The sequence below is a fragment of the Haliaeetus leucocephalus genome, unplaced genomic scaffold (assembly GCF_000737465.1).
Source record: "Haliaeetus leucocephalus isolate CR32 unplaced genomic scaffold, Haliaeetus_leucocephalus-4.0 Scaffold587, whole genome shotgun sequence".
NCBI classification, from domain to species: Eukaryota; Metazoa; Chordata; class Aves; order Accipitriformes; family Accipitridae; genus Haliaeetus; species Haliaeetus leucocephalus.
The window spans coordinates 6,185,350-6,257,438 of record NW_010973023.1 but is presented as its reverse complement, the minus strand read 5'-3'; the positions used below and the strand labels follow the sequence as shown (position 1 = coordinate 6,257,438).

Here is a 72,089-nt window from a genome sequence, read left to right as displayed (position 1 = left end):
TTGTGTGTATTTTATTGATCATTTGGTACTAGCTTTCTGTTTGGGGGTGGGGGTTTTTTTTATTGTTTTTGGGGGGAAGGAGGAATTGTTTCCATGCAAAGAGGGAGAGAAGGAAACGGTTGGGTATTTGGAAACTGGGCATAGGCACTTTGTTGTGAAGAGATAGCTGGAGTGACCTGAGTGAGACAGGTTTCTTTTGGTCTGCTCTTGTTCCTGTGTGTGTGAAATGCAAAAAGATGTGTAACTACTAACAAGAAATACTTCAGTAAGTTTAGTTCCACTGAAAGCATTTTACTTCTCTGAAAAAGATCTCTGAAAACGCTATTATTGGCCATTTTGTTAGCTATTATGTGGGTAAAAACAGGCTGTTTTCCAAAATCCTTGTCTGATTTCCATTCATAAATTAGTGCATGTGTTAACCAAACTTAGATTAAACATGAAGTAGATGTAATGCATCTACATCTATCCAAATCTGGTATAGCCACCTGTTATACCTCACAGTGTAAGCCAGTCATTAGTGACTTTCAAGAAAAAAGATGTTTTCTGGTTGACAGAGTCATCCATACTGGAGATACTGTATGCTTTGCCACAGCATTCAAAATCAAGCCCTGGTTCAAGTTTGCTGGACTACCTACATAAGAGTCTAATCAGCTATGATGATCTCCATGTCTTTCTTTTGACTGGCACTAGTAAAACAGCTCTGAGAAAACTTCAAAGTGTCATGAGAAAAGAGCTGTGAAAAAGAAGACTGAAGGTAACAACACTCGCATTTTTTTGCACCCACTGAAGCCTTGTATAATCCCAAGGAATAGGGTCCCTGGGAAGATATTACTGTCTTGTTCAGCAAAGCAGTGCCAGACCTAAGAAAGAGGGTGAGTTTTTACAACATGACCATAACACATGCCAGCTGATATGTTACACACAGGACAAGAGTGAGGCACTAATATGGATCTGTCTTCGCTAGCATCAGTGCCTGCTCCAATTTCTATAAACAACACATGTCAGCACTGGATCGATATACTTGAAATGACAGAGCTTTATGGATTTTGAGGAGCTCTTATGACAAAAAAAATTTCCAAAGTGTCTTCACTGCAGAGTAGATCCTGACGGTCACCTGAACATGGCACTGAGCTCTCTGTGGTTGCCCACAGAGAGTCTTTAACCCTAACTTCACAGTGTTTTCAATCCAGGACAGGTAGCATATAAATTTAAGCTTTTGTTTCACTTCAGCATGGGCTTATGATCCACTTTCTTTGCTGTAAGAAGATAGGCTAATCAAAGCCCAAGGCTGTGAGGCTCCGAAAACATTTCTCTCTCCTGGAAATGACTCGGTGCTGAAACTCCATGTTTGACTCCTTTCTGCAAAACTTCTACACTATGCAAGCAGAGATGCCACGCACAAAAAGAAGACTGTGCAAACTCACTAAGATGAACAGGACAAACTGTGTTAGGGGTTGCCCAGCATCTAGTAGCCCAACAGAAGTGAGGCTGCTGCAGCTCCATGTCTCCAGGTCCTGCCAGTAGTGAGGCTGAGAATGTATTCCCAAGAGGCACACACAGACACATACACACAATCCTAGAACCATTTAGGTTGGAAAAGACCTTTAAGATCATCAAGTCCAACCTTTAACCTAACACTGCCAAGTCCACCACTAAACCATGTCCCTAAGCACCACATCTACAGATCTTCTAAATACCTCCAGGGATGGTGACTCAGCCACTTCCCTGGGCAGCCTGTTCCAATGCTTGATAACTCTTTCAGTGAAGAAAGTTTTCCTAATATCCAATTTAAACCTCTCCTGGCACAACTTGAGGCCATTTCCTCTTCTCCTATCACTTGTCACTTGGGAAAAGAGACCGACTCCCACCTTGCTACAACCTCCTTTCAGGGAGTCATCATAAGGTCTCCCCTCAGCCTCCTTTTCTCCAAACTAAACAGCCCCAGGTCCCTCAGCCGCTCCTCGTAAGACTTGTGCTCCAGGCCCCTCACCAGCTTGGTTGCCCTTCTCTGGACAAGCTCCAGCACCTCAATGTCTGTCTTGGAGTGAGGGGCCCAAAACTGAACACAGGACTCGAGGTGCGGCCTCACCAGTGCCGAGTACAGGGGGACGATCACCTCCCTGCTCCTGCTGGCCACACTATTTCTGATACAGGCCAGGATGCCATTGGCCTTCTTGGCCACCTGGGCACACTGCTGGCTCATATTCAGCCGGCTGTCGACCAGCACCCCCAGGTCCTTTTCTGCCGGGCAGCTTTCCAGCCCCTCTTCCCCAAGCCTGTCGCGCTGCATGGGGTTGTTGTGACCCAAGGGCAGGACCCGACAGCACTGAACCTTGTTGAACCTCATACAGTTGGCCTTGGCCCATTGACCCACCCTGTCCAGATCCCTCTGTAGAGCCTCCCTACCCTCTAAGCAGATCAACGGTCCTGCCCAACTTGGTGTCATCTGCAAACTTACTGAGGGTGCACTCGATCCCCTCATCCAGATCATTGCTAAAGATATTAAACAGAATTGGCCCCAAAACTGAGCCCTGGGGAACACCACTTGTGACTGGCCGCCAACTGGATTTATCTCCATTCACCACCACTCTTTGGGTCCTGCCATCCAGCCAGGTTTTTTACCCAGAAAAGAGTACACCCATCCAAGACATGAGCAGCCAGTTTCTTCAGCAGAATGCTGTGAGAAACAGTGTCAGTGTGCATATATATACACCACTGCCCACACAGACCAACGTACACAGGAAATGCACACACAAATAAAAACAGAACGAGCAGCCTGATCTTGTTTCCTTCTCTGGGTGATCAAGAGGAAAGTCCATTAGTGGGAAACATATGCATATATACAGATATATACTATATAGATCCCTCCTTAGATACTCAGTCTATCCAGCTGCTGGTCTCCCCAGCTCCCAGCACTTGCACATACAGGCACCGGATAGTCACAGCCCCACTCCAACTGCTGGTACTCACAGCTCCTCTCTGATAGATACCCATACACGCACATATACACTCACTACAGGTCCCCCAGCGAGTGGCCTTGGACACTCAGGCTATCCAGTTCCTGGCCTCTGGATCCTCCTGCCTCCCGGGTACCTCATGTGCAGGCACACACACACACGCATAAGCAAACAGGTCTCTCTGGTAGCAGGTCCAGACCTATGGTCTCTCCAGTGCCTGACCCTCAGAACCCGTGGTCTCTCCAACAGCTGGCTTGCACTCCCAGTCCCTCCAGTAGCCAGCTCTTAGTTCCTCTTGTCTCTCCAGTACCCATCCCACAGCATCCAGCCTCTCTCATACCTGACTCCCATGGTCCGACAAGTGTACTGACCAGCAAACGCGCCCAGTCCCTTCCAGCACGCGAGGCAGAGGAACACCATGGCAGGCGCACAGTACTTGCAATTCGCTTAAAACCACTTAATCTGGTCAAGTGCTAGATTTTTCACTGACTATTCTTTGGAGAGGATGTTCCTGGGATTCCATGACTTGTTATGCATTTTTCACTGCATGCCACAGGCAGGTGTTGCAATGAAAATTACCTTGTAAAGTAAGGATATGTTTGGTAAAACACACAAGGTAGAATCATGCACCTTTTAGAGGAACTGGCTATACTAGGATCTGGAAAAGGTAAATAAAAGCTGCAAAATGGTGTGCTGTCATGTAATTTCAAATGGTGGTACAAATTCCATAAATGAACAGAAATTCTCATCTTCTTAGATACTGTAGTTTACAACTTGATTCATTCAGATCAGCTGGTAAAACTCCATTAGGGACTACAGTTAGATGAATAAGGACCCTTGCAAGTGCAGGAGTTATGTTCACTTTGTAGAACCCAGCCTGTAAGAACATGTTACTTATCCCATGTCTGACACAGTGAGGAAGCAAACCAAAGTATTTAAAGTTGAAGGCTACTTTGAGCATAAGGGAACAGACTGGAATTAAAGCACAAACACCACATTTTACATATATACCAATCCCAGTATTACTGACGGTTTTTTAATGCATTCCGAGCTTGCAACTACTGTTCCTTGGAGACAATTGGTCCTTTGTCATTTTGATAGAGAAACATACAAAAGAGACATGGGAAGCCTTTTCCATCCGCCCACGTTTCCCCATTATTGTTGGACTGCTCCCTTCAGCAAGTTTTGAAATACATTTTCTGGTTCAGTTTAACAAGAATCCAGCATTTCTAGTTCCATTATTGATTTTCACACCACCATCTAAGGTGCTTCAGGGTTTGGAAATTCTTCTGTGACACTATGCTATTTTTTTTTTTTTTAATTTTTCTCAGCCCACTTCTACCACTACCATACTTGTACAGGGTGTATCTCTCTAACCCACTGATATTAAGCTATACTCCAGAAGACTGGTTGGTGGTCAAAAGTTGTTCCATACCAACCAGTGCCTTTAATTAAAAAGCCAGCAACCTCACAAGAAACTCTGAGTGCCAACAGCAGTTGCTTTAGCATGGTAACTTTGGGAATTGCTCTTCTGGGCTATCCATGTCCCTGGAGTGCTAGGCTGGGATTCAAAACGTGCATTTCTGCCAAACCTTGTGAGGGATAAGAAGGTTACACAGAATATGACCTAGAAAAGTAAAGGCTTTGAAAGAGTGCTGCTCCACAAATGCAGTTACCCAGAGTTACTGCGAAATCCAACTTGCAGAGCAGAACTGGGAAGGAGAGAAAGTGCTGGGATTTAATTTCTTGCACAAGACTGAAAAGCAGGGTCCCTTTGAAAGACTTAATCTGACAGCAAAGCTTCCACAAAAATAAATGGTGGTTTAGGGTCTGTATTGACAGCAAAAAGGATAGACCAAATATCAACACACGTGTACTCTAAAATGTGTGCTTACAAGCTTAGTTTGTTGAGGAACCAAGAGCAGCATCTGTAGCAATAGCAATTCCTGCCTGGGTCTTTCGGAAAAGAACCCTGCCTACATCTCCAATTTCTTTTATCAGGTAATGGCTACTCCAGGCTCTGTCCAAAGACACATGCTGGTGAAGGAGAACAGGCATAAAGGTCCTTCTTGACCCTGAAATAGCTAGTCTTAGGGGAACACCGTGGTCATATCTACTGTGTGGCTCAGCCTAGCCACAGAGGGAAAACTCCATTCCAGTCTCACATGGGAAAATTCCTGTCCACCCACAACTACAGAGTCAACTTAATGAATCTGGAAAATAAATAAATAACTAAAATAGAGCTGAAACATTGGCTGGGTTCCTTCAGGCATGAGGAACCTGGGTGCTGAGTCTTCTGTATCACAAGCATTTGTGGAGGACAAAAGATAGTTTCCATCTTCTGTCCATACCTTCATGGAAAGATGGGAGCTAGACGTAAAGTCAGCAACAGCAATTGCTCAAAATTACTTTGAGGTTGCTGAGAACTAGTCCTTTGAGGTACTGCATGCACTGGCCTTCGAAATGAAGAAGTAAATAGCATACAGGCAATTTTTCTTTGTTCAAATCCCAATCTAGTATCCAATGAGAAATTTGGATCTGCATTAAGACACCTAAACTTGGGCTTCTACATGTGAACCAGGTGCCCAAAATACCACTGCAGTCGCTGGAAACTTAAGGGCTCTTCAAAAGCACCTAAACCACAATTGCTACATTTGGTCAGCTGAATAGCTGTAAAGCTACATTAAATTTTAAAGTCTAAATCTGCACGCTGAGTCCCAACCCCATGTCTCTCTGGGGCAAACAATTGGAACTGTGCAGCAAGAAATGATTGTAGCAATAACCAGGCTTATTACTGGCTCTACCTTGAACAAAGAACTTGGTCACAGAAAGGCTGAACATGTGCTCATACACTAATGAAACAGGTGATTCCTGCCAAAAAATAAAATGAACACTTGATTTGACAGGTCAGGTTTAAGATCTTGTTACAAATACACTTTTTGATCTGTTTTATGGCATCATGCTCAGTGTGTGAATAACTAAGAAGGTGTTGCTACCAGCCATCCAGAAGTAGGAGATTGAATTACATTAGAGCTTTTTGGGATTTGTTTTTAATCAATCAGTGTCAAGGGACATCACTTTCTGCATGTCTCTCTTCTGGGGTACGTAGTAGTTCTCCCCTTTGAACTTACCTGTGACAGTCACTGCTTAATTTCAGTTTTTCTGTGGAATATTGGGAACTTCAGGTATGTCCATATTGCAAACAGGATTGATCAGAAGGTTGATTTTTCCAGAAATTGTACGCAATTTGTTTAAGGGAGAAACCACACTATGGTCCTGTGGGCTGGAGGCAGAAATGTGGACACTGACCAGAAAATACCACTGGTAGGAAATATTGGAAATCAGGAATAATAGTTTTAGTAATTTAAAAATTAGATTCTAATAAAAATGCCTAAATATATCATAACAGATTATTGGAAAGGAAAAGTAACTTTCATATATTCTTGCATGTTGTTAAAACTCCATAGAGCTAATTTGTTTTACATGTGAAGCAGTGACCTGTTCCTGCTGTTTCAACAGATTTTATTAATAAAGGTGAATGTATCTGATACCAAAGACAAAGTCTTTAGGAATTGGGATAGTTAAAAAAATCGTTCAGGGCTTTTAACTCAACTTGATCATATTACGATGGAGAAATTTAGTCATAATATATGACATTGACTTAATTATTGTAACCAAGCTAGCTGATCTAGGAGATGGCACCTCTTGACCTGTGATGTTGGCCTGCAATGGTACACAACCAAAGGGAAAACTTTTTAATCTAAAGATGCTATCTTTTGGAAAACTTTGTTTCCTTATCTGATAATAATTAAAGAGGATGTGTTCTTAAAGTACTTCAAATGTGTGCGGCAACAGAAATTATTTGGCCCACTCAGGTCTTGAAGTCAAATACTCATTTACTGGAGTCCATAGTGAAAGACAAGTACTTCCAGGGGTTGATTCTTCTCAGCTGTTAGACATTTAGCTGCAGATGAGATGAATCCTCTCCTATTTCTCTGCACTAATTAAAGAGGAAGCCGAGATCACCAACATAGACTAAAGTCCAGTTTTAGAAGGTCACAACTGAATGAGTTCTTCCCTTACACTTTTCCGATTTGGAACCCAAATATTCTCTTTAGGGGCAAACTTTTCCAGGTATATACTGTAGGTATATGCACCTACATATGAGACTGTACTGTCCTATTCACTGATGCTGGGTTAGAGTAGCTTTGTCACAAGGTAAGTAAAAGACTATGCTTTCTTTTGATGTCTGAGACATTGACTAAGAGTGAAACTGGCCCCCGCTAGAGCCCTTGCACACAGCATGCAGTTGTCACATGTGGGAGCTCCCACTACGCAGCACAGGTCTCAGTAGACGGTGAACATGCTCAAAATAGAATTGGGCACGGGCACTACTAATGAGACAGTAACGTCTCAAGCAAATCCTGTCTTTTTCCTGGGTTTTGGGCCACGTGGGTCAGTTTGGAAAAATAAGTATTGGTCTTCATGCCAGATACTACCAATATTTATATTTGAATGAATATGTTCAGAATTAGCATTGTTTTGAGTCAAAGCCATTCTCCTTTTGGAAACATCTGTTGTCTAAAAGTTAGAGCTGACATTAATACCACTTTGCTCCCTGGATAAAACTGTTTTTGCAAATGTAAAGGCTAGGGACTTAGATCAGGAATGAAAGAAAAGCCCTTGGAAACATAGCATGGGATCTTGGCTCCACTGAAATCAATGGCAAAACTTTCACTGAATTCAGCAGGGCTGGCATTCCAGGCACTGCCAATAAATTTGTGCGTGCAGCTGCTAAAGCAACTGTGAGCATCGCCGGTGTGATTTCTGAATGTGTGAGAGAGAGAGACTTCTACAGGTTAATTGGTACATGTCTTCACTAAATCTACTGTCTGCCCTTTTGTTCCCCTTTAATCTTTTTTTCCTTTTAGAGGAATGTACCACAAATGAAAATTGTTCTGCTGCTGTTCTTTGCAACACTGGATGTGAATTACATGTACTGAGCGGATGATCCACCCTGTAGGAAGAACCAGACAACAGGGAATATTTATCTGTCACTGTAAAGTAAACAGAGCTAAGAATTAAAGACAAAGTTGCCAGAACAGGGAAGTATGCACATTGACTGGATAACCTGAGCATCATTGTTTTCAAAACTACCTGTTCTGTAATTGTGATTAAAGCTATCTTTAATTCATCTTGGATTTACGTTTACCTTGTTTGATTTCTGCCCATGTGTTTGGGAAATTTTAAAAACTGCTGTTTTCAGATTCACTGAAATGTGAAAAAAAATATGTCAGTTAAAAAACAAACGATATATGTGATAAGGGAACACAAAGATACGTTGGGAAAACATGAACTGAACAGTCAGGTAAATGGCATAGATCAGAGGGGTTAAATTAACACACAGTGAATATGCACAGTTATTCTGAGGATATGAAAAATGATCAGCAGATCCACTCAAATCAATGCAAAAAAAATGACTCTGATCTGGTGCGTCTCTAAGAAAAACAGGTGAAAGCCCATCCTTCTCCTTAGAAGAAAATGCTCTAAACTTCCTAGAGACAGATACTCTAGAAGTGATTAATAACAGCATCAGTTGATCTTTGTGCAGTGTTTTAGAGATCGGTCTTCTCACTAAAGAGCAAGATTAATAGATGCATCCAGATTACTCATTTTCAGCTGTTTCTAGTTTAACTAACATGTAAAATGCTATGTACAACGGCCATGGTTTGGAGGCATTGTTTCTACATTCCTTTTTTAATTTTAGCAGCTATATTTTTTCCTCTTAATCCCTATAATAATCCTGTTTTGAGGCATGCTTAATTATTTAACTTTGCCATTCTCTCAGGGAAATTATGGACTAAATTGCATGCATGTTATTAATACAAAGCACCATTTTGTTAGCTAATTTAGAATTTCACACCCACATCAAACAGGCAGATGTCTATAATCTATTATTTGTGATCCCGCTCAACTGCGCCGAGCGGACAGAGCCCTCCCTCCTGTTTTCCCTCCCCGCTGCGAGGGCAGCATCCCGCCGTCAGGTCCCCTCGGAAACCCAGCCCTGCACACACTGGTACACCATCATTTGAATCTCCCAGTTTCACAGCCTTTCTCCCTTAATGCCATGCTCAGTGGACACAGCTGGCTCCTCTTTTCTTTTTGGAAGGTTGTTGTTTTTTTTTTTAAATTCCTTTACTACTGCTTGATTGCCATTGGATACACTCTGGCTCGGCATATGCTTCTGAGCTTAATCGTGATCATTTCTGGCCCAGGTTTGGGCCCCACCAAACCAACGGTCAGAATTTCTCCCAGAAAGGGGGAAAAGGCAAATTTAAACTCTCCTCCCAGTTGGTTTTGCTTTTAATTTAGAAATGAAGAGCATATATTTATTTCAAAAGGTTACATGTCCCTTTTCATTCTTGGCTCTCACATTCATTTTGTATTGCAACTACTTAATCTTAAGCCTTGTGCAGTACAATGTTGTTTCTACTGTAATGCTGTTTAATGTAGCAACACAAACCTGGCAAGTGACCTGAATTTCACAGATCAACTGCAACTACACAGGAGACGTGGGGACCTGCAACAAGAATGTTTTGTTTCCTCTCTTGATGTTCTAATTGCTGCCCATGATCCAACTGCTCCCCCATCTGACCTTGCATGCAACTTTCATTGCTTATTCTTTGGAGGCTGTCTAGATGCATGACATGTCTGCAATTCTTCTTGGTATAATGCATATTCAGCACCTGATCAGCTGCGTGTCTCTGGGTGTGAGACAGTCTAAATGGAGCCATATCAAATGAATTATATGATGTACAGGGTGTCTTCAAGTACGTCATCAGCATAGTGTATAAGCCAGATGCAAAAGGCAAAGCCTTAATCTCTCTTGAATATTTTGCATGGGTCATCTGAAAACTCAGGTGTCTTAATAGAGGTTCTTTTTTAAAGCAAGCAAGACTCTTTAGATAGCCCAAGTGGCTGGAATATTGGTACAGGCTTCTAAAACCTGATGATGCTTTGAATATGTCATGCATCTTTCCCACGATAGTCTTTTGCCTAGCACTTTTCTTCAGACAACACCTCAATTCACTCAGAGGCACAGAAAGAGTGAGGATGAGTGTAGGGTATGCAGCTGAGAAACTGAGACAGTATCAGCTTCTTTTGCCAGTACTTTTACAATTCTATATATGTTCAATGTATTCTGCATTCACCAGCCACTTTCTCTTGGCCAGAGCAGACTGCTACCCACAAAGCTTGTGTGCGCTCTTGTTGAAACACGTTACATTTCTCCTTTCACTTCCTGTGGTTTTTGTTAACTAGAGGACTAGATCATTCTGGACTAGAGCATTCACTTTCATTAAAAGTTCAAGATCACCCCATGAGTATGGATCAGCCTAGTGGTAAGTCTTAAAACTCTTGGTGACAGCTTTATTTACTCATGTTTCATGTACAGTATGTTCCTTATATCCCATATGCTTTCTCCCTCAGAGACAGCAACGTTACATTCACAAAAAATCAAGCTTTACCAATATATTTTTGGTATACATCTATACATTACTAAATGTAAGTCTGACCCAGAAACCCTGATGCACAGTTAACTTTGGGAATGAACAAAGAAATTTAATGTGGCTTTTTGTGGGGGTCTGTTTCTGATTTGTGAAGGCATTCTTTTTTATAACAGGAGAACACCAACCAGTGACTGGGTCAAGAGGGCCAGAGCTGTCTGGGAGCACTTTCTTCAAGATCACCAAAGCAAGAGGGGGGGCCCAGAGATGCACTTTCTCTAATTTGGTCCTAAGCCCAGCCAGACAAGCTTCCAGGAGGGGAGATACTCTGAGACCTTCTGGTCCTCAGGGGCAGCATTCTCTTCCTTTCTCGAGCCACCTGACAGACTCCCTGCAGGGAAGATCTCTTCTTTTCCTAAATTCCCCATCTGCTGCTGGCATGGTGAACCTAGGAGCCATCTCTGGCTGGTACCCTGCTTGACGGAACCTGTGTCCTGTGGCAAGGGGCTGCGAAGGATTTACAGATGTTCCAGAAAAGGGCGGGAGAGATCTAAATGTACTAGATGGTGGGCTACACTTTTTCAAAGTGAGATGCTCATATTCACTTCCACCAACTGAAAATTCATAGCAGTTAGTTACTAAAATGTGTTTGCTTACCCTGTCCTGATATGTGTCATGGACTCAGCTTTAGGCACGCCCCATCTCATTTAAACATGGGAAGACATGCTGAAACAAACTAAACAAAGACAACACTGACCTGAATGAGTTTTCCATCCATTTTATAGCTGGCCTTATCTTAACCTTAAATGAGAAAGCCACAGAGGACTAACTTGTCTCTTTCCCCAAAGTCTCCTATTGCAGAATTGCCAAAAGACAGAGCTAGTATAACCCTAAAATCACATCTCTCTCTGTGGGGCATGCTTTCAAGGCACACAGATGGCCACTGATAGAACCTCAAGCTGAAACATGCAAATGCACCTGCCATCAGTAGTGAATCCTATTATTATTAATGCTAACTTTAGAAGGACTTAAATAATGGAGCAACACATCTGCATTTGTAGCAGAAAAACATCAGGACTAAGGAAGTGAAATTATATTCTCAGGAATGAATTACTCACTACATGTGTACAACCAGCAGGAAGAGAACCACAGGCTGCGGAAAATATGTTCAAACTTACCAACAAAAATAAATACAAGAAAGTATGATGTGAACATCAGCTACATTTCCTAGGCAAAAGCTCCACATGGGGGCCTGAAAGCCAACTATATTTGCATTTTGACATATTATCACCAGAAAAGACATAGCAATGCAGCCCCTGAGGCAAGGGAGTTCAACACTGCCAGGCCATCTGGGCTTTTTTCTTATGGGTAGAAAAATTCCTCTGCTCCCAAATGTCCTACAGGATTGTATGGAGGGAAGTAAAGAGAGTAAACGGGGAATGGCCTGCCTTAGAAGTAACAAAGCTATTACGAGGAATCATCCAACCAAAAAAGCCTGTACTCTTGAAGAAAGCGGAGGTGTTTTTGCACTGCTTCCCTGAACTGAAGTCATCCACTTGCTTCCCCTTTCTTCCCAGTCCTGATTAGCTCACTATTATCTGCTCTTCGCGAAGCTGTTCCCCTTCCTCTCTTTCTCTTTTTCCCTCTGAGCAGATCTCGACTCTTTGATTTGCCATTACCACTTATCCCAGGCACATCCCCCCCCCCACCCGCCACGAGTCCTGAAGAGAGATTATGCTGATGTGCATGAATTTGTCTTCTTGAAGGCTGCAAAGAGTGCAATAAATGAGAAGGGTGCTAAAACTCTATGGGTCTAGTTTGATGAAGCAATTGAGGGCTGCACAATCTTTGCCTTTAAGGGGATAAAGGAAAGAGTTACTGTGCTGCTCACAGAAGCTTCAGACCTTGGAAAAAATAAGGAAAGCGCTTTGAAATGCTGTCATGGGAGTGCCCACTTTGAAGTTGTGCTAGGAAACCCATCCTGGAGTGTTTATGCTCCTGGGACAATTCAGCCCAGATGTGACAGCAAAAACTGTGATGCTTGAGTCACAGTTACAAGACCTTGCCATGAGGGAGCTCTACACGAGTGGGAACGAATGGAACCAAAGTACATTTCAATCAATGAACCTATGCTAATATACTTTGAATCAAACAAAGAAACTTGAGTCTCTACTGATGCCTCCAAGGATGGCCCTGGGGCAATGCTGTTCCAGGAGAACAGAAGAGATGCACTCGGCTTTCTACGGCGTCTGTTACAAGACTGGTGGCTGAGCCTGAACAAAAACATGCCCGACTCTAAATAAAGTTTAGGCATGGCCCACGGATGTATGAAATTTTCTAGGCATACGTAAGCTTTGTTACTAAACAGAAACTGGTCTTCAGAATTACTTTTTGCTTATATACAATATAATGTGTATATATATGTGCATATACACACACACATGTTAAGGAATCTGAATCACATGTTTCTATAATCAAGCCTAACAGTGAAACTACAAAGTTAGTCATTTGACTTTCAGACAATGAATGGTAGGTGCTCAGTAAATGCAAAAGTATGTGGCAGATGCAAAGGCATTCTCTTATTTTGACTTCATTACAGAAAAGCACATGTGAACTTGTGTGTTCATGCAAGTGGCAACTCGCCAAGGATATGAGGGAGCTGAAAACCCTGTGCTCTTTGCTAGCTCACTGAAGGTTGTCAGGGCACAGCAAAAGGCAAATTTCAGTCAGGCTTTGAAGAGGCTGTCATTAAGGTGGTTTCTATTTCCACAAGTGAGGGCCGCCGTAGTAGCTAGTGGGAGCAGCTGCAAGGCAAGTGGTAGGCAGGCTAGAAACAGGCATCTTCAGTCAGACATAATCCATGGTAAATAAGAAGAAAAGTCACTTTACAGATTTGCTAGCACTTGGAGCTTGTGGTCAGCAAGTTCATGACAGACTGTTAAATGGGATTTCCTGAACGGGGACTATGATTATTTTCCTTTCACACTGTAAGCCTGCAGTTTAAAAGCAGGTCTTTTGTCAAGAGGATTCTGCCAGTCGTGAAGCATGGTGGCCCACAGATAACCTCAGAAGTCTCAAACCATCTGGCTACTTTGATTTTAATGCTACATACGAAAATGTCTCTATCATCTCAATAGCATCTTACATAGCTGTTTCTATCCTTACCTTATTTTTACCTAGAAGAGTCTATGGTAAAGACCAGACAGCTAAAGAAGCCATTTCAAATCCTAACCACCATGACTGCCTTCATTTTACACATCCAGCGGACATAAATTCTTGTCATTTTGTTTTATGCGAATGGCAGGATTTATTAGATCAGACAGGTCATTAAGTAATTTTTTTCTTTAATAATGTCTTTGCTTCAGTGAACTCAAATTTATGCTCTGTTATAGTGTGCTAACAGCTATTTTTTGGCTAGGAAAGTCAGCAATAAATCTGAATTTAATAAACTGACAATAGATCTCAATGTAAAAGAGATTCAAGACACTCATTTTTCCAGTTACTTAAAAGCAGTGAATCCTTGCATAACTGCAAGACTAATTCCAAACTAAAAGCATATTCTCTCTAAAAATATCTCATTGATCACAACGTGCATTTCTGCTTAATGTGGAGATTATTTTAAAAGCTGTCCAGCAATTGCCCTGGTCACCAGCAGCAGTGGGCTCTTTTCACCTGCCAAAGAGGAAACAGAATTTGGGATTGTTGTTTTGTGAACACAGCTCTGTTTGTGAACAAGCACATACACACCTCTGCATGCACTCCCTCCTCCTCCTGCCACCCCCATTCTCTGCACACACACGCACAAACACACATACAGAGAAAAAAGACTTGGAGCTGGAGAAACATGGTGGAACAGGTAGTCCGGCCCAGTTGTGGAATCTCCATCCTCCAAGATTTGGAAAACCCAGATGGACAAGGACCTGAGCAACCTCGTCTTGCTCAGAGACCTGCCCAGTTTTGATGGTCACATCCAACCTAAATTATTCTACAATTCCATGAGCTCGTCAGCTACCTGCTCTGTTCCTTGCTAACGAAATTTTTCAGGAGCTCCATGCACACATCCACAGCTTGTCTACAGAGGGAAAAATCACCGGCAAAGCTACACAGACATAGTTTTATCTCTATATCTGTCTCACTATGTATATTGTATGTACATATGCATATGTATGTTTGTAGATGTGTCTGTGTACATATGTGTTTGTGTAAGGTTTTTGCACATATGTATGTATGCAAACAGGGCCTTTGCTAGCATACTGCCCCACTGGAATATCAATGCCCCCACAACCCGAAGATAAGCAAGCTCTCCTGCAAGGGATGTGGCTGGGAACTAAGATAGAGTAGCTGTGCATGGCACTGACTGCGCAGGTCTCTCAACACGCTCAAGCAAAACGCAGAAGCAGCTTCACCACAGAAATGTTCACGCACAGGTCATGCCATTCCAGGTTCTGGTCATCCCAGCACACTGGGCAGTCAATAGTACATGCCATCCTGTTTTGTGTTTAAAGGACTTGAATGAGGTATTATGTGATGGATATGCATGCTACATAAGGGAATCACTCGCAACTAGGTGTTTTAATGTCCTTGGCCTAATTTCTGAAATTTCCTCTAGCTACATGCCTATCATGAGTATTTGGGGTCTGTGTCTCCCAGCCCAGTCTTAAGTAGATCTTTTAGGCCATAGATAATTTAAATACTTCATGTGCATCAAAGGACTGTGTGTAGCTCCAAAAAGCCTTGGTTGGTAGAATGCCTTTGTAAGCTTCTTTTATTAAAGCCTGCCACTTTGTTCACCATCTTCCATGGTGTTGCATCTGCCAGTTATATAGCTTTGAAGAGAGAGGACATATGTTGAGCTGCTCCAGAGCACTGTAAAACAAATGCACTGGAATAAAAAACAAGACACCAATCTTTTCCTAGTCTGGCCTAGATTAGACTCATGTGCGATAAGGGTCGAGGAGGCAGAAGAACTGCAGTCATAAGGGAATTGTCTTGTATCTATGATGGAGCAGAAAATGAGGTACTCATTGCTGTGAATGAGACCTACTCTCAGCCCTTCTGGAGACAGTCATAAGAGTAGGAATGTCACCTTTCAATATCTGAGCCCTACACTTGAATTTTCTTTTCACACCTCTCCACTTTCAAGAAGAACCCCAGTGAATCACACTGTCTGGCTATAAAAAGGGAAAACTAAAAGAAATGTCAAATGTCACGGTGGCTTTTTCACATTATCTCTCTGTTGTTCAGACAGAAAGTAGGAGTGCATCCTACTCGTGGCGCAGATAGGGGAGACAGCTGCCTCCAGAGTCTCTTCATCAGGAGGGACTGCCCCTTTCAGAGAACCACAGGGTTGTTTTCTTTTCTCTTCTCTTCTCAACACAGTTTTGTTTTCTGGCCTCCGTTCTGCCAACCTAACTTGATCTCTGAGACGCAATGTTTCAGGGTGTCCTTTCTGCTAAACTTTGGTCTCTTTTCCATTTCAATCCACATTTTGAACCATAACCATCTACTCTCGAATCACAGGGAGTGGTTGAGATGAAAAATATTTCATTTTAAGTTTGAAAGACTGATTGTCATCTCACAATGCAGTAGGTTAGGAACTGGTTGAAATCTGTGTCACACTGGCTAAAACAACTCAGAACACATTAATTCTTGAAGTGAAGGAGTAAAACAGCCTCTCTCAAGCTAGGTTCAGACTTCTTCTTAGGTAATGTCAGTTAAAACATCTTGCAGCCACATTTTCACACCACTTGGAATGAGCATTGTTGCAGATCCTCCATGAATATTTGTTGCCCCAACTACATGACAGGTAGGCATTTTACACATCTCAAAGGGGAGATGGCCTGTCAGCTGCTCTCTGGCCAAATCCTTTCATTCTATTCACAAATACATTCCCACTTGGTAAGATTCAAAAGTGGTATGCAGTCCAAAAGCTAAAGTACCTGGCAACTATAGCACATATGTCATAGTCTATGTGCTAATAAGGGTTGCAAAGAGCTGGAGCAGCCTGTGCAGACAGCTGCAGGATCACCTTCTCACATGTATGACTGGCAGGTAGAAAACTATCAAGTATCTTTGTTATTTCTTCTCTTCAGGAAGATTGACAGTTGTTGCCCAGTCCAAATCATCCTCTTCCTAGAGACTACAATTAATAACATGAAGAGACCAGTCAGCGATTAGACCAATGGTGTCTCGAGCAGATTCCCTCCTTGGGTTTGGCCTTTCTTTAAAGCTGAGGTCGAATTTCTCAGGGCCGTAAATAAGCTCCTACAGATCCGAAAGTAGTGTTTGCAGCCCAATTAGCTTGTAATGGCTCTTCAAGCAGTTGTTGATGATAGTAATCTAGGCTTGAAGTCTTGGCATGTAAGGGATGCTTGTGATCGTAGCTCACGTTGTCTCGTATTGGCTAAAGGCATATAGAGAGGACAAGGGTCATTTAGTGCTATCACAAACTAAGGCCTCTGACATAAGGTGTCCCTCAGATATGTTCCCTATTGCCCATGTGCTGAGCTTTGTTAGTGAGATCATGCCAAAGCTCAGGCTAGAGAATTATCAGCTTTCTGAAAGAACAGCATTATAACACTGCAGACAAAGCACTCTTATGTGCTTTGTGCTGTGCAAACTGAGACCAAGTGGTAAATGTGTCAGTTTAGGAGTGTTTTGGACTCAAGAAGCAATGGAATGTCCTTTATATCTTTCGTAATGAGAGTCTGTTTGGATTGAAATGATCTCCATGTAAGCAAAAAAATTACCAGCCTTCCCATTTCAAAGCTGGCAGGGCTTCTTACACAGGCCTCTATTCAAACAGTGTAGGGGAAGAGGAATAGGGGACTTTTTTGTTTAATTCAAATGACGTGGTGTGTATTTCTAACATAAAAAGCAAGACAGAAAATTAACTCTGTCTGAGGCAAAAGATTTAGAAGAAAAAGGAAAGTAGGAATGTAGGAAGTTGTCTGAACACAAAGGCAAGGAAAATGAACACTTTTAGTCATTGACAAAACATGTATTTTTATAAGCGTTAACAGAAATTTGGTGTGATGATTCCTATACTGACATCCTAGCCAGTACAGCTGGTCTACAGGCAGAAAGAGAAGAAGCTGGATGAACAGTGGGATCTATGAAAAGTCTTTAGAGCATGTTTTAAGAACAACTGCAGGCATTTGGGGAAGATCTGAGATTGACGATCTAGTAGGGTTGAAAACCATGGTTGAAAACAACAAGGAAATTCCAGCTGAAGAAACGCAGATCTATACATCACCTGAAAATAACTGCAGACAGCTATCCTACCAAAGCCCAAAAGCCCAAGAAAGCACCGAGGAGTGGTCTGGCTAAGCCAGGCTCCTTTTCTCCAAAAGCTGGCAAGTGCAGTGCTGGAGAGGAGACTGCAGAAAAGGGCCCTATGTACAATTTTGCCACAAAGACGGATGTAACAAAACATACATTTAAGATAAAATGATAAAATTATAAAATACAGTTTATTACCTCAGGCTTATTTCCCACATACCCCTGCTAAGAAATCTCAACTACCCCTTTCCCTCTATGCAACTTCCATTCCTCTCACAAAGAAAATACCACCCTCTGGCTATGCAAGGAAGTACCAGAATAACCTTCATAGTGCTGCCCTTTCCCCCCAGCTGAAACTCACTCAGCTTTCTAGTTTTTTTGTTACTCCCCAAGACCTCTCCCCACATACTCACAGCGCTCCTCTACCTGCTCTGCTTAAGCCCTTTTCTTTGGTTTCTGACCCACTCACTGCTATTTGCTGCTCTTCCCACCTCACACCTCACTCGGTAACAAAACCCCAGACCCTACCTTGGCCTTTGTCTCTTGCACCTCTGATGACACTTGATCCAACCTGGCTCCCTGCTCATCTTCATGCTCCTCTTTGCTGCCCTTAGGAGCTTCTCTTGCTATAACCGCTCATGGCAACACACCCAACCTGAACGCTTCTCTACGCGGTTTTTCCCCCTTTTCCCTGGCAGTCTGTTGCATGACCGGACCATTTCTAAACCTATTGCAGAGAGCCAAACTATTTTCTCCATCATCTCCCAGCCCTGACAGAGACATATATTCTTTCTGCTGTCACTGTCACTGAAGCCACCTTTCACAAAGATGCCCTTTCTCTGACACTCCCTTCCCTTTCTCTTTCTTCCCTTCCTTCCCCTTCCTGCTCTTTTGAATAACCCTGTATCCAAGCCCTTTCTCTGCTTCCACATTGCTCTCAACCATGACTCTACTCAGACTGTGTCTCCTGGGAAATTTTGGAGAGTTCCTCATCCTCTTTCCACCCTCACTCATCCTCAGATACAGATGCTTGTGTGCTGATGACAAGCCGAACCTATCGGTGTTGGTTTCTTTGTGTTTGTGTCTTCATGCTGTCATGACCAAGTCTCTTTCAGCATTATCCATTGCTCCTGGATACAACCTTTCACCTGGCATTCATGCGTCTTCCAGTCCATCAGCATGGGCCCTCAACCTTTTGTCCTTTCCCCCTACTAATAGCTTTCCTGATGCTCTCTTGATGCTGTGATTCTTTCCCCACTTTTTCCCACTGCAAGTTTTATACTGGCACTGGCTCAACTGCAACAACTGTTCCTCCAAGAGCAGGCTGACAACTGCCACTATGAGTTTGTTCTCTCCTTTTTCCATTCAGCCGTTTCATGCAGCACTTAGCACAGTGGGCTTCCAGCCCATGAGCGAGGCATCTTAAGCACTGCACTGAATGCAAATATAATCACATGGCTGTGGAAGTTGCTCCTGCCATTCATATGAATAGTTAACTGCTTTTTGTTAATTAACTTTTTGCCGCCATGAAGGTTTGCAGCAATCTTTCTGCTGCTTAAGACCGACCCTCTCCTGCAGGAATGGTTGAATAATAGCACCAGCTGGATGCATCATAATTATCACAGCCTCAGCACTGTGGAAATATAAGACTTCTGGTGGGTGGAAGCCATTGCCTCTTTCTTTTCCTGTGTGCCTGGTCTTATCACAGGATGTCATTCAAGGTTAAAAAGCTTAGCATACCTACTGATCATGCCTTTCCCCCTGGAAAAAACATGTGATGGATATGATCAAAAAGGGTTGTATTTCAGCTGCGCAGTCTGTTCAGGCTTGTCCTTCTTTACCTTACCCATGGTGTCCTAAAAACGACATGTGACCCTGTGCACATGAGGGATTAATATCTGGGATTCCATTTTAGTGACACTGAGAGCATCAAATCATTGTTGTGGGCTGCTTGCTCAGAAAGCTGGAAGCAAATGAGCAGAAACACAGCGATACTGCTTGCCTCACACCAGAGAGAGGGAGTCTGACTTCGGTTTTGCCACTTTAATGTTTAAATCATTAGGGAATGTTGACTCTAGTCACGTTGGAGAACTCCTTGCCCTGCAGCTGCCTGTGCCCCTTTCTCTTGCCTGTCAGTGATGTCTTAGCGGTATGTTATGGAAAAGGGTGAATATATACTTCTTGTTCTTAGATGCTGACACACGGAATTTCCATCCCTGTGTCTTCCTCTATTTATAAAAAGATGCCTCTAGGCATTTCTGTTTGAATGCTACATCTTCCAACGTGAACATAGCTGACCCTATATTTATACTTCCTTAACATCCCTTTCTATTCTGTATCTGCTGTAAAATTCAGCCAAGATCAGGTAGAGAGAGTAAATGGTTTAGTCTCCTAACCCGGACCGGTAATAGCATTAAAGTTTTGAGCAAAGATAATGTTTTGCAACTCCCATTGAACATTCTATAGTAAGTATATACTTGGAAAGACTGCCTTGTCCTCTTTCTTGAAAATATGGTTATGCCTCGGTTTACCTAGATTTGGGATTGAGGCCTCACACACTCCACAGCCAACTCCACTGTAATTGTATTGGCAAAGTTCCTGGGTTCTGCAACAATCTGGTGGAGGCAAAAGCCAATTCTGCCACTGCTTCTTTTCTACTGTAACAAAGGATATGTTTAATCAAATAAATATCAAGATTAACAATGAGGACAATGCAATGCTATCTCTGTTACTCCCTCAGATATTACTTTTCCTTTATTTAGTAACCTCAGTTTTCAGTACACCACAGTGTTGGGGTTTTTTTACATCAGCAGCTTTTGCCTGCATTGTGGCGTTTGTAAGAAGGACTCTCCCCCAGGCAAAATCAACAGGATACTTTATAAAAATGACATTGCTGTTTAAAACGATGAGAAAGAGCTTATAACAAAAACTGGTCCAATAATGTGTCCTCATTCCTAGGTTTAAATATGAGATCTCTACGCTGCCTCTGTTCTTGCTGACGATTTGCATATTATTGTCTCCACTAATGGAATATGTCAGTGTTCTCCTGTTTACATATCCCCCATTTATTTCTTCTCTCCTGCCATATTACCAAAGTGCTTCAAAAATACAAGGAAAAATAGATTTTTGTTAGATAGCTGCAATGCTATTTTGGTATAAGGTAAAAAAACCCATAGAACTGTGAGCTAGTTTCTGACCTTCTGAATCCAGGGCATAGTCTCAGATTTGCTGATTGTTAAAAATGCAGATAATTTTAATATAAATTCCTTGGACAAAGTAACTAAATGGGCTGCAGTATTCCTTTGCCTGGACTGACCTTATGTCTAAAACAGTGCCAAATTCTTACATGTTTTCCTGTGGTGTGTTCTCCAGAAAATGAGATCCAAGCTGCCAGATTTTTCATTAAGTAGTTCTTTAGTGGATGGTAGGAAAGCAAGAAGAATATAAGCTCAAATGTGTTTGTTTACTTAATATCTGCTGCCCCTTAACCTCCACGTTCCACATTTCTCTAGCAAATAACTTTTCCTCCATTATCTCAAAACTACAGTGTATCCAGCGTTTTTTTTTATTCCTTGTACGCTTTTGCCCCTTTGCCTTCTCTCTCATTACTGTTTTCTGGATGTTGATGTTAGGACACCCTAATCCAGCAACTGACCCCCCCCTTTCCTCAGGACTGCCCTTCTGTGGGGTGAGCGGACGGCTCATGAAAAAAAGCTGATCTTCTGCCACACAAAATATGTGTGAAGGTGGCTCTGTTACACTGGTCAGCTCTGGAAACACGGATGAGCTTCTGTCAATACATTAAAGGGAGCCATACTGATGACTCAAGAAAAGAGAACTGCCCAAATCTCTCTCTCCTCTGCCTCACTCTCCTGGCTAACTCTGTAGGAGTGACTGCTGTTGTTCATGTCCCTGGGGAAGAAGGAAAGAGAAGTGAGAGCCTTCAGGGTATATTAAAAAAAATTAAGAGCAGGGGGAGGGGAGCAAACACTGTCTGAGCCATAAAAAAAGGTATATAAAGTGGGAAAGTAGAAACTGTACCTCCTTTGGAGAATGCAGTGGGGCACAAATGCGGCCAGGGGAATGTGTGGGGGCAGAGCAGCAAGAAGGCTCACTGATACTCTTGTGAAACCCTTCCCGACCCCGGCACGGCCAGCTGTCACATTAAAATAGCACAGCAATCCGCCTGCATCCTCGGCTGCCACCTAGCTCGCGCCCAGCACAGCTCCGAGGGCTGCCCCCGCAGCAGGCGCTCCGCTCCCTGCCTATATGCATCTCACCATCCCTGCTGTATGACCAGCCACCTCCTCATCGCAAACGTCCTTCATCCAAAGATGCTCTGGTGAGCTGACAGTGCTTTGCGCTCAGGGGACCACTTGTGGGTGCTGAAAACAAATCGTGAGGGTAAAGGCAGATCAGGGTGAGAGATGCCAACGCAGGAAGATTTGCATATCCTGATTTACGCTGTGTGCTTATGATTAGGTTTGGTAGGCAGTGCACCACTTAAGACAGACCTTATGCATAAGTCAAGAGGGATGAAAATTTGAGCTGTCGGAGTTTGTCTGGCCCCAGGCTCTGTACAGATCTTGACCAGCAAAACTGATACTGCTGCCCTGCTGTGCTAGTAACTACATGTTGCCAACTCCCTCATTCACCTTCTCTGCTGTCCAGTGGTTTTCCTTCTTCCCGGATACCACTCTTCTTCCAGGCTTTGCAGGCCTTCCTTTTTCTTACACTACCTTTCCTTCTTATGTGTATGTCTCTTGTCTCCCCCTTCCTGCTCTGACATAGGAAGTTTATGGTGGAAGACTGAAGGAAGAGAAAACGATTCTCAAGAATCAAGTGGAGAACATGGAGAATGAGGAGAGGGGCTAAGTTGAAAGGAAGAATTTCTCTAGTGGTTCCTAAAGATTGTTTCCTTCAAGCTGTCCCATGTCATGGAAGCCACAGAGTGAGCAATCCAGCTCATGCAAGTCCTTTTTCTGGGCAAAATGTTATGCACTTGGTTAACAGCCCATAAAGTGAACATAAATGCTTAAGCCCAAGAATGTCGTTTCAGCTGGGAACATCTGTATCAACATCATGGTGACTTTGCTTGCCTCCTGTTAGTGGGTCCTTGAGGTAAATACATGTATTATTTTTTATTCATCTTCAGGAGTTTGGACAAGCACTGTACCCAAGCCTCAAAAGTCACTGTAGTTCCAACGCTACAGCAGGGAGGGTATGCAAGATCAAACAAGGTAAGCTCTGAGCTTGTAACAATTAATTTTTTAGCTTTATTCAAAAGTAGAATAAGCAACATTAATCCAGGAAAGCTAGTTATCATGCAATAATACCTACAGGACCCACAACTGCTGAATAATTTAGAGTAAACTTTGCATTGAGTGCCATGAATTATACTCTAAAAAAAAGGGTACACAGTCATATCAGTTATTTCGGCTTGAAATATCTGGGTCCTGACCCAGGATTTATGCCTGCATTTAAATCATATTACCTTCAGTCTACATTTCCATCTCCAACGAGAAGTGCCCATCTGCCTCAATCCACGCAGAGCAAAGTCCAGTACAGCCTTAGCTGTGCATTCCAGCGCAGGACTCAGGTTTCCTCTGTGATGTGCATGTGTCTCCTCCACACACATCAGTCCTGTCCAAAGAATACTGCAACCCTGACTGACCTTTCAATATTAATGACAACATACTCTAGAAAGCCCTAGGAGAGAGGTTTTCAAAGCTGCTGAAAGACATAGATAGGTATCTTGTGGGGTTTTTGAATGTGACTAAAGAGGCCAATTGGCTGACTCCCACTGCTTTCATGAAATCACTAAGAGTTGGGTACCTAACTTCTTCAGTCATGTTTGGAAACCTTGTCGCAAGCATCTCTGAAGAACTAAGAATTCGGCGACATTTGGCCTTAGTTACAAATGAGGTCTGCCCAGGCACAGAGTAAGAACAAAAAAAATCCTCCCAAAACTGGTTAGAGCCTAGTCCCTAGTACATGAGAGTGCTCAGAATAGCTGGGTTGCTCCAGACAAGACGTACTGACTCAGCTTTAGCTTTGGTGCCACATGCTTTGTATCCCAGATTCAGACCCAGCAGAAACCAGGCTAGCGCTATTTTACTGAAGCCTGAGGCCTGGAGAGCGCTTGCAATTGGAACAGCTGCTTCATGTACTTGGTTTCTGAAAGAAAAAAGGAAGAAGAAAGGCACCGCCTCTCCACAACTTCTCCCATCCTTGTCCCCCAGTCACCTGGAGCATTTCTGGCGAGGACTGCCAGGTAGCCTGCAACCTGAAGCTATGCTCCAGACGCCTCTCACCTGGGAGTGCTAACCCAATTGTGGGCTGTGATCTGCTCACCACCATTTTGCCTGTCACTCCACATGCAATGCAGGAGATGACACTTCATCAACAACCTCTTGAGCAAAGATTTTTACCTCTGCCACAGCAGATAAACAACGACTTGCAAGGAGTGCAACTTTCGGTCAAGTCAGTTCTGGTTCGAGAAGTAATTGTCCACAGATGCATGGTACAGCTGTCTTCATAGGGAAACTTTCATTTACTTTAATTGTTATACGAAAATAAACAAAAGCCTTTTTGTGTGAATTTTGTCTGAATTTCAGTCAGCTGTAGAAATCACAGTTTACCACTGAAGTCATCATGTGAAAAGTATTTTGGGAAGTCACATCACACAGGTCTTCCCCAGAAGTCAACGCACTGAAAAAAATGTGTATCATGTATATTGCTCGTCAATTCTCCATGGATCTGGGTTCATCAAATTTGAGCTTTGATTCATTTTAGCCAAATGGCCAAAATGATCCGTATGAATCTGTCCAAAATTGTCTGCCTTTCTGCTTCAAGCTCATGCTTGCATCAGAACCAGATGCAAACACGCACCGGCATTGATATTCATCTTCTGGTTACTCAGAACCAAGCCCCCACCTCCAGCAGTATTTGCATTCAGGCTGGAATAAGAGGCACCACCCCGGCGGGGAGTTTGATGTGAAGCTCCACGTTTACAACCCTGTCACCAGACTAAATCAAATGGTATGTGGTCTATAACACTGTCAGGAAGGTAGGGTATGCCGTTCTGCATCTGATTAAGAGTGATATATTCAGTCAACCCACATAATAATGTTGGTTTAGGTCTAAAATGAGAAACTATTGGTGAATGCAATAATCTTTTTCAAACGATGAAGAGGATGTGCAAATACACCCAGAGTATAAAAATCTAGCAATCCTAACCATGCAGGGATACCGGGATCGAGACTGGGATGCTTTACAGCCTGTGTGCTCTGCCTTTTGCCTCCTATTTGTTGTTTACGCTTAGAAATAGAGCTGTGGGGGACGGGATATTTAGGAACCGTCACCGCACGAATGACATATGGGTGCTGCCTGGCTCATGGCATCTTTATGATGGTGTGACTTCTAATCCAGACATATGCAGATTAGCAGCGGGTTCAGTCATGCTGCAAGCATCCCGGGCTTCGTTTTAAGCAGCGATCCCTTTCTGACTGGCAGCGATGTGACTGTCAGCTACTGTTTCCTGATGTCTCTCTCACATGACTCCCGAGTGCCGTGATACACCGCGCTCCGATGGCTATCCGATTTCCAATCAGCGTACCACAGCCGCAGACAGTAACGGGGGTTTCTGTTCCTGGCCAGGTGCCACAGTGTACTTGGAGACATTTGCTGCTTGCATGTGAGTTTTGGAATCCCCTTTTACAATCAGGAGGTCTATGGAAAAAGAAATCCCTTCCACAGCATGAACATAATACTGGCTCTGTGTGATGCCAAAAGCATTAATTTCCTTCAGCCTTAAGGCTGTGTGCCTACGGACTCCAAATATCCCGGTTCACTCAGCACATTTCTCTCGACCTGATGTATGATTTTTTGATAATTGTAATGTCACACGATAGCACACTGCACTGTCTTTGGGTTATGAAACTGGGGCTTCATATCTGTAGAAAAATAACAGGTATTCTTTTTAAATCACTCATAGGAGAATGGAGACTCTATTATTGTGAACTGTAAACCTGATGGTACAGTAGCTTCCAAACTGGGGGATGAGTTGCCTTTATCTTGGTTAAATGATGCTCCAGTCTAAATAAAAACCTCTCAATTTAATTTTAATTAAAAAACCATGGAATTCTGTCTGTAACTCTTACTGGCAATAAAGCCCGCAGCCCCACTTAATTCAAGCCAGGAATCCACTTAAAATGTTTATAAAGGAGCAACAGGTGACTAAATGCTATGCTGAGAGGCACATCAGAAATGCTTTTCACAGACAAAAAATTTGGCTTTGTCTTTTGTACCAAATGCTGAATAGGTTTGGAATTTAAAGAGGTGTTCATAAAAATGAAGATGAAGAAGCCATTGTGCTGTGAGCCCTCTTCCTCTGTTACTGTCCCTTGCAAATGCTCAGTTTTCAGTTTTGGATGCCTCATTCTTCCTGTCCAGGGAGAGGGCAGCCCTCCCATGGCGGGGGGCTTTACAGCTCCTGCAAAGGCATCTCATCTCCCCACTCGTACACTACTGCCAGAAATTTTCCTTTCTTTGGCATTACAAGGTAAGTGATGCATGTTTGAGGCTTCTGGCTTTACAAAATGTTATTTAATGTATACAACACTTGTCAAGGTAGGGAGTTCATTCAGTCCTGCCACTGTCACTGTCCCCTCTCTCAAAAACTGCTTGAGCTGCTGTAAGAGATGCTCCAGCACAAGGAGGCAGTAAGCAATGGGCAGCACACAGCTAGCAGGGATGACTGGTTTAGCCCAGTAGAAGTGGTGACCAGCAGTGAAGAAGGCTGGGGTTGCTGTTCATGGGAACGAAGAGCTGCTCACAGCGAAGGTGAGGTTCCAGTTCCAGGGCTGAGTCCCTGTGCAGCACCAGCGGGTGCTCCAGGCATTCCCAAAATTAAGACACTCCTTTCCAATGGACAATGCATCAGCCTGTCCACCAGACAGTCCTGTGGCCAGCAGAACTTTCGTACCTGTAAGAGGACAGGACTATTGCCAAGGTGCCTTGGACAAGAGGAAGGGAGGAGGAAAACAGACGCTTCCCAAACCGCTGATACAATTTTCTTCCCTTTACCATCTCCTACTGACTTTTTTTTAACCCTGTTGTATATCATTCACAGCATGTGAATAGGTCAGTGTCACTGTCCCCTGGTTGTCCATCGATGTCGTGGTTTAACCCCAGCCAGCAATGAAGCACCAAGCAGCTGCTCACTCACTCCCCCCCCACCCAGTGGGATGGGGGAGAAAATCGGGAAAAGAAGTAAAACTTGTGGGTTGAGATAAGAACAGTTTAATAGAACAGGAAAGAAGAAACTAATAATGATAACACTAATAAAATGACAACAGCAATAATGAAAGGATTGGAATGTACAAATGATGCACAGGGCAATTGCTCACCATCCGCCAATCGACACCCAGCCAGTCCCCGAGCGGTGATTCCCTGCCCCCACTCCCCCCAGTTCCTATACTAAATGTGACGTCCCATGGTATGGAATACCCCGTTGGCCAGTTTGGGTCAGGTGCCCTGGCTCTGTCCTGTGCCAACTTCTTGTGCCCTTCCAGCTTTCTCACTGGCTGGGCATGAGAAGCTGAAAAATCCTTGACTTTAGACTAAACACGACTTAGCAATGACTGAAAACATCAGTGTTATCAACATTCTTCACATACTGAACTCAAAACACAGCACTGTACCAGCTACTAGGAAGACAATTAACTCTATCCCAGCTGAAACCAGGACAATTGAGCATAATTTAGATACTCAGATTGCTGCAGATAAGGGAATTTGCACTGATGCCATGCAACCGTGTTAAAAAGGACCACTAGAAACAGAAGCCATGTTTTGTTGCCTCCAATTTGAGCACGGCAGAATGGCTGCAGTTGTTTGGCAGGTCATGAAGGCCCAGCAAATTTACTTTTACGAGACTTAAGGACTACAGTAGGGATGAGATCAATGTGATCATACAGAGATTTGTGAAAAGTCAGTAGAATTTATTTTTTGATAAAGATCTCCTATCTGTTGAACTTACAAAATAACTGGTCTATAAAACATGCAAATTCAGTCACATGGTTTATAAACAGTTTATAAATGCGGTTGGACGGGTGTACTCTTCACTGGGTAAAACACTGGCTGGATGGCTAGGCCCAAAGAGTGGTGGTGAATGGAGTTAAATCCAGTTGGTGGCCAGTCACAAGTGGTGTTCCCCAGGGCTCAGTTTTGGGGCCAATTCTGTTTAATATCTTTAGCAATGATCTGGATGAGGGGATCGAGTGCACCCTCAGTAAGTTTGCCAATGATACCAAGTTGGGCAGGAGCGTTGATCTGCTCAAGGGTAGGGAGGCTCTACAGAGGGATCTGGACAGGCTGGATCAATGGGCTGAGGCCAACTGTATGAGGTTCAACAAGTCTCAGTGCTGTCGGGTCCTGCACTTGGGTCACAACAACCCCATGCAGTGCGACAGGCTTGGGGAAGAGGGGCTGGAAAGCTGCCCGGCAGAAAAGGACCTGGGGGTGCTGATCGACAGCTGGCTGAATATGAGCCAGCAGTGTGCCCAGGTGGCCAAGAAGGCCAACAGCATCCTGGCTTGTAAAAGAAATAGTGTGGCCAGCAGGAGCAGGGAAGCAATTGTCCCCCTGTACTCGGCACTGGTGAGGCCGCACCTCAAGTCCTGTGTTCAGTTTTGGGCCCCTCACTCCAAGACAGACATTGAGGTGCTGGAGCGTGTCCAGAGAAGGGCAACCAAGCTGGTGAAGGGTCTGGAGCCCAAGTCTTATGAGGAGCGGCTGAGGGAACTGGGGTTGTTTAGTCTGGAGAAAAGGAGGCTGAGAGGAGACCTTATTGTTCTCTACAACTACCTCGAAGGAGGTTGTAGCAAGGTGGGAGTTGGTCTCTTCTCCCAAGTAACAAGTGACAGGACAAGAGGAAATGGCCTCAAGTTGTGCCAGGGGAGGTTTAAATTGGATATTAGGAAAAATTTCTTCACTGAAAGAGTTATCAAGCATTGGAACAGGCTGCCCAGGGAAGTGGTTGAGTCACCATCCCTGGAGGTTTTTAAAAGACGTGTAGAGGGGACATGGTTTAGTGGTGCTTAGGGACATGGTTTAGTGGTAGACTTGGCAGTGTTAGGTTAAAGGTTGGACTTGATGATCTTAAAGGTCTTTTCCAACCTAAAATTCTATGATTCTATGACTCCATAAATGCTGCAGGAAAATTACTGTTTCTTGCACTTTTCTATAAATGCAGTTCCCGTAGGGCTGATGGAGACGAAGCTTCAGGTTTCTCACTTTCCTTCATATTACTGAGTGGGGACCATGCACCCAGATCAGCTGAGTGTGGGTCACAGGAGCAGCGACAGTGAGGTTCACCACAGATCCTCCTGCCTGCTGTTCTGGTCTGCCAGCTGTCGTCAGTGCAGGCACAGGACGACAGAGCTCCTTCAGGTGGGAGGCACCTATGGGGGTCATCTAGTCCAACCTCCTGATCAAGCAGGGCAACTTCAAAGTTAGATCATCGCTAATTAACAGCACAATGAAACACAACAGAAACACCAGGGATGTGCATCTGCATTGGATGTGCAGCATCAAATGGAAAATTCAGAAGAATTTCTTAAGTACATTCTCAATTAACCACTACCTTAAGGCATATTTTAACATGACACTGATTCATGTTCAGCTTTCTTAGATAAATACAGCATACCCAGAAACAAGCAATTGTAAGCTGCTCAAACTTACTAACAAATTGACGAAAGGAAACTTGATGCTTTAATCCAAACACAAGCAGCAGACAAAAATCCTGATACGGTTGTCAAACATAGCAGAATCTTGGCTTTTACTTTATTTCAGGTTGGGTTGGTTTGGTTTTTTTTTTTAGGAACTGTAACTTAACCTTGTCAAGTAGGAGTTTCTGTTTTTTTGGGGAGGGCAGGCTCTCTCCAGATCAAAGCAGAGGCACATGAGGAGAGAACTGAGAGCAAGCATGTGCTCTCCCAGTCAATGCTGGGCAGCTGCGGGTGATCGAATCTGCTCCTCATTTACTTCTGTACAGCTGTGGATCTCTAACAGCACTCTGCTTGCTCCGCTCATATTTCCTTTTTACAGAGGAGAGCCTTTCATCAGAAAGCTGGAACAAATTGCACCTTTGGTTAAACCATCATGCATGCTAACCGTTGCTTCCTCTTTCCCAGTATCTGACATCAGAGCCATGCTGTTTGAGGAAGTCACAGTTACAGCGATTGTTTCTAACCGCTGCTCCCTTCTATTTTAGGCTGGCTGAGAATGATCCCATCCTTTTATACTCTGCTTCTGGCTAAATACACTTATATCTGTGACCTGTACACCCAGGAACATTGTTTGAGAAGACTGGAGGACAACAAGACATTTCTGAGCAGAACAAAGGAGCAGAAAAGGAAAGCGTGGCTCTTTTTTTTATTATTTATTTTGTATCGATTTGAAATTCTTTAACAACAGCAGCACTTTGATTGATGCAAAGTCACAATGAAGTCACAGTAGACTTGGCGGTGTGATGAATGCTCCTTTGACCTTTAGAGATGGTTGGCCTCATTCCCCCACTGCTGCGCACCTAGGGTTGTAATTTAAACCTGTGGCAAAGTGGTTACCAAATCAGCATGGTAGCAGTTTATAGCGACTTGCGTGAATCACAACACAAGGAACAAGGCAGGGGGAAATCAGGCCCAGTGCCTCCTCCCACAAGGCATCAAAGAGAGGATCTTTTATAATTTACTACAGTACTGCCTAAGTACCAACCTAAAGCGAGGCCCTGCCGGGCACCCTACAAACACAGAATAGAGGATGGCCACTTGCCGCAGCCCGAGGGCTTGTCTACAGGGGGAAGTTACTGCTCATTAAATGAAGGTGTGTGCGGGGAAAGGAGCAATTTGTGCTCTGGGAGGAGCCGGTGCAGTTTGCGAGCTCCCAGGCTGACCGGCAGGCGCTGTGTAAACCTGCGTGGCTAAGTCGCAGGGCTGGAACCCCACTAGTACCCCTCCTAAATCTACCCTGCTTCCCAAGCAGATTAGCCCTGTGCAGAGAAACCTCTTTAACCCTTTGCAAGTTGCAAAAGCCTGGGAAACAGGCAGAAGGATTATGTGGGGGGAAGAGGTTTCCAGAGCTGTGCAGATAACTCTGAAAGAACAGCGTTGGCCACATTGACAGGGCCTTGCTAGATCACCCTGAGGGGTGCCCCAAAGTGGAGGAACCTACTTGTGTCCATGCTGAAGGCCTTCAGGCATCCCAAATCCCTCCTCAGGCGGAGACCAGCTCCGTGCTCTCTGGCCTGACGTCAATCTCCAAAGCCCTCCAGGAGAGAAGGGGTCCATCATGGAGGCCATCGAGTCATCTCATCCTCAAGGCAAATGCACCACGGCCACGCTATAACCTCACCACGAAGCTCTGCAAAGGGGTCCTGCCTTACCGAATGCTATCTAAGACCACCCAACGGCAGATCTAGCTGGCCACAGGCAGGCGTGCCGGGGCTGGGGCAGGGGGAACTCAGTCCATCATCTCTCTGCCACCAACTGAGGGCCAAAATGCTCCTTTTCTGAAAGGAGCATGCAGGCTTGAACAGAAATAAGAGGTCTTATAAAGCAGGTGTTTTGAACACATGAGCTCCTGGGCCCTCACACAGAGACGGCTTTTCAGATGATTCAAGGCAGGTTTGGAAAAGTGTCCCATGAAATGTGCCTGCACTCAACACAGTGATCACCCAGTTCCAGGTTCTAGGAAAAAAAATGGTTCCTAACAGAAGAAACACAATCCCACAATTTCTTCCAGAGGTCCAGGGCACGTCCCGGGAGTATCTTATTCCCCCTTCTTTATAGGCATGCATTTGGAGCCAGTGAAATACAGCAGTTTCTGACTCCAAGGCAGCAGCCTAAGCAAGTGTCCTAGGACAGTCACAGCCTGTGACCATAGAAGATGGCTTGTCCTCCTCTTTGTGAGAAAAGTAGAGGAAGCTGGGAGCAAGGTCTGACCAAGGCCTACAAAGTGTCTATACAACTGTGCAGCCCCTCTTCTGTCTTTTAAAATTCCTGCAATTCCCCCATGTATACCTAACATACTAATTTTGAAAGTGTCCAAGAGGAACTGGCATTTGGCTTATTTGCAGTGTTGTGACAGGCAAGTTTGTAGAAAACCTGTGTATAATATCGCCCTGGACACCAACGGCTCCAGCACTAGTCAGGCTGTGTGTGAGTCCTGGAGTGGCTGCACTTCACGCATTCCCTTGCAAAAGGCAGATTATGTTAAAATGGCCAATGCACCGTCATTTTGCACATACACACCCACAACAGCACAGAAAATACAGCAGCCGGTGGATACGCTGGAGGAACCAGTATCAGAAGTTCACCTGGCCCTGACGTGTGATAAAATTATCTTTACAAAGTAGACAAAACACCATTCTCTAAGACCATGTCTAATGCCACCTCACTCCACCAGGATTAAATCTCATGGAGCTCCCCAAGACATGCATCTACAACTGCCCCTCTGCCCCTCAAGTCTTGCCTCCTTTGTGGCCAGCGAAACCTCCCCTGGGTCCCAGTGATGCCCTGCCTCTACGGCACAGTATTTCTTGGCTGAAGGCATGACTTGGTAAGGAAATGGTAAGCTAACCTCTGCTTCCACAGGTTCTCCCTACTTCTGAGATGCCTTCTTGCTTTTACAAGCACCCAAGGGACAAGTGCTGTTTATTTAGCAAAACCTCTGGAATTAGTTAACCTTAAACCAAATAGTGTTTTTGAACCAGTTATTTGTTCACAGCCCCTATTGCAAACCCAGATATGATGAAGCCTGTGAGGTGCTTTGAGCATAACTCAGTGCAGAGTTTGTTCTGTGTGGTCCTTACAAGTGATGGTGCATGAGTCGGCTGGCTAACTACTAGAAAGCAAAACCATACTCCTCGTAAGCTTTCAATTAGAAACAGTAAACTAACAAAGCCACAATCACTTCTTAAAAGCTTCTTTTTCAAAGCAAGCCTTTTCTGCTGTCCTTTCTGATTTCTTTCAGGATCTCAAGGTGACGACAAGCTCCATCTCCTGAAAGATCAGAGGGGAGAGCAGGGCCAGGTGCAACTTAGGACAGCAACGCAGAACATCAGGAAGATTTCGCCTAGAAGGGGTCTCTGGAGGTCTCCACTTCCACCACCTACTCAAGGCAGGGCTAGCTTCAAGGCAGACCAAGTTGCCTTGCAAGCTTTCAATGTCTCCATGGACAAAGACTCTGCAACATTTCAGAGAGATTTGTTCCAGTGTTTGACTAAGTCTCCTGGTGAAGAATTTCCTTCCTACAGTCAGAATGTCCCTTGCTGCATCCTGTGACCATTGCCTCTTCTCCATTCACTGAACAACTTTGAGAGGAGTCTGGCTCTGCCTTCTCTGTAACCCCCCCACTTTAGACAGTTAAGGACAGCAATTAGACCTCCCCTTATCCTTTTCTTCTCTGGGCCAAATACCTGCAGTTCCCTCAGCCCACCCCGCTATGTTACATACTCCAGCCCATAGCACAGGAGCATTTTACTCAACATTAATGCCACTATTCCATTCCTGCAGAGGTCAAAACCAATGACCTCAGGATGTCACCCTGTGTATTTTAATGATAAAATGCTGACATTTTTAAATCATTTGAGGACTTTTTCCTCATTCTATATAGGTTAAATGCTCACATAAAACCACAATAAATTAAAAATTATATGGGGTTATGTTTTATTACAAGTTGCATAAAATACAGCAACAAATCACATGCTAGCAGGTGACCATCCCTCTCTCCTAGGTATTAAGCCTGCCGCTTGGCCAGCTGAGCTACACTAAGCATCAGATAAAACCTGCAGATTGATTAGACCCAACTGGCACCTGCAGAATTAACACCTGCAATTTTGGTCAGCTAGCTAAACTAATTGAACTGAGCAGCACAAAGCTATCAGATTTCATTCCTTCTCTTTTCACACATAACTCCTGACGTCCTTTGCAAGTGGTTGTGAGAAACTGCATATCTGATTTAGTCTGAAATTTGATCATTTTTGCAGGTGACTGCAGCTTTTTAATCCAAACATGGAGATACCTCTTTATTCTTGCTGCAGAATAGAGCAGGTTTGGGGTTTTGCTCTGCTTTAGGAAACTGCCATTGGATATTCAGTGACAAGCAGTTTGAATTGATAGATTTAATTTTTGCTACAGCCCCAGTTACAATAACAATCCCTACATCACTTGTAATTACCACCCAGCATTTCACCCACAACTACATAACAGCCTCTCTTTCTGTGTATTTAATCACCCTCTCCTAACCTCCAACTCAACTAATGGAGCTGCTGGTTGATTAGCAAACAAATAATCACCTGAGTGCCAGATACAGACAGCTGCACCGCGTGTGTGTGTCACTCACAACCCATCGGCAGGACGCAGCAAATGCCAGATGCTTGTCTTGGAGCAAGCTTGGCACCAGAGCACTGGACTCGGAGAATGCTGCATACGTGCACATGAGTGCGTGTACGTATGCAGAGAAATTACAGCGAGGAAAGGACAGAAAATGTTATGGAAAGGAAACATTTTTATCTGTTCTTCTCTCACGGCTTATTTGTTTCTTAGTGTTTCTTCAGTGTCATGACTACCATACCATCTGCTGAAGAGAAAAGTCTGGTGTAATCCCAGGTAGTCAAAAAATGAGCTGGTTCCTCAAACCGTGCAGTGAGAGCGGATTTGGTAAGCGGTCCTGACTAGCACAGCATGTGTGTCTCACGAGTTTTATAGTTTCTAAACGCTACAAGATGCAAGCAGTTACGACTAATACAATGTTTGGCAAAATCTCCTGAATAAACCCCAATTTTACATTTGATTCACAAAGTGACTGCACAGTTCAACAAAAGGTGGGCTTGTAATAATTGTCAGCATCACTCACACAAATATATTAATATTTTGATACTGCACTCATCACCTTGAAAAGAAGTTAGAGATTCAATGTCAGCTTCAGCATATATACGCTAGAATGCTTCTGAAGTACACCCGAGAATTCTCATTTAATGATGTGATATTTTATTTTATATATACATTATATTTTATATATACATTCAGGTTTGTGGTGATTATTCAGGAAAGATATAAAGCTCCCTCAAATCCATTGGCTTCTCTAAGGCTGGATCTTGCTTTATTGTTTGATTTTCTTGACAAAAATGGCATTAATACTTTCGTGGAACCTGGGTTTATATCAGAGACTTATTAAACTGAGCAGTGCAAAAATAAAATGAAAGAGAGACTGAACTTTAGAAAGTAAAGATTGGTTGGACATCCTCCCAGTTGGAAAGAGATGGTGATTAGGTTAAAGGTAACCCATCTTTTTTAACTAACCTTGAGTAAAACTCAAACTTGTGCCCAGTGTAGATGCACATTAACACCTTAATAACGTAATTACTGGTTTTAAGTGATAAAGGCAGACGCTAGCAAAGACACGGTCAAACTGAGCTAAAGAGATAATAAACTTTTCCCTTACCTGGGTGTAACTCTGAATGTCAGATTGGATGTTGCAAGCAGGCAAATGGATGGGACTTGCAATACAAGAGCAGAAATGTTTCCCCCCTCTTATTAGGGAATACCTGCCTGATTACAATGAGGGGAAGAGGGGGAGGGGGAGGGGGAAGGGGAAGGGAAAGAGGAAAGGGAAAGGGAAAAGGAAAGAAGGGAAAGGGAAGAGCCCTCTGTCTTCATTACACTTATCTCTTCTGTCTTCATAAGGCTTTAAATTCCCATCCATTTGTTTAGGTTGTACTCTCCCTTCTGAGAAAAATATTGTCTTCTGTGTTTGCCAGAGAAGACACAAACTCCCTTAAAGATCTCCTTCTAGCTGAAATTGCCCACCAAACTACAGAACTCCACAGGTCTAAGTCTATGTGAGGAAATGCAAGAATCCTATGCAGAACTCACCCAAATATTTCCCTGGTAGGATAACACTACTGTGCCACTGGCTATCTCTGCTTGTGCAAAAAAAACTTGACAGCAAACACGGGTGAACCTTCTGAAAGATCTAATCTTAGAAAATGTACTAAGCTGCTTGATCCATATGATGAATAAGTGTTCTGTGGGCTATATCTATACTGCTGGATCAAAACTTCATTGCTTCTATGTTTTTCCATCTATACCTTGGCATTTAATATTAGTTTACTCATGTGGAATCAGCCATAATCACATTTGCCACAGGTGAGCTGTTACCAGAACTAGGGGATATTAATTGCTAGGAAAAACTGAACTGAAAACACACTTGGCTGTGTGTGTTATTATACGTAAGGGAAAGAAGAGAGTGTGAACAGCATCCTGCCCTCCTGCTCTGCTGTGTATTGTTGCAGCATTGATTCCATGAGAATTGGTGTGTGTGTGCATGTGTGTTGATAAATCACAAGCGATACTAGCCTTCTCAAAATAGGAAAGGGTAGGGAGGGTCCACAACCCCACCTGTATTGGGTGCATACCAAAGCCCAGTGCAACCTGCGGAGAGTGAACTTCTGTTACCTACAATCTGTTAGATCTCACAAAATGAACCCAACCCTTTCCCTCATAAAATAGCACTCTATGGAAGTAGAGTCATCTCCAGGAGAACAGTATTGATGGCGGGGTAAATGCCAAACTATGTATTTCACCATTTGCACTTAAAAGAGTGGTATGAGAAGTGGTTTGAACAATCCCTTTCTTCTGAGCAAAACAGACTGAACTCAGTGCCTGAAGGTCTTAAATGCTGGCATCCAACTACTGGATCACAATTTATATCATCTGCATCTATGTGACAATTACACATTTCCTTCCAAATTGTTGATAAAGGTATTGAGCAATGCTGAACCAAGAATAGCTCCTTATGCAACTTCAGTTCAAAATTTACAGCACTCCTCTGCCAGCTCTTCTAAACCAGAGATTTCCAATCTGTAGTGTGCAAATCCCACTGATGGTCCGCATGCAACCTCAAAGGAGCAGCCAAAAACAATTAAAACTCTGTCCTGCTGCTTTCTTCTGGAGGCAGTGAAAGAATGCTTGAGTAGGTAAGAACTTACTGTCATACTTGGGCTCAGTTTCACACAGTGAAGGGAGATGCTACCGTGTAGCTTCTGTCTAACAGCCTCTTCTTCCACCACTTACACTACTACAAGACATACAGGCAGAAACTAAGGGCCAGCTCTTTTTCCTCTGAATACACCACCACGGTTGCTTTCGGTTTCACTGACAGCAGTATTTGTTCTATAGCTGAATCACAGAAGTGACTACAGGATCATACTGTTTAGAAATAGTAATGGAAAGTAGAGAAGTATTAAAGTAAAACCAAAATGTGCAGCTGAAAAAGCTGAACGTGGTAGTAAAATCTCAAATCATTAACAGAAACTAATTCACAAGAGCAATAATCCAGCTAATAGCCAATCAAAAGGAGGTGAAGTTGGAGAAATATGTAAAAATAAAAAGATCAGAGAGGACAGAATCAGATGGCACCTGTCAGAGGAGCAGGCATTGAAATATGAAATAGTACATAACAAAAGAAAAAACAGGGAAGATAATGTAGCAATGACACAAAGGAATGGAAACCACCAAATACAAGAGAAAAATCTGGGTAATAATATTCATAATTCCAGCAAAGTGCAAGTCAGTCCCAGAAAACTCTATTTAACTTTTAGAAGTCGAATCCAAAGAAGGAGCGTTGTTTATTAACAAAGGCATACTGGGGAAAGGGGTACAGGTGGAAAGACAAACAACAACCAAAACCAACTTCTCTAATCTTTTATGTTCATTTCACCATTGCAGCAACGTCTTTCCCCTCTCATGCACATGCATGCGTACACACTCTCCATTTCTTCCCTTGCTTCAGCCTATTGAATCCTGTCACTCATCAGCTGTCTGGGGTCTCCTATAGTCTTTTTTCCTTTTGTGTACAAATAACCAGCTCAATGAAGCTGCTAGGATTCCTAGTTGTGTGGCTACAGAAAAATGTTCTTACAAAGACCTAGTTAAAGTCCAGCAAACTCTAGAAGACATTTGAGAAGTCAGTGTACCTCAAGAAGTTACCGTGAAATTAAGAGCTGAAATCACAAACCTTTGGATCTCTTGAAGTGGATGCCCTACATTGCAGTTTCTTTGTTGTCTTCAGTGTTTCATGGGCAATTATCTGCTGAATATTTTTGTTATTGTTAGAAAATGTTAATTAGTCAAATACAAACTTTGGGGGAAAATAAGGCAGTATCAACAAGGAGAGCCACAAATTTTGGTCAAAACTAGGAAGAAAGGAATGCCAGGATAGCTAGTAATTTGCTTCTGAGGGAAATTCATGCGGCATCTGAGAGAACCAGACACAAGTCCCAGCTCTGCCTGATTCACAACAAGAATATGAAGGAAGCCAAGTCAGTCTTTCTGTGGTTCAGTGACTATTAATACAAGACAGAACAGACGCAACTGGAAAGCCTGAGAAAGTCCCCCACACACTCCCTTGCAAAAGGCACTGTCTGGAGACTAGGGGAGGCCACAGCCTAGTTTCAGCCGAGCAGGCACTTGCAACTACACTGAACCATCTTAGGTTTATGCTGAAATGTGGAGAGAATATTTATAAAATCTCAGTGAGTTGATGGTTATTCTGCACCTACTTCCATGCTCCTCCTCTCTCACAGCCCTCAAAAATGTACAATCCTGGTGTCTCCACTACACCCTGCTCTCTTCTGAGAGCTCAGAGGAAAAACACAGTGGCTGAAGCAAGTTGTTTTTTGCTTAAAAAAATCTGGCTTGGCTTTCTTTTCTTTTGGTTTTTGGTTTGTTTTTTTTTTGTTTTGTTTTGTTTTGATTTTTTGTGCAAGGATGGGAACTGTGTACTCCCTAATATGGAGGAAACTGAAACAGAGTAAAAGAGAAGACCACAAATTAAACTTTTATAAAAGTTATGCTCATTGCAGTTATATGATCTAGGATAAAGGTTGTTAAAACCAGTAACAGCAACAAAACCCAACCAAACCCAATAAAGACACTCAAGGGCAAAAATCAAGAGAAAGTTTCAGGAGTCATGACTCAGGCACCAAAAGATTTTACAAGTGCATAGCAAAGAAAAGTTCAGCAGAAGTGACTTCAAACTCCCTGAAGAAGTATGAGAGGAAACTGTAGACAGACAAGATACATAAACTAGTACTGGGAAACAGAATGAACTCTTTGCTCAGCAGCTATCAGGAACAGGAAAAGCAGTATTTCAGGAAACATTTCCTGGAGGCAGAAAAGCATGACCATTCGTTTTTCAGGACACGTGTAAAAGAAAAATACAACATCATTAAAAACATTCCTAGAGATTTTTGCTCTTGCCCTGATCCAGAAGCCCATCTCATCTTGGTAACACTTGGCTTTGCATCTGTGCAATTACACAGGTATCTCCTATTACTTATAGACTATGTTTATCATTGAATCATAGAGAAGTTGCTTGAAAGGGCCCTTAGGAGATCACTCAGTCCATCCTCCTGCTTGATACCGTGGGTATCACCCACACTAGCTCCCATCAGCTCTGGTCTGTCTGGCCAACCCTTGAAAATCTCCCAGGGTGGAGACTGCACAGCCTCTCTCAGTAACATGTTCCAGGGCTGCGCTATCCCTCTCATGTGTTTTCCCAACTGTCCAACCTGAACCTCCCAACTACAGTTCTTGGCTGTTGCTCCTTGTCATGTTGTCTGCTACTAAGTGTTAGAGTTTAGCTTTGTTGTCTTTGCTATTCCCCCTCCAGTTGCCGTAGGCTGTTGCTAAGATCACTCTTCAGCCTCCTCTTCACCAGACTAATCCCTCAACCTCTGCTTGTGCTCTTGGTCCTTCACTATCCTGGCAGCCTCCTGCTGCACTCCCTTCAGCTTCTTTACAGCCTCCTTTGAACTGGGAGGAGGAAGGAGGGCCAGTACAGGATGAATGATTCCAGGTATGGCCTCACCGGTGCCAAGTAAAGATGGATGAGAACAACTTTCCTTGATCTGCTGGGTATGCTCCTTCTAGCTCAGTGTGTGGTTTACCTTACAATGACTTTTGGCTCAACCGTACATGGTTCAACCAGTCCACCGTAACCCTGAGGTCCTTTCCAGACAGGCTGCTGCTTAGCCAGTTACCACTTTGTACCAACGCTGGAGTTATTCTGCCCTGAATGTAGAAACTTGCATTTCTTCTTGCTTAATCTCATGAAATCTCTGTTGTCCCAATCTTCAACTTTCTGAAGATTCCTCTGGACTAAAGCTCTGCCATTCTGTGTGTCAATCACTCCTCCCCACTTAACACAGTCTGCAAATTTGCTAACGGTGCCATCTGCCTCCTCATACAGGCCACTGCCTTCTTGTCTTTGCTATGTTTGAAAATGAATTTCAAGAAGATGTTCTTTTTCAGTGACTGAGGTGACAGTAACTGTCATATTGTTCCCTGTATTCTCCTTTTTCCTTTTATGAAAGGCAGGCCTTTTAGCCTTTAGCCTTTTTCCAGTCTTCATGAACCTCTGCAGATCACTCTGATTTTTCAGAGATGACAGACAGCAGGTAACTCTTTCAGTACCATCAGGTGAATCTCATCAAGCCCTGTGGATCTGAATACATCCAGTTTTAGTTGTCTCTTAACTCTTTGCTCCTTCCCTGTAGGCTATCCTCCATAACAAATAGTGCTGGTATGTATAAAGCTGGGAGTAGGCTTTGTCTGATGCAAAAAAAGACATCAGGACCCTGTTTTGTAATGTTTGCTGCTATGTTGTTCTCCCCCATTCATCGGCGGGCCTACATGCTCTTTGAAGTTATTTTGTCATTAGAATCCCTTCTTGTTACCCTTAATGCCCTCTCCTCATCTTAGCTCCAGCTGGGCCTTGACCTTACTCTTTCTTGTCAAAAAGTGCTCAAACAATATCTTTATACTCTTCCTTTGTTGTACATTCATCTTGTCAATTCTTGCATGCTATTTGTTTGCATTACTGGCTTATCATGCGACTCCATGCTTTGTCAGGAGAGTGTTCTGCTGAAAGCCCATCCTGCACAATGAGGCAGATCGTTCCTCCCCTTTCCTTTTTTTTTTTTTTTTTTTTTCTTGTTTTGACCTGTTTGGTTGGTTGGCATTTTGTTTTGTTTTGTTTTTTAAATCAGCCATCCCTCCTGTACCCCTTTCTCCTTTGGCAGCTTCCCTAGGAATTTTGTGTACAAATTCCCTAACTAAGCCAAACTCTGTTCTGTGAAGCCCAGGGTCTTAATTCTGCTGCTTCTTTTCCCAGCCTTCCTCTGTACCTTGAAGTCAATCATCTCATGGTCACTGAAGCCCAAGTTGCCTTTTCTGCCATACTTTCTGCCAGTTCTTCCCATTTTGCAAGCAGCCCCTCTACCATTCTCTATAAACTGTCAGCAACATAGTCTAGGGGCTTCTTGGGTTGCTTACACGGTGCAAGCCTAGCAATACCTATCTGGATAGCTGAAATCTCCCATGAAGACAAAAGCCTGGAATAAGGACACTTCTGTAATTGTCTGTAGAAAGCCTCACCCTCTACATCTTGTTCAGGGAGGGTTGCTCAGACCCCACCACAGCATCTTCAGTGTCACTCTACCCTTAGACCTTGACTCTTGACACACACATCATTGGATTTCTACTAGAGCTCTGCAAAGTCAAGGAGCACCTTTACAGAAAGCACAGCAAACCCACTGATCTTCCTTAAATAGCCTGTGCTCAGTCATGAGAGCACCCCAGTGAGGATCTAAAATATAGTTTATATATATTTCAGAAGACTCCCCACCAGAAGTCTTCATATCATGCATTTTGTGTAAGATAGTGTTACACAAAATATTACTGCACTGTTTTCATCCTTTTCTCCATCTTTTCTACATCACCTCTTCCTATCATCCTATTAAGTAGTATTTCAGCTCTTTAGGGCTAAGCTTTCCTTCTACATTTGTATTTCACACACTTGAGTTCCTATCCTCACTGGCATTAGTGTAACAATCATCTTTTTTAAAGCGTAACATACTATAACTGGGGTGAGTGTTGGGGCTGGTGGGCAGGAAAAGGGGAGTAACAGGTTCCTGGTACTCGTAATTTGCAATTCATCAAACTCAAAAAAGATGAATGTACCTTAAACCACTCAAAACGATTTAGCATCATTTAGAAGTGTAAGCAAAATTCTATGATCTAGTTATGGTCATTTAGCATTATTAGGAACAGGAAAAACAGTTAATTTTGAATTCATTCAAATGAATGGGAGACAGACCTGTAGGTGATTAAGAAGAGTGAATAGACTGTAATTATACTACTTTTACTCAAAAATTCATTGCAAAATTATGTGCAATAATTATGCCACTGTTGTACTGAAGCCAAAAATGAATTTAAAAATATCCTTTACTTACACTGATTATCTACTACAGTCCTTTCTGTGAGACCTAAGAGGACAAAACCAGATAAAGACACCAAAGTTTCTGTGTTAATCTTCCAACAGAATACCCTAGTAGTTATTGATGAATAGCAATTAATGCCCCCTAAAGAATATTCAAAGGAATATTCAAAGGTCCTGCACATGGGTCAGGGCAATCCCAAGCACAGATACAGGCTGGGCGATGAATGGACTGAGAGCAGCCCTGAGGAGAAGGACTTGGGGGTGTTGGTTGACAAGAAGCTCAACATCACCTGGCAATGTGTGCTTGCAGCTCAGAAAGCCAACTGTATCCTGGGCTGCATCAAAAGAAGCGTGACCAGCAGGTCAAGGGAGGGGATTCTCTCCCTCTGCTCTGCTCTCATGAGACCCCACCTGGAGTACTGCATTCAGCTCTGGGGCCCCCAGCATAAGGACATGGACCTGTTGGAGTGAGTCCAGAGGAGGGCCACGAAGATGGTCGGAGGGATGGAGCACCTCTCCTATGAAGACAGGCTGAGGGAGTTGGGGTTGTTCAGCCTGGAGAAGAGAAGGCTCCAGGGAGACCTTCTAGCAGCCTTCCAGTACCTAAAGGGGGTTTACATTAAAGATGGGGAGGGACTTCTTACAAGGGCATGTAGTGATAGGACAAGGGGCAATGGCTTTAAACTGAAAGAGGGTAGATTTAGATTAGATGGAAGGAAGAAATGCTTGCCTGTGAGGGTGGTGAGGCACTGGAACAGGTTGCCCAGAGAGGTTGTGGATGCCCCATCCCTGGAAGTGTTCAAGGCCAGGTTGGATGGGGCTTTGAGCAACCTGGTCTAGTGGAAGGTGTCCCTGCCCATGGCAGGGGGGGGGGAACTAGATGATCTTTAAGGTCCCTTCCAAACCAATCCATTGTATGATTCTATGACTCTATGAATTAACAACTCTGGTCTCCAGAGGGTGAAAGCAGATGCTGCATACTGACTTCTCCCTATCCTGTGCCACTTGCAAGGTGCGCTTTTCAAGATTTAGGAGTCCATAGACTGTAAGCGTGCCCTCCAGAAGGCCTGCAGTGTTCACAAAGTGACGGCTTTTCTTGAACCCATCCTCCCATGATCATTTTTGCCTTCTACTCCAAGTCCTTCTCCTTGCTGATAGCACCTGAGTCAGCCGATAGCACCTGAAGGCATGTGCCAGCTTTGGAGGAAGCTCTTATTAAGCCAGTAATGACCCGCCATGCCCAGAAATATCCTGTCACAACAAAGTGCCTGAATTACAGGATGGTAATTCTGTGTATACCACTCCTGACTGAACATGTGTTTTCAAGTTGCTCTACTCACATATACCGGTGCCTGCTTATACCAGCATCCCCACCTACTTGTCCAGCTGGCTGCTATGCTGGATTCAGGTGGTGAGGAAGGAATCATCCCCATCTAGCTGAACCACCACATCCTGGGTCATTATTTTTGTGAAGGACATTTCTCAGACCCAATAAGCAGTAAAACAATACTGAGATTTTAATTCGCTTCTTACAAGCTTCCAGTGTAAGTACGGCGCAGTTCAGATTTTACGTCAAGTTGCAACTGGTATCCCCACTGTAAAATGTCTATTAAAATGCAGTTCTTCAAGGAGCAACATTAAAGCAAACCTGGTGAATGAATCCACTGTCACAGCCATGGTTGACTCTCATCTATCTGTCTCTTAAGCTCTCTTTCCTCCCTATGTTGCCTAAAAGAAGCATCTTTTCACCTCATTTTTTCTCCTTAGTCTTCATTGTAAGGAAGAATAATCAAGGACACAATTCTGCTAGTAGGTGGCTTCTATGCAGAGCTCTTCTTCATTGCTCTTTCCAAGACGAACAGTGCTGTCCCACTCTTTGCTGCCCAGCATTTTGAAGGTGGGGAACCAGAGGCCCCAAAAGGGGAGTTACTGAGCTGGCAAATGACGGAGCCAAATGCCATATAGATCCCGCTGTCACCATCCAGAACTCTAGCTAGAAGAAGATTTGTTCTCTAGTCTAATCTCAACGATCGCTACCAATGTGAGTCATGTTTCCCACGCTGTCACTGATTCCTCGCCTATGTAATGCTGCTAAACAGGGGTCTAAAAGGGGATTTTAGACACCAGCTCCTGCCCCAATTACTCACATAGAGCTAGAACCGCTATGCAGAGACAGATACAATAATTAGACCTATGATACACCTCAGGGTTTAGATATTGCTCCAGCCTCTTTACATGCAGGATTTCATGAAACGACCTTGGGTTTTCTGAACGTGCAGCACAACCGTGGTACATTTTGGTTTGAAGCATTTTCAGGCCTTGAGAGCGATTTTTATTTATTTGGTTGTTTTTTTAAGTCCTTAAAGAGTAGAGCTTCTTTTTGGCAAGTACATATAAAAGCAGGAAAGCAACAGACAGTGACAGCCTGACTCTCAGAGAGAGACAAGATCTTTAAAATAGTATTTCCGCTCCTTTTGAGGCTACAGCCTGTGGTTTCATCTGAGGTACCTGTGTGGCAACCTATTCAAATGAGCCCACAGAGAGTCTCGTATGTTAAAAGATACGTGAAGGAAAGAGGAATTTCCAGTGGAAAATGTGATTGAATGGAGAGATGTTCACTTGGACAATCTCTTATCAAAGCACAGCAAACGACTAGAGGTATCTGCCAGTCTTTTTTTCCATGCCATGAGGTGCTCTCTCTTTACTGCTGACATCAATTAGAACTCATAATGTAATTACTGGGCACATCAAAGCATCATGCCTCCCTTCAGAAAGGCTCACAAGCCTGCCCACTCACATTGTGGTCTGCAAGTAACTATGAATCCCCCAGCACTTACTGATGTGTTTCACACCTCAGCTCTGGGCTCTGAGCGATGGTTTTAGGCTCTTCTAGCCCTGACAGTTACAGACACCATTCCTCAGGAACCCTCAGGCTTAGTCAAACATTCTCTTTTTTCATATTTCATATTAATAAGAACTACTTTTAGAACACAATGCTCACAATTCAGTATATAGTTAAGAAAAGAACCCATCTATTAACTGGGTATTTCAAAACTATGGTAATAGTACAAGGCAGTGTAAGTACATATGTGTTTACAGGCTTTGAAATCAATTGTTCTCAACATTTGCATGTGGGGTTATCAATGTCTCAGGGAACTTGTATGTGCATGTGTATTTATCAGAATCACCGGGATTTTTGTATGCATCAAGCTTTTTCCTAGCTATAGGTACTAATTATACAGATCACTGAATTCGTCAACATGCCTGGGTGGGTTTTTTTGAAAACTGGAATGATCTCTAAAGCTGATGCTTAAGGGAAATGTCAGGGGAGATAGGGTCAATTTGAAAAGGGCAAAGGGAATGGAAATGTTACGGTTTGGGGTTTTGGTTTTTTGTTTGTTTGGTTTGGGGTTTTTTTTCAGACGAGTGTCATACCATTGCTCTTCATCACAAATAACCCTTTTTGTTTCAGTGACAATAACTACAAATGCATTTGTTCTATGATGAAAGTGTCTGATTTGGAAACAAGAAGTTCGCTACCAGAAGTAATACATGTTGTGCCTAAAATCTCCAAAGCAAAGCTAGGTCCAGACCGCAGAAAGAGCTGCCTGAATAGAAGTTAGTAAACCATATACTCTTGCTGATCTGAGCCTGCTGTTCTGCATCACAGTCCCACCTGGTGTCACCCCAGCTGTACATCCCAGTCTCCTCCCTGGCATTAGCTCTCACATTCCTCTGCTTTACTGGTGATCCAAAAGGGTTCACTTCTGTTACCTGGTCAGTTTTCTGATCTGCTCACTGTGTAGGGGTACCAGAGACACCACAAGAGAAGTGACAGGAATGTGTAACTGGGGAGGGATATTCAGCAGCGGTCCCAACTTAAATGTTGTTTATCTGTCTGCAGTATGAGACTTTACAGCTTGTGAAATTATCCAGGAAAGTGCACTAAAGGGATAGAAGTGAGAGGTCAGTGCTCAATGGCCTTTACATATCTTGTCTTTGGGGACTGGGGCACTTCTGCCCACTTGCCTTCCACCTTCATGCACAGCAGGGCCAATCCTAAGCACAGGGGATGCAGCTGCCTTGGGCAGCAGGTCGACAAATGACCACAGCGCTGATGTCTGCTCTGAATATGCCGGAGCTGCAGAGAGCCATGTCAATGCAGCTGCTGACACCAATGAGGGGAGGGAGACAGAGGTTTCAGCTGAGGTCTTCAGTCTCACTCATCCCATTTTACAGCAGCAACAAGTTGCATTCCCCAGGCTCTCCCCTCTTTCTCTCTGAGCTAGCTTGTTTTCCTCCTTTCTCCTCTCCCACACCTTGAGTCCTACCCTAGCATCTCACTTTGGAGGTAGCAGCACTGAGTTTGGTTTACAGTGCTAAGAAGCCCTGAGCAACCTTTGCCATACAGCTGTGAGTAGCCCAACTGCACAGCTGTGATCAGAACAGCTGCCGGCACTTGTGATTCATACAACACACAAATCTGCAAAGGCCAGGAGGTACAGGCATCCTCGCCCTACCTTAAACGTTCAGCTAGTACAATCCGCAATTGCTTGAATGCCTTTGGAGATACAGTAGTCATCAGCAGTCAGGTCCCTAGAACTCTGGCTATCTATCTGCCGCACACGGCCATGGACATAACTGGTTATTGTGATTCAGCAGCTACAGGTTATCACAGTTGGTCATCTACCCAAACAGGCAAAATGAGAATGTCAAAGAGCGATGAAGGATTATACCGGTATCTGGCCAAATGAACCTTAAGTGATCAACACAACCCTTCCATAGCAAGCAAAGGAAACTGTCACAAGGCCACCATGTCCTTTGGTTTCTACAAAGCTCCAAGCAGCTGAATGACTCCAGATACCACCAGCACAACTCTCTGTGCTGTTCTGGATCTCAGTAGTGGGACCACCACAAAGAGCTGCTTCTGGAGCTCATCACAATAGTGTGACAGAGGGGTTTTGTAGTTGGTTGGTTTTGTGTTTTTTTTTAAAGGTCAAAACAGCTGAAAACTGCAAAAATGAATTTGTATCAAAAATGAAGTTCTGCAAAAATGAAGGCAAATGCAGTCTTTTGCCCAGCTTAGTATATAACTGTAATTTCCTCCCACGTCCTAGCACAGACACATCTGAACTGGAAACAAGGGTGATCTTAATAAACGGTGTTAAACTGCACATTTTTCATTGAACTGGAGGGGACGGAAGCAAGGAGCAGAAAGCTAAGACACCTGTTGCAAGCCTCCTTCAAAAGAAACTATATAATACTAATTGTAGGCTGTCATAAAAAGCTTTATAATGCCTCCAAGGCATTGGGTCAATGTGTTAACAATTTGGTTCATATACTTAGTGGAAAATAAAGAGAAAAGAACTTCAAGGTATGCTTGTTCCCTGCAAACTAAAAACTTCAGCTGTATAGTTTGATGAGTGGCTTTATGTTGGAAATTCCTTTATAGTTATAGAAGGAGTAAAAATACCAACAACATTGCAGACCTAATAGTGAAATAGTAACAGTGAAGGAACAAAAGAAACATTTGGAGAGGTTCTCCGGGAGTGGAGGAATTATTGCTATGTAGCCAAAGGACTACTTTTTCTTCCCTGCTTTCTCAAGACAAAACTTCGGTTCTAGTCTCTCTAAAAAGAACATCTTTGCTTTTCAGGTGATGTCTGCTTCACTCACTGAGCGAAGAAGTGTGAGGACGGACAGCGTCTGGGGAGAAACAAAGCCAAGAGCATTTATTGGAAGGTATTAACTATATCAGAAAGAGTACTTCAGACTCTGCTTTAATTGAAATCAGGAATGTAGCTGGAGAAAAGAAACATCGCCAGCGTACCCTGGAGAGCAGTGCTGAAATATGTGCTACATTGACCACTGACAATCCATAGAGAGCTGGCAGGTCACACTGTGCTGGCTCTTCTCCTTGTTTCCAGCTGCTAAATTACATTAAAGTCAGCTTAAAATTCATTAAACGCCTTCCTATTATTACTTTTCCATATAAGCAGTTGTTATAGCTGCTGCAGAGACATTGTGTGATGGTGACAGTGAAGGGAGAGGCCTGAGTAAATATGAATGGGAAAGGAGAGGTGATTTTGACGAGGAAAACGCTTGGGACCCTTTGCTTCAGAATTTAACTGCTCTTCAAAAGATGAAAGCAGCTACACAGTAGATTGTGAATTCAGATGCATAAATGCTCCAGAGATACCTTAATACTGATTGTGGAGGTCACGTTTTGTTTTGCAGTTTTGTATAAATTCCGAACCAGTCAGAGTCACCACTCTGTGAGACTGTCATTGCAATGATGCTGACCCGGTGTCACTGATAATTACAGGTAATTTCAAGTGCTGCCATTAATTTGCCTTTTTCAATCACTCAGCAAAGCCTTACAGGCTTTGTCCTGTATATAATAGTGTTGAAGGTAATAAGATTTCTTCCATCAGGGATTTAAGGAATTGGATTTAACTCAGATTTTTTTTAAAGGCTTTGCACTATTTCTTGCAGGTTTTGGAAAAAATAGGTTTTTAGCAGTTTTCACCAATTTCAGTGGGAAGTTTTTCCAGACCAGGATATAGAGTACTGAAATTCAGGTGTTACCAGAAATATACTGTTACTCAGTTCAGAAAGGAAGCTCCTTTATAGGTGGAAGTGGAGGGGAGAGCAGGGGTCATTGCCTCCACCTCCATATAAGCCTTTTTGCTTATTTGTTCATTTTTTATAAAAGATCAAAAATGTAAAGATTCTTTGCTTGAATTGTGGCCTTTAATGGCATGTCCCATGCAACAAAGAAGAATCAAGTGGCATGAAATAAGTGCAGCTTTGCCATCAGGACAGAAACGACAGTCCAAGCCCAATATAAAATGGTATTTTGAAGTCAAACATCAGCCACAGTGCTCTCCATTCATTACCTGCATCATCTGAGGTACACGAGAAAAACTTATCAAAGGGCCTTCAACAACGCCTTTTAGCCTGACTGAAAGAACAAACCCACCAGTTTTTCTGGGAGAGCAAAGTAAGAATCTACTGGAGAAAGAAACTCTTTTTAAATCTAAAAAGGAAGATATAACCCCTTTTTAGTGACTCATATGACTTAGAGCTGTAGAGACTTTTTAAAATAGTATTTGCAATTTCTGCAGGGAAGACTTTCAGAATAGCATCACTAAAAATACCCCAATGCCTTTAAAGATTTACTGTCCATGCCCAGAATTTTTGAAAAAAGTGGAATATTAAAATAATATAGATCCTACCAGAAAGCCATGCCTCCGCACATCTTACAACTGACGAGTACATGGGAGACGCAGAGGTCTATACACTGGAGACCCCTTCTGCATGCCATGCAGTTCCTCTGCATATACAATTCCCGTTGGTGCTACACTTGACCCAGGCTACACAATGACACTTCCAGCACACAGTAGTCATGTGTACTGTTGGCTCATTCTGATCTTCACTATTTGGAGCTGAATTTTGCTTGTTTGACAACTCAGGTGCAGCAGAAGGTATGAAATTTCTCATGACTGTGGGCTTCCTATGTTCTTGGGGCTATAGGAAGAGCAGCCAAATCAGCTATTGCAAACGTGCAGAAGGACAACCCAAGACTGATGAGACTCTCCTGAACCCAAGGCGCTTCTAGGGAACTCAGTTTATCCTGCAGGTTTCCTCAGTGGAATATCTGCTCCTGTAGAGAGATGAGCTGTGGAACTCATTTCACGTTCCTAGGTGGAGCTGTTCTGCCCCCGCATGGCAGGTCACTGGCAGAGCATGGAACCAGACCTCTGCTTCACACAGACAAACCCATCAGCTCATCGCAAAGCACGCCAAACTTTTTACGCCACATGGAACGGACCTGTGTTGGTGTTCAGAGCATCGTATTCTGTTACAGCTGCACGGGCCAGAAAATTGCAGGAGCACGGCAGCTGAAGGGAGTCTATAAAAAAATGAATGGCTGACATAAATATCGACCTCCAAACAAAAGAATGGTCAGAAGTGAAGATGCAACAGAAGTGGAAGTTGTGACTTATTACAGGCTGAGTGACGGGTTCTCATTTGGAGTACTGATTTAAAAAGATGAGGAATTAAAGGCAGCTTTTAGACAGGCTGCAAACTTGGCTTCTGGAAGCGGAGGCCAAAACTGCCTATAGGGTGCAATTGGGATAGAGGTCCCTGATGATGTCAACTGCTCCACAGATGCAAAGAATGAGATTTAGAGCCAGATGCTGGAGAGGAATGAAGTAGAGGGATTCTGTGGAGGAACCCAGACAGCCTTTGAGGGGAAAAGAAAGACTACGGCAGTAGAGAGAATTAACACACAAAGCACGGGAAGTTCAGAAGAGCATGGTGAAACCTTCCCGTGAGACGAGACAGTCTGTCCCATTCCAACCCCAGGAGAGCCCAGGCAACCCCAGCAGTCACTGAGAGCTAAACAGGGGCTCAGCTGCATTCAGCTGACTCGTCTGAGAGTGGGAAGAAGATCGTGACTGTTTCCTGACTACATTCAACCAAATGTATAGAACTTTTATGTGGGCAGGGGCATCTGGTTTTCACACCATATGCTACTCCTTTTGGAGTATAAGTATATAGCTGAGTAAATGCAAGGGGATGTTTATATGACGAGCATGAAACAGTCTGAAATGACACCACAAGCCAGTAGTAATAAATAAATTTTGCTTTGCATCATGGGGCTCAAAATTCTCTTGGTAAACTTTACATTAATCCGCTTGATCTTAAATGAGACGGCACTTCGGCATGGATGAGGGAAAACAGTTATTTTTCAAGGTTTGCCCGGAGTACGCTTGTTACTTCCCAAACATCCAAAATGTCACAAACAAAACGAACAGAGAAATGAAATCAAAGTAAAACACACCAAAACCTCACAAAATTCCATCATGTCCCAGCTGATGTTCTCTCCTTGCAGTGCTTACCACCAACGATGCCATACTCATTGATGTTATATTCATTAGCAAGGTGGCCTCTTGCCAATCGATGTAGGGAAGCTGTGACCAAGTGACTAAACACTATTCTTAAAAAAAACCTGAAAAAATAAATATTGTAAGTCATGCAGAAGTGCAGAATTTAAGAGGGCACCACAGGCTTCATTAACCCCCAGTGCTGTGGGATCCTTCCTGTCTTGAAAAGGTTTCCATAAAAACCCTTCTTGTAGGTAACACAGTAAGGAACAGCACAGGTTATTAGTATACAAAAGGATAAAGAAGAAACAATTTCACTGCCTCTGGTGACTGACTTTATTAATTGTAGGCTGGGAGGAAAGACGGTCAAAAATAGACTACTGAAGACAAAGGGAAAGCATCTGCCAAAAGGAGGTTTTATGTCTCAGACTGAAACCTCTGTGTGTTGGTGTGTATATACATGTGCGTATATTATTTGCTACCAGTTTCTGCTGTTTTCAGTGAATTTCATGCTAATCTTATCTCCTGTGAATGGAAAGAATTGTAAAAAAATGAATGTTTTCCTGGAAGAAGCTGTAAGAAAGAGCTTGAGGTGTATTGATGCACATCCAAACTAGTTCTTATCTGTTGTTAAGAGTATAATTGGTGACAAATAATACTGCCAGTACAGGGAAAAAGCACACGTACAACTAGCATGATGAATTTTCTTGACATGACATCTTTGAAGAAAGTTGTCCAGCAGAGAAATACTGAAAAGGTGCCAAACATGATGCAAGCATAAAAGCAGAACACAGTGCAACTGTGCAGTGATACAAGGGTCTGTTTCTAGCCAGGGGAGATGTCTGTGATTAATCAGTAGCTGGTGGACATTTGCCATTCCAAGCCACGCTAACAACTTTCAGTCAGACCTAAATTTCAGAGTTTCCACAGAGAAACATGTCAATATTGATGCCCAGTGGATTCAGGAAGTACACATAAATACCTGATGTGTCACGTATGCACATAGATACATATGTATTTCTGTGAACACACATCCATATCTTTAGGAGTACAAATGCAGGGCCACCAATATATATTTATGTGATTATACCTGGATGCAGTTATATGGTGTTTTTACGTTTGCATCTTTAACTATAGATAAAATTTGGCACAGTATAAAAATACTGATATATATTGGAGGTTTCTTTCTATATCCAGAAGAAATAGGAAGTACGTACATGAGATAAAGCTGTACATGACACACTGAGTAGGCCTGTGCTCTCACTGAAGGTTGGGGCTGCATTAATGTTAGTTTCCTTTCAACCATGACAGGGAAGGAGGAGGGAGGTCTGGAAAGCACCATCTGCTTTTCCAGATTGCTGTTAATCTGCCAATAATTCATATTGGATATAAAGAATTAATGCTATGGGAGAACGTTAAAAATATACAAAGCCTTCATCTTCAGCATATGGAGCAAAGACCGGCAAAGAACAGGCATCAGATTGTCCCTCATGGGCCAGGAGGGTGGAGAACCCTCAGAAATTCATCTCATGGGTAAAAGGGAATGAAAACACAGACAGGTGTGGAAGAGGAAGGGGATATTCCTCTGATAATCAAAGAAAGAAACCTGGAAGTCAACAAGAAAAGCTTTGCAAAGAACATTTTAAGGTTGGACAAGCAACCGGAGAAACAGGGCCCAGGCCTAGGCATGTACAGGAACGAATGACGTCCTGGCTTTGGGGAACATGCAGGCTATGCTTTGTGAGACCGTGATGGCTTCTCTGGGGACACACATTGGAAACAGCCTCGAGCAAAAGGTGACACAAAGGGAGTCTGAAGTCACTTGGAAAGGGTGGCAGGGTGGCATCAGTGAGAAAGCAAAGCGTGGGGTGATCCATCTGAGGTGAAACACTAATCCCGTAACAGTTGATTGTGGTTTTTACATTGACCAGAAAAGGTTGACATATGGTGTACTGGGAACACTTCCAGCAGAACTACTGCTATTTTTTGAATGTTTTTAATATAAATTTCAACCTTTTCCTTATCTATGCAGCTCTACTAGAGAAAGGAGTGCTGATTACTATAAGGAGTGATCTCTGCTCCTTAGGGCACCTCTGAAGATGCAAGTTGAGTAAGAGTGAGCTACATACAGGTGACAATTCACTGAAATAGGACTGTTTGGTCCCATACTTGGTGTTTCAGCATGACACGGGCATGGGAACCTCTGACTGCACCCATCCAAGTAAACTGAACAGGGTGTGGGCATAGGCCTGAGCACTGACAAGCAACCAACCGTGCCATGAAAGTGTTAGCACAGTTTCTAGCACAGCTTTGGCGGAGGCCAAATGACATTGCTGATCTCTAGCAACGCTTCAAGAGCTAATGCAGGTCAACAGCCGTGCCAGACGCACCCAGCCTTTCTGATGGGGAGGATGGGTTAAGAGAGTTGAGCTGTATGAACATGACCTCAGCCATGCCTGCTGGACCCAGGATCACAGAGCAGCCCCTAGCCCACTTTATTTAGCAATGCAGATACAGCCTTTGAGCCCCGACTCATTCCATTCATATGTGCCTCTATACTTTGCTCCTATGGCCTTCACACAATCACACACTGCCCTTTTTGGAGCAACTTGCCAGTTCCAGTGCTTGAATCCAACCAATACAAACCAGTATGAAGGCTTTTCCATAGGCAAACATGGTGTATTGGATCCATCCTTCTATGCCTCCCCACCCAAGGCGGCAGAGGAGCTTTATGGAGGTGAATAAATAGCCTTTCAAAGCTATTACCCTTGCATTCCTACAAAGGTCCCCCGTGTCCTGTGCAGTGTGAAATTGTCTTATAACAACAACATTTAAGTTTCACACCAGAAGCAAAAGGACTTATCTACTCTGACACTAGGAAAAGAAAATTACCCACATCTCCGAGGACAGAAAGCTGGTGCAGCAACATAAGTGATCTGGCAGTTCTTGCATAAACAGGAAGGGAAGAATTCCATAAATTTGATGACATGTGGTCTTTATTTTCAGAGTTGTTTGATTGACGAGTGACTGTGAAGGGGTGCTGTGTACGGGGAGCTCTGCTGATGGGCCTCGTGATCATAAGCTGGAAGGAGCTCTAGACTGATATCATTGCTACCTGATGACAATTTTCTGGCTCTGGGGGGTATTTCTTCTGTCAGACATACTGGATTCTAAGTGCCATCTCTCCTTCATTTCATATGTCTTTTTTTTCTCTTAGGGTTTGTTGTTTTTTTTTCTTCTCCTCTGAGTTTTCTTACAGTATAAAACATGTGAATGGGTATGGGTTGTAGTCTGAAATCATGAATGTGGTGTCTGTTTCACTCTAATTTTTACAATCCTTCCTTTACACACAATAAAAACTACCAGTAAAACAACTTGTTTTATTCTCCTCTCTGGTAAGCTTAAGCTACAGGCTGAGAACTTCTCAGAAGTTCAGCCTTTGTGAAAAGACTACAAAAGGAGCAGGGGCCAGAGTCTAATGCCACACCTTAAGACCCTCCATCAATAAAAGCACAGACTAATGACTCACTTTCCAGAAGCAGGATGGGGTTGGTAAATAATAAAAATTTTGGACCAAATAACATAGCTGGAAAAAAAAAACAGGTAAGATTTTGGACACACAAGCCCTTTAGGGTGTTCTTTACCATAAGGTAGTCATGCTTTAAAGCTTTAGTATTCTAGATATTAGCCTTAGTTTCCACAGACGCACAATGAATTTTGAGGGAAAAAACTCAGCATACTAAGTAATGTTCAGTTTACCCGTGACATGCAAAGCACAAATTCCAGAAATTACACTTCTGGTTATATGAAATGCACTTATATTCCATGCATCCAAAGTATATGTTGTTTAACTTAGTGGTTTGTTTTATGAAAAGAAAATGAAAGACATCATTTGTATAGCTGCTTAATGTTTTATTCCTGGCTGGGTATTTGGACTAGGAAAACAACAGCTTTCCTTTTGGCTGTTAGTGTTTAATTATTCAATGTTAACAGCCAAGAAGTAAGCTGTTAGCCCTCCTCCTCTTCTTCACAGCTTTTCTCTCCCTCGTGGGTCTAAATCTGTCCTTCACACATATGAAGAGCAGTTTGAATTATAGGGATTGCATTTTGGCCTCACAGGAAACAGCCTATGGCTTACAATATTTCCTTTTAATACTGGTGTGGTTTGTTCTCCAGTCTTTTAAAACAACACAGTAGAAGCTTAATTTCCTCTGTCTTTGATGGTCTCCTTTAAACAACATCACAGACCCTTCTCCTTCACAGACCTGCTCCCAAGCTAAGCTCTCTCACTACAGCTTCTGAAATGTCATGAGTATTCTACCCAAATCACTGTAGCCGCTGTTAGACAAAGTAAATAAGCTCTAAATGTGGTGGGTTTCCTCCTGCTTCCTGAGAAGTCTCAACAGCACAACATCTCACAAGATCTAACTAGGTTGACTCTAGAAGCATTTAAAAATTTTCTTGAAAGATGGGAGATCAGGGGATGATGACTGCTTGAATCATCCCCAAATAATACCTCATAAAGTAAACAACATATTCACTATATTTGGGTCAAGTGCATGAAGGCCAAATCCAGTAGTGTCATCTTCAGCAGCATGCAAGCTGTCTTTTCCTAAAGACTCAGAAAAGTCATACATCTTGCCTCTCTAGGATGAGAGCAACTCATGACATAATCACACACTTTCCTTGAACAGAGCTTTCCCCTTTACTCTCTTCTGAAAAAGGTCTCTGGAAACAGATTCATTTGCTCCAGCTAAGCATGACAAAAGGTGGCTATGTACCCCTTCATGACAGGTCATCCCAAGATACTTTTGCTGTATCAGTCATGGATACAAAACCATTCATGACTGTTTCCTAACCTTTGCTACCAAATCGTTGCATTCGGGTTACTCTATAGACTGTTTGAATTCCCATCAGTCTGACAGACTTGAAATGTTAAGGGCAAAAGGAACACACCATATATGCAAAGCCGTGAACTTACTGTGAGTCTACCTGAAGTCTTAACAGTCTAATGGAAGAATTACCCATCCAGTTACATTGACGCCAACACTTCACAGTTCAAATTATATTCAGTTAAAACTGTATATACAAAAATGTTTTAATATCTACCCATTTTTTTTGGCAATGTGTTTTCCTTTCCACTGCCCCCCTGGGTCTTAACAACGATAGCTTCAGTGCAGGCGGAGGGGAACAGTGAGCTATCAGTATTCAAGTCTTTCACCAATATGATGTTGATGGTTTCTTCCTCCTCAACTTAGGATCTGCTTGGAGTCCTTTTTACATGTTTTCTAACACTCTCTGCACCTTGGTCTTTCTTCAATCATCTCCAGCTCTATGTTACACATGTACTTACTACATGTGGTGTGTATTACATATGTTGGATACTTAATATTTGTTCTCTTTGCTATCCCTAACTGGTTTTACCCAGCTCTAAAGGTTGTCTTCCTTCTACCACTAGTAAGTGACCTCTGTGAGCTGTTCATAGCCCTGGGGCTCTGGTATCATCCTGTCCCTGTACTCTCAAGGTGTTCTTGGATCAGTCAGACACAGATCATTCTACAGAGAATAAGTACTTGTTACTAATATCTTCTGGTTACAAAAAATATGTAAGAATACCTGTTATACCACACAGTTGTAAAAAGCTGATCAAAAGCTAAACCAAAGTAAGAAATAGTAACCTGGTCATTAGACAATCACTATTACAGGTAAACAAGCTAAAAGAAATCTGCAGGCAGGCCAAGACAAGTCCACACAAACCCCAACAGGTCCAGAGGCCTCTGTTATATTAACTTCCAACAAAGCCTATGGCCTCTTACAATAAATGGCAACACCATATCTACTGGGCTACAAGGCTACAGCTTTTCCTTGAACACTGGCCTTATGACAGAGCTCTGAAAGTCTACAGCAGAAAAGACTCTAGCCAAATTCTGAGTTTGAAAAAACGTCTCAAGAATGTATGTCTTCACATCAGAAGTGGACCTCTAGCAAGTGGTGGGGACTGTAATGCAAACCCTTTCTCTTCAAGATCAGATATTCAATTCAGACTAGATTAGAAGGGACTAGATTTCACTACTCATCAGTCAGTCTCTACGACAAATGTCTGAATTACAAATTTGCCATCATACAGGAAACAAACAGGCATTTTTATTCATTGCAAAAGAAGAGCAAAACTGAAGATTTCATGGCTGTGAAGAGCACTGTAACACCCTCTTTGGTCCAAATGAAAGCTTACTTCTCACCACAATGAAGCAATCGTACTCCTGAAAGGTGCTCACTGCTCCCTCTCTAGCTCAAAATATAGGAATAAACAGCATGCGTGAGCCTCCAGGATAGTCATCATAATCCTCAGTCTCTGCCTGCATATCCAAACACAAATGCAGATTTAGACTGAGGCTCACTGTCTCTGACCTCTCTCCATTTCAATGTGTGTGTTACTTTGAAAAAAATGGTTGTTACTGATTATGTAATGATAATAAAAAGACACCTATGAAATCCATGCAACTCTTAGCTTAGCCTTTACTCTTTCATGTGTTTTTCTGGTGAGGTTCTCTTATTTCAAGAGAGAAATTACTATCAGACTTGGAATCTCATAGCTCATGGAAGAGGCAACATGACATTTACACCTATTATCTTCCAAAAATAGATGAGATTTTAATTCCATCCTAACATGCTTCATGTTACTTCCAGGCACCACCAACATCATCATTCTCGTTTACCTCTGTGTAGAGTAATTCAGGAATTTGGTGAAGAAACTTCCAGCTGATGACTGAAATTACTATGATGATGATTGTGTGGAGAGGCATTAATCAGGGACCACTGAGCTAGGCCCTCTACAAACAGACAGAATGCAATCCTGGACCACAAAGACTGATTTCCGAGATCTGTTCTGGATATTTTAGCAAACATTCTCATGTTCTGAGTCTACAACACGTAGAAAAGAGAAGGGCCAATTTTTCAGGACTCTGTCTTTTGTTTGCAACCCATCAACCACATTGATTTGAGCTACTCATCTTGAAAGAAAGGGAACAGGACAAAAAATAGTAATTATACCTGCAGAATTTTTAAAAAAACAAAACTCTCCAAACAAATTAAGATTTCCTGTCTGTCCCATGTAGTGTAAGTATTGCAAAAGCAAGGACACTTGCAGATACAAAACAGATTGGAAAACCCCTGCCTTTGTGATTGAGGAATGTCTCCACCTTTTAAACACTGGAAGTTGTTATTGATTTCCCCACCAGATGGAGTAGCATGTACAGTTTTGATGATTCTTGCAGACATGACTTATTTATTTGGAGTGCATACTGTACTCTTAGCTAATTTCATGGAACTATCTCTACTTGGTCCAGTAAATCAAAAATTCAAGTTCCAAAGACTGAATAAAATCACAGATAAAACTAAGAATCTTCTTTCTCTCCACAACTCTCCAAGACCTTTGACAATCAAGTAGGCTTTTACTGAGGTTCTGCTCAACCTCAGCTCTTTACCTCAACTGCTATCCAGCAGAAATATCCTGTTTCAGAGGAAGCAGACATTCAAGTCAGCGTCAGAAAGGCTCCACAAGAATCATATGGTTGTAGGATAATTCAGGTTGGAAGAGACCTTGAAAGGTCATCTAGTGCAACCCCCTGTTACCTACAACTCAAAGGTGGGTCACCTATGAGATCAGACCAGGCTTCCCAGGGCTTTATCCCTTGGGTCTTGAAAACATCCAAGGGAGGAGACTACACAATCACTCTGGGCAACCTGCTCCAATACGTGGCTGTCTTCATGGTGAAAAGGTTTCTCCTTACGTCCAACCTCTCTCATTTCAACTCATGCCCATTGTTTCTCATCCTCCTGCCATGTACTGCTGCGAAAAGCCTGCCTTCAACTTCTTCATGACCTCTGTGTAGGTATAGGAAGGCTGCTACTAAGCTTCCCCTTCTCCAGGCGACACAGGTCCAGTTCCCTCAGCCTCCCCTTACAGAGCAAGTACTCCAGCCCCTGACCACCTCTGCTGAATTTGCGCTAGATTATCATTCTCTTCCCTATATTGAGGGTACTCAAAACTGGACACGGCTAATCTCTGCTGTAAACTGACGTGTTGTGCCGCCACTCTCCTGTATTTCCTAATAGTGACAGCTCATGCACGGGCTAACTCACATTAGATAGACTTTATGCTTTTATGTCAAGTGCACAGCATTACATAGGGGAATATTTTTAACTCAAGGACCTCAGAAATCCTGAATTCTAGCCCAGCCTGTATCACTGAATTGCTGCGAGGAAAGGATAAAATTCTTCAGTTTCCACACTGCTTTCATGCAAGGACAGCATACATCTCACAGGAAACATACGTACAAAGTTCAGCCCAACTCGGCAAATCTTACTTGAGACAAACACTATTCCTTCTTCATTAATGTGACAAAAGAACACATCCCCTGAAGCCTTGGGATCAGTTTCACAAGCAGGTGTGATAGGGTGGGACCTACCCGACGCTTTTATCTCAAGCTGTATTTTTCCTCGAAAAAGCAGGATGACGCTAGAACCCCTTAGCAGAAACCCAAGCAGTATTTTCTGGCAACAAACAAAGGTGGGCACATAAACAAAGAAATTGGGAGTTGGCATTGAAGAAGTGCAGAAATGAAAGCAGGGTCAAAGCACTGGCTTTGCTCATACGTAAATGACTTTATCCTACACACAGCGACAAAGCTCAGTACCTGTGATTACTGCCCTTCTCAGCAAGCAAAAGGAGACAGAGCCTGTGCAAGACCAACCACAACCAAGACCAAGACCAAGACATAGACCAAGACCAAGTCAGTTCTTCAATGAACTATATCCCATATATGAACTTGAGCTACATATGAATGATATATCTCCTACAAAGTAGCAACTGCAACTAGTCAGGATATCAGGGGGATGAGCAGAAGCCGTATGATTGTTTAAAGCAGAAAAGAAGTTGAGGGATTAGTCTGGCCAAAACTTGAAGGCAGCATACTAGGAGAATAAAGAAATGATGGTGGTAGTGCTTGTTACTAATACCTAGTAAGTATTAGTGGTTCTTAGGAATTAAAAATATCTGAGAGTATTATGTTTTCTTTACTATCTTATTTCAAGATAAAACGTAGCTCTGCTTTTATTTTAAATTTACTTCCAGTTCTGAATGAGAGACTGTTGTCTTCTGATGCACCTTAATGATCTTCCAGGGAGACTGTGTTACAGGGGTTTTACCCGTCAGCATCAAGTGAGGGTGAGAAATAAAAAGTAAGAAAGGAAGCACTGCATGAAAGCTCTTCTGTCACGGCAGGTGCTGAAAATATTTAGCATGGGCATACTAATTAGGCATTACGGTAACACTTTCAAGTCTGGGATCTGATGGTGTTAAATGCACAGTGAAAAAATGAGACTTTGTATGTGAAAGTATTGCTTTGACTCTGTATATTTGCCAGTTTACAATACAATAATCAAGTTACACCTGGAATGCCAGAACTTGTGGTGCCATCACTCTACCACTTTAATCTGCCTTTACAGCTTTTTCACAGCCGGATACTTCACAAAGACACTTACGGTAGATAGGATGCTGTGTTGGGAATGTATGCCAGTTTTTATGACAAGGTTCCCTGTCATCTTATCCATGTATTATCAATAGCAGTATTGTTCCCAACTTTAGCATTATCTGAAAGCCACTGTCTTATAGTAGATGGCGGGCAAACAGGTTCTGGAGCATTAATACAATTGTCTCACAGCACTTTTCTACTAAACATAGTGATTAGATGGCTTTTTAAGATATCAGCTGTTCATTACCTGATGCTCATGCATTTTAGGGGCAAGGCAATACACCTCCTTATATCAATACCATCTTCCTAAAGTACAGGCATTTTTACACAGCCTGTGAATCAGCTACAGATTTTACTAAGCCTGGCATGACTACGCCTACAACCTCACTGCTAAAAGGTGTCTTTTAACATAGGGAGATAGCTAACTGCTGCACTTATCCCAGTGTAACTTCTCCGACAAGACATAGGAAGTTTGTATATCTTAAATTATAGAGTTTGATCAGTTTATAAAATGCTTCTATGTTGTGTTACTTGCAAGAGCAGGGAAAGTGAACTTCCTGGCATCGGTGTTATTTTCTCCCTCTAGGCTTTGATGTCTGTATGGCAAAGATGAGCCAGATATAAACATCAGACATTGGTACCCAAACTTTCTGGAACACATCCATACTTCAGCCACTACGTGGGACCTGGCTGGTGAGTGCTGCCAGTTGACTGGGATTACATTAATAGGGTTCTTCCTCAAAACTTTTAGCATCTTGTCTACTTGAGAACAGGGAGAAGACCACCCAGCCCTGAGACCCTGAATGGACAAATGCTCCCAAGAGAAAGAACCAGGATTTTCATGCCAACAAACAATGCGCCTGCCAGAGGCTCTTAAGCCAGAGAGCAGGCAAGAGGGATGTGGGACAGAGACACTGGTAAAGTTATCTTAAAACTTGTGTCTGTGGAGACAAAGCTGTCCACCAGAGCACTTGGACACACAGATACAAGCTTGTTGTGGCTTTAACTCATTTTAGGGAGAGATCCTGGAGACTGAACCCTTTTTTATTGGCAAAGAAGTGCCTGGCAGAATGGTTAAAGTTGTATTTCTAGAGCCCCTCTTCTTTTCAGAGAATTAGTTCAAGGGAAGAAAGAATAAAGGGTGAGTATATATTTAGAAGTTACTGGGATCACTGGGAATGCTGAGAGGAAATTCAGAAAAGCACACCTTCTAACTGAAATGATACCCGAAATTAACTTTTATGTGTTGCTCTGGCCACCCAGTGCATATTGTAGGCATCTCCTAGGATGGTGTGTAAGAGACCTACACATAACAGAAATGGTGTAGGCTACTGAGAAGAAAGAACTTTATATAAACTGGTTTATGAGCCAGCAGACAGATCTGAATGCACAGGTGGTGAGTGAGAAATGAACAAGCAGAAGGCCTGGGAACAGTGCCTAGTGAATTTTGGGAAGGCACTCTCAAGCACGTCTGAGTTTTCACTCGCATGCTCCATGCAAAGTAGAGCATGGGGCTAGAGCCTCCTCTTATGTGAAATCCAGTATCTCAATGCCAGCCTTGCACACAAGCCCAGACATACCAGGATTTTTTGTGCGGATGGTCAAAAACAGGGACAGGAACTTAGAGTAAACCTGCAGTGATGCAGACTCATTCTTGTGCTCCTGGCAGGAAGGCAATTGGTCTCATTATCTTCACCAAGTTTGTGAGGACACCAAATTCAAGGAAGTGGTAGCTAGGCTGAAGAATAGCACACCAATCTAAAGGACCTTAGGAGTATGGAAAAATGAGGCAATAAGAACCTCCTGAAGTTCAGGAAGGGCAAATGTTAAGTCCTGCATCTTGGATGGAGCAACACCGTGCAACAAGAAGACATGTCCTGACTCACCAGAGAGCAACTCTGCAGAAAAGGACCTGGGTGTCCCAGTGGACAAGTGGAACATGACCAAGCAGCATGCCCTTGCAGCTGAAGACTAACTATATAGGAAAATGCACAAAGACCATGTCAAGGGAAGTAATCCTAAAGATACTCCTTTATTTGACACTCATTTGGAATACCGTGTCTAGTTTTGTGCCCCCAGTACAAAAGAAACAATGACAAACTGGAGAATCTAGGAGAGAGCCACTTAGATGTTTGGGGGCTGGAGCACATGACATACAGGGACAGAGGCAACCGGTTTGTTTAGCTCAAGAGGACTAAGGGGGAAATGTTAGCTGCTGTCCTCACCTATCTAAGGTTAGAGAGCAGATAGAGCCAGAGTGCTCTCAGCAATGCACAGCAAAAGGATGAGAGGCAATCACTGCAAGGTCAAACAAAGGAACTTCTAATTGGATATAAGAAAAAAATCTTCACCAGAGAGTGGTTAAGCATAGGGACAGGTACCCAGAGAAACTCTGAAATCTCCCTCCTTGGAGATTTTCAAAATGCAATTGGACAAGGCCCTCAGCAACCTGGTCGAGCTTTGATGCTTGCCCTGCTATTACCAGGGAGCTGGACCAAAGAAGTCCAGGAGTCCCTTCCAAAGTACATTTCGTTATGACCTATACCTATATTTTCAATATTATTTCACATTGTCATAGCTAGCTAGTGTTAAGTGCTGGTTTCAATTTGAATTTCCAGTTCATGGAAAATGTTGACATTTGGCAACTACTTTTCATTTTAATTTTGACCAAAACAAAAATATTTTTTTAATTAAGAATTTTTAAAAAGTAATTGTTTTGAGATTATAGAAAGTTAAGCATATAGATTTAAAAATATTTTTAATATTAAATTTAATGATTTTTATTCACAGATTACTTTTTGAAAAGATCATGAATTTGTGATGGCATCAGATCCTCATGAATGCTAACTTTGTTGTTTAGGAAGAATACTTTTTTTTTTTTTTTGTATGTGAACATGGTCTGGGGTAAGATGTGGCTTATTTTATTTCAATCTACCATATATTGTAAGTTGCGGCAAGCTACCTTCTATCTTTTCACGGCTATTTATTGAGAATGTAGTAGAGATAATGAAAAGTTGAAGCTATTGAACATGAAAACATCCTTCATCAAGATGTTAATTAGCTGTTGATTTAAATAGCTTTTTTTTTTTAAGGAAGAAAACATCTTCTAGTCATCCTTTTGGACAGAACTGCTCTATTTTCCCTTAACACTTCGTGATTTCATAATTTCTCTACTTCTCCAGTGAAAAGGCCTGGCTAAAGAGGCCTTAATACCTAACGCAGAAGAAAAGCAGATGCCAGAGGTTGAAAGGGGTGGGAGGAGGTTAAAAAAAAAAGACAACTTTCAGTCTTTACTTATACGTTCAGAAAGCAGAAAGGGACATCTACTGCCATCTTTCTTTTCCTGCCAAGTCACTTTCGAAGGCTGCCTGGTTTCATCAAAACAGTTCTTGGGGTCTGCAGAGCTTAATCTGTCGCCTTGCTGGCAGACCTCAGAAAAAATAATTAAAAAGGCAATCTTTTGGAGGAAGCACATTGTTTTACAGCTCATTCCTTCCCTTAAGTACAAGGGGGGTCTATTTTTCTGATCAAGTTGAATTTAATCTTCAGTATAGCTCTTGGGTATTCATTTCAGGTTTACAGTAAAGAGCAAGCTTAGAAAATGAACAGTAAAAGCATTAAATTTCCTTTCTGACACAAACCCACAACTGCTTCGTCCTCCTCACACAGATGCTTAGCAGGTTTCCCATTAGTTTCACTATGAGACAGTCAAGCCCATCACACACACAGTAACAGTTTGCTAACATTTCTCTAAGAGGTTTTCTTTTTATTCCTCACTGGTTACAGAATTATTTTGATACAAGACTAAGACTAGTCAAAACTTACATCCATTCAATTTGTTTTTTTCCCACTGCATAGGGGTGACTCAGTTGCCATACATAGCACAAAACGCTGCCTAGCGATGCCAAGGCACTAGCAGATAGACTCTAACTCTGTGTTGGCACAACCAACACGAAGCAAGTTAAAATGAAGGTAATACCCATGTGGAACAAACATGCTCCAGCAGCATTTACCGACTTATTGGGTTTTTTAAGTGCTTTCCTGAATTGCCAATTATTTTTTCTTCAAGGATCATGGTGCTGCTAAACTTTTTGCTCTTTGGAAAGTCTTTCTTGACGACTGTGACCTGCCAAATGTGACTTCATGAGATTTTTTGGGTTTCATCACCACTGTACACTCTCACATTATTTCATCACCAAAATGAAGTTAAAGATCAGTGGCTCTGTCAGCAGCAGCTGGGATGCAGGGTTGGATTTCACCTCAGTCTGGCACCTATAAAGTTGACAAATGCTCTGACTACTCTGAGTTGCTGTCCACAGTTCTTCAGCTGCCTGGAGCAAAAGGCAGCTACACAGCACCTTCTCCCCTGACACTAGAACAGGTTGGCAGAACTAAGCCCTAGAAATGCAGGTTTGTCACCAGTGACTACAAAAGGTGCACAGCTATTAGCAGCTACATTGTGGAAATCTAAAGTTACCTCATCTAAAGTTAAATCTCATCTTAGAGGTGAGATTTCTGTGTTGTTCATGCAGAGAAAAGGAGTTCATCAAGTTACCCATCCTCAAGAAAAGCCAGAAAAAGTGGGGAGAAAGTGCTATCACTGGATGAAGTAGTGGCATTCCTTAAACATCAGGAAGGAATAGCTGCAGGGGAACTACCTTGCTCGGACACCAGGACAAATGAAAGACCTCTGTGCTTTCTGCAGAACATAGATGCTTTTTCAGAGAAGCTACACTGCCACAGCCACAACAGCCTGAACAACCGAGATACAAAGTTTGCTGCAAGAAGTCATTTTACTGAAATATTTTCCCCTCAAAGTGGTCAATCTTCATGCAGTGGTCCAAGATAAGAGGCCCTATCTGATGCCCTTCTGTTCCTGAGTTTGCCATGGGGCAGAAAGTGGCTTGAAATAATTTCAGCTTAGAGGTGGAAAATATTCTTGGAAGCAGAACTAGCAAAAGCATTTTCTTCCTCCCAAAGGTGTTGTGAGGCTCTTTCTCTGCTCAGAGACAGAGAGATAATCTCACTCCACAAACTCTTTCATTCAATTAAGGCAATTCTATCATTAGGTAATTTTGCATGCAGAAGCAGGGAGATTAGTATTATTTCATTCCACCTGGAACAGAGGAGAGAAAGGCTCTAATTCTACTATCCACCACGGTGAGTTCCTCCATGCATGAGTTTTCAGCCTTCCGTAAATTTTTTGTTTGTTTGTTTTGTAAAACATGCCCACAGACCATAAAACGTGATAAAAAAAAGCTTTTCAGCATGGAGCATGAAGCCAACAATGGAACAAAATTAGAAAGCTGGGTCTACCAAGCCCCACAGCTGCATCAGGTTCAGATTCACGCTCAATTAGGATAGCGTGGTCTTTTGCAAACTTCTCAGCAGTTTGTATCATGCTGTTATGTTTTTTCCTTCACAGATGTCTTCCTGAGGCAAGGAACACATATGCTCTCCTCCACTGATTACAACATATACCATACTTGTAACTGCATGGTACTTTTATGTAAGAAAGGAGTAACGTTACTTATCAGCCAATCTTGGGAACATAAGGCAACATTGCTTTAGGTTCTTTTCATACTACCTTACCAGAAAAACACTCAGAACAGCAGCTAACACACATGGAAGAAGGTCTCACAGAATGCTGTTTGATAATTAATAGATATTGGGGATGCAGCCCCTCTGAAACTGGAGCATACTGACTACAAATTTAGTTCTAATTTTATTTTGGAAGCATTTCACTGAGATAATGTCTTACCTCTGCAGCATTTGTAAATATATTTGATATCTCTCTGTAGTATCAGAGGAGGAAAACAGGTCAGTGTAATTACTCAGTCATAAACACTCGAACTAAAAAACCAAAAAACCCCACACTAAATAAGCTAGAATTTCACTTTGTTAATGTTAAGACAAACAGCTCTTTGGAGGAGGCAGCGCATGAAGTTCTGCTTAGTTCTGTTTTACAAAATGATACTGTAACTTCAAAGAATTCCTCCATTTCTGGTCAATCAAAAGATCACACACACTATTCTAGAAGGCAGCTGTGTGAAAAATACTTCAAAATAAGACACAAGGATAATTATTTGCAGCTTGCAGCCGAATGTGAGGTAAAGGTGTCAGATCTGTGGTGATCTGAACTTGGATTTTATCATAAGTAAATGGGTCTGTTCTGTTCACTGTTGTTACTACCTGCCACATCTCTGCATCAGAGCATTATCCTACTACATGGCACAGTTCAGTAGAATATAGAAGGAAGAAAAGAAGGTCACAATATATGTCAGGGATGAGATGTACTCAGTAATGTCACACCTGCTCTTGCTCTGCCTACCTTTCTTTTCACCAACTTCTGAAATCAAAGCAGAAATCACAAATGCTATACAATTTTCCCCCCAATAAAAAAAAAAAGCCAAAAGGCAGACAGTCCCCTCTTATAGCTTGCATCCCAAATTAAGATTCATTAATACTCTTAACATATTACTAACAATGTCAAGTCTACAAAACATAGCCTTCTATGAAACACATTTACATGAACAGCTAACACGAGGATGTCAATGCAGCCTTATTATCAAAGCTGAAGTACATAACAAGTTAGCCTCTGAAGAAACAAGAGGCATCTCTTTTTCCAGACAAAAAAAAAAGATAAATTTTTCTACCAAGCCCCTCACAGAATCCATGAATATATTTATAAAATCATTTAGCTCTCACCACATGATCTCAGTATAGCATCCACTCATCTCTAGCTAACACAGCTGAGGAAGAGAACACAAGCTGTTCTGTTTGCTTCTTTGCACTGCTGTCACGGTGCAGTCTAATAAGGGCATACCATCTTACATTTTCAGAAACACATCCTTTTCCATTTCTAAACTGATAAAGCGACCATACATATGTGCATGCGTGGATCTTTACAGATACATAGATGCCTGTAATAAAGGCATTATAACTTACTATGAACAGTACTGAAGAGAGCTTACACTAGTTTATGTTATGTCTGATAGGCTCAGAGAGCTTAAGAAGCAGCTGGAGATAAATGAGACATTGGGAGGAACTGACAGTTTCTTCTTGGAGGGTAAATTCAGAGTCTGATGTGATAAAAGCAAAAAAAAAATCCTTCTGCTGCAGAAGAGCTGTGTATGTATGGGACACTTGAACAACTGCCCTCCCCCTTGGTCCCTTCAAACATTATGAGTGATTATCAGAGGCACAGTATTTATCGTGACATGATGACAAAAGAGGGGAGGAGTTCACATGCTATATGCACACTACAAGAAAGGTTGGCCTGGAGGTAACCAACTGGATACCAGTAAATAGTGAAGCCTAGAAGGAAAACAAACAGATTGGTTTTGTGCAGTAGAGCTGGCTTATACACAGACAGCAGAAGGTAGCTCTGAAACATCAGCACTAATGAAGCGCCCCCATCCCTACAGATCCATAGCTTGTAAGTGATTGACTTCAGTGTACAAGAAGGTGCAACAGCAAAGATTAAAGCTTTTCCTATCATAAAGGCATTTAAGAAGTTTAGCTCTCCCCCTATTCTCCCTCGGTAACAAGTTAAAAGTGACAGTCTCTTGCTCAGAGAGAACTTCCACAGTCGTCTCCTGCACCAGCTACCTATTCCCTCAAGAATAGCATCTTTCAGCTTCTATTCCTGTTAAGTCAGACTGAAGTTGGCTCACACACTCAGATCTATTGCTGGGGGAGAGAGGGAAAGTTTAAGTGACATACTCATGTACAACAGGACCATTTCCTTATAAAACCCCTTCTTCACTTGAGCCTGATGTTGCAAACATTTTATTTTTTTTTAAAGTCAAGAATAAAACACTCTAGTACTTTATCGCATCTTCTATGGAAATGCAAGTTCTTCCAGATTTCCTGAACCTTTATTGTTAAGGAGACCAAGTAAAGATCTTTGTGGACCTAGAGTCTTCTGTAGCACTCAAACTATAAAGATACTTACCACTTCTAAGTCAGCTCAGCCAAGCTTGTGTTTCAATTACATACAAGTAAGCATAAAAAGCCAAAGTCTTACTAATTCCTAGCTGTCTGACATGAAGCTTTGCAAATGACCATCCTTTCTTCTTTTCCACTTACTACTGAAAGACTAGTTTTTTGTGTTACAGATTAGCTACTGCTTATCAGCATGACCATAATTTATTCACCCAGGTGAAACGGAATTTCACATTCATTATTAGCCAACTTCCACTAAGTCTTTGCAACCTGCATTTCTTTACCTGTACCTGCGGAGCTGAAGTTTTGATAAACACCGACTGCAAGAATCCACTACAGCTCATGTACTTGAAATGCTAAAAATAAGAGTATGAATATCATATGTTTTCAATTTGTGATCATTTTAATGATTAGCATAAAAGTGCTAGACAGAGAAATCTGTCTTTTTATTACGTACAAGGAACATCAAAGCAAGCTATGGATGTTTCAGCTAGCTGCATGCAACTGAAGTATCACTTCTTTCATGAATTAAAGCAGCAAGATTTTTTAAACCATAGGAAAGCTCACACTTCCAAACCAAGAAGGAGTGGCAAGTAATTTGTGCAAAATTATAGACATTAAACTCTTTTGACAGTATATGCAAAAATCTATGATACAGGCCATTCTAGAAAACAAAATATTTAATCAAGGACAGCACTGTCAAAACAGTCAACATTTTTATACTCAGTTGAATTAAATGTAGGCTGTACAGCAGTAAGCTTTCCCCCCCGCCCCTTTTCTTTTTCTGAGTTCGCAGCTGATTTGGTCTTTAGAAGCAGCAAGATACCAGACAAGCAAAAAATATGGGAGGATTTAAATGGAATTATTTGATGTGGCAAAACAGCTTTTAGGGACCAGAAGTGTTTAAAAGAAAATTCTTTCCCCCTGTTTTAGAAAACATCAAGAGTAAAGAAAGTTTACCTAAATAGGTATTACTGTTATCCATTATTCCTTTCCCTTACGCTATCTTAGAGTACATGATTCCTTTCCCTTTGAGTACCACAAATTAAGTCAGCAGCACAGTCTGTCCACACGGTCAGTAGAACAACTGACTTGCATTTGGTCTTTTCTTAGCATTTTCTTTCTTGCCTTAAAACAAAATCACTGACTGTACAGACCTTCGTTTCTTGCTAGGCACAGCATTTAAATAAGAGATCCTTAGTTCTGCCTTTTGAAGTGGTGAGCTAATCCCCGTTTGTGTCATTTTCCCTTGTGTTTTTACTTCCCTCCCATATGCATAGCTGCAAGTGATTTGTGGATCATTTTCCCTTTGATACATGATGTATTTGGCTCAGTTTCTACCGCTTTAGTGTATCCTGCTACCCCACTGCCTTTGAGTCACCAGAATTCCCTGTTCCTCAACTCTCAATCCTCTGAAAACACAACCCTCCTACCATTACATTTGGTAAGACAATTTTCAGTTTCTGCTTCAAGCTTCTATCTTTCCCTCTACATTTACACTAGGTATTATGGCATAAGCACAGCTCAAAGCAATTATCTTCATAGCCCTGATACCACATTCCTTATTCTTGTTTCTGTTCTGAACAGTTTCTTCTTTTCAGAAGTAATGCTACTTTAAGAATTGCTTTAAAGGAAGGTGGTATGTAAGAGAGGCTGCTTCTACAACATGTCAGTAGCCAACACTTGGCTGCATAACCAAGAATATTGTTCTCCCATTACAAGCTGATAATCAAACAGGAATTGTAACATGAACAACAGGCTAAAATAATTCTATCCAACTGTATGGAAAGGCCTGATTTGGTTATCTGAATCTCAAGACCATATCAGCAGTGAGAAACAACTGAAACACTAATGTACCAACATATATATACCTTTAAAAAGAGAAGGAAGAGCTGCCTGACCTTTCAAAAGGAAAATAAAGAACAACACCCAGAAGGAAACTGGACTGATTATCTGAAGAGTCACTTAGATGTATCTCAGGCTGTTTGCATGTCCTGTTATTTAAAATGCAGCCATTGCTTTTCCAGTCCTCCCATTCCATTTTCCTCCCTAAGTCTCCTTGAAAGAGTCTGGACCTGCAGAAGAAACATGTCTTTGACAGCCATGCAATTATTCTCTTTAAAATCAGTTAGGTACCAGTTCATGTTGTTCCTCAAGTGCAGCACTGAGTAAAGTTTAACTTGCCTTCGCATGTTTGTGCGCCTGATTTTGCCTCTCCCATTCACAAGGAAAGACCTTCTGGCATAAAATTATATAGCAAGGTACAGTATAGAAGAATCTGGTTTGAATTGTCAAATGGCACTGACTCAGAAATATGATTATATATGAAAACCACAAGTATAGTTTCAGTTGTGGTATATTGGAATAGGAAGAAAAAATACAGTTAAGACTGTTTCTATTTCCATATACAACTTTTATTGCAATACCTGTATTCTAAGTGTACAGATACAAATACAAAATGACCCATGACAGACTTTAAACCTGCCCAAATAGCGAACTGAGAAACTCATTCGGTATTAGAGCCAAAGCTGACAGAACTTCAACAGGTGATAGGAAGCTTCCCCAGTCTCTCTCCAAGAACAACCAGGATCCACCATATTTTTGGTCCAAGATGTATGCTTTAAGTTGGCAGCTGAGTCTATGAACGAGTGTATTTACCCCAGATGTGCAGCATAAACACAGAAGCAATAAAAAGAAGACTCATGACCAAAACTGGAACAGGCCCACTAAAAATAAAGAAAAAAAAAAGGCATTAACACAAAAAAAAAAAGTCTGCTTTGTCCAAAGGCTGGTCATTATCAGCCAAGCGAACTCATTGATTCATAAGCAATTGTACTAGAAAACTCTTACTCCATTCCCACAGAAACACCTTGAAGTACACAGAAATGAGATAGCCATCTCTATCAAAAACTGCTGCTGCCCCTATGTTTTTAAAGGTACAGTTTTACACACCCTAAATGTTATGTGACTATAAAGCAAAATGTAATAACAAAAAACCTAACTTATTTAAAAAGTAATTAATGGTTCATTATTACTCATCATTGTGAAAACAATCTCCAGAAAATTATCATCTGTATTTACTACTCAGATAGCCACCTGAACAGAGATGTAGTCAGATACAAAAACCAACAGAGTCCTCTAGCGGCTAGTGAAATTTTGGCATAAAATTCGCATTAGCTGTTTTTTAAGAGGTTTTATTTCGTTTGAAAATAATGGCAGCAGTGGATGAGAGATGGGAACTTCTGTTTTCTTGAAAGAGATACACAGAATGTCAGTTAACTCTATGATTAAATCATTACCTAAAATGTATATTTTAACAAATTTCTTAACTTTTTTCCTTCCCACTTTTATACATTGTCTAGAAATGGTATAGTGATGTTTTTAAAAAAAACAGTTTAATCTTAGGGTGCATGTTGAGAGACTATATCAGCTGTTTCACGCTGTTCTGAGACACAACAATTACGCGCCCTATTACACAATTACACACACTCAACACTGCGTCATACCACTCGCTTCATACAGTCTTGTTTCTGATTTTCAACTTGCTGTTGGTAGAAACACCATGAATTCTGTTATCCAGCCTGGATTTCCCTCCAGGTTATTGTTTGTAAGCAGGTAAATGTTACTTGA

The 72,089-nt window shown here is 42.4% G+C and overlaps 1 protein-coding gene across 1 annotated transcript in view; it reads right to left on the bottom strand.

Moving 5' to 3' along the window:
* Positions 1 to 70,851: 70,851 nt before the first annotated feature.
* The window catches only part of SEC61B (Sec61 beta subunit), a 4,617-nt gene continuing 3,379 nt past the window's right edge, over positions 70,852 to 72,089 (bottom strand). Inside the window, exon 2 of the mRNA XM_010578011.1 lies at positions 70,852 to 71,185. Coding sequence (XP_010576313.1) covers positions 71,098 to 71,185 — 88 coding nt within the window. The 3' untranslated portion in view covers positions 70,852 to 71,097. The remainder of the gene's footprint in view (positions 71,186 to 72,089) is intronic.